The sequence below is a fragment of the Centropristis striata genome, chromosome 13 (genome assembly GCF_030273125.1).
Source record: "Centropristis striata isolate RG_2023a ecotype Rhode Island chromosome 13, C.striata_1.0, whole genome shotgun sequence".
NCBI classification, from domain to species: domain Eukaryota; kingdom Metazoa; phylum Chordata; class Actinopteri; order Perciformes; family Serranidae; genus Centropristis; species Centropristis striata.
Genome location: NC_081529.1, coordinates 1408440 through 1479478, shown reverse-complemented (window position 1 = coordinate 1479478; position 71039 = coordinate 1408440). Strand labels below are relative to the sequence as shown.

Below are 71039 nucleotides of genomic sequence, written 5' to 3'. Positions count from 1 at the left end.
TTTGAAGGTGTCTACATAAGAGTGACACAAGCCTGTCAGAAACATGACATGACAAGTATCATGAGCATTAATGTTACTTCAAAGTGTCATTAATGTTCATGACACATCCCATGTCATGTTTATGACACACTCATGTAACTCCTATGTAGACACCTTCAAAATAAAGTGTTACTATGTCTTGCTTAAGTCACAAAGGCATGTTCAAAAATTGCATTTGTTTCTCTTAAGTTACATAATGTACACACAGTGTTATTACTATGCCAATAACCATCCTTTGTTACATCCTTTTTGAGTGAAATGATCAATAAATGAAGTTTTTTGTGTTTCCTGCAAAACTTGAAAAAAATGAGTTAGGCGATTATTTTAACAGGGTGACGATAACCAAAATCATTATCAAGAAAACCATGGAAAATGGCTAGATATTAGCTCTTAAATTAAACTCTTATGAGCTTTTTTAGTTGTTATCATTATATGTGTCCAAACAATGTAAAACTCCACATGAGAATACATTAATGCAGTAGTTCTCAACCGACCCCCAATTTAACATGCATGTTGTCCGCGACCCCCGCTCACTGAACACAATCTCACACGCACAGTTCAGATCACCCAAAAAAGAAACAAAATGACCAAAAAAGACACAAAATGACCAAAAAAAGACACAAAATGACCAAAATAAGACACAAAATGACCATAAAAGACACAAAATGACCAAAAAAAACACAAAATGACCAAAAAAAGACACAAAATGACCATAAAAAAACACAAAATGACCCAAAAAAGAAACAAAATGACCCAAAAAAGAAACAAAATGACCAAAAAAGACACAAAATGACCAAAAAAAGACACAAAATGACCAAAAAAAGACACAAAATGACCAAAAAAAACCACAAAATGACCAAAAAGACACAAAATAACCAAAAAAAGACACAAAATAACCAAAAAAAGACACAAAATAACAAAAAAACACACAAAATAACCAAAAAAAGACACAAAATAACAAAAAAAGACACAAAATAACCAAAAAAAGACACAAAATGACAAAAAAAAAGAAACAAAATGACAAAAAAAGACACAAAATAACCAAAAAAAGACACAAAATGACCAAAAAAAGAAACAAAATTACCAAAAAAACACAAAATAATCAAAAAAAGACAGAAAATGACACAAAAAAAAAAACAAGGGTGGTCTAATGTTTTTTATCCATGAGGGTATATATATTTATATTTTAAATCAACAACACATTCAAGCTCCCTACTAAAATGATTTAAAAATTATATTCACACAGTCACAAAAAGCAGACCTAAACACAGACACCAGATAAAGTAACATTAGTTGTTACAGTGTAACAACTGCCGGCTAGCTAGCTAGCATCGATGCTAACCCTAGTTACCGCTAGCTAACGTCTTGTTGCTAAGCTAACGTACCTTGTTTCAACACTCGGACCGGAGGAAAGTGGAGGAGAATGATGTTCCCTGGGTATCTATGGATACAGTCACTACTCCGGACACAGCATGATAAAACACCAGGCTGTTCCCGACTCTGAAGGCCGTGTCATTACTGTGCCAACGCTACACAGGCTGCTAAGCTAAGCTAGCCACAGCTCTCCCTGCTTAGGTAACAGCTGGATGTTTACTTCCTGTTTGTATCGGCTACGCGAATGACGTCACTCTAAAGCGTTTCCTTCCTTCCCCGAGCTGGTTTGTAAACATCTTTCCCTCAACAATAAGATCAAAGAAATTTCTTTTAAAATAATTCACAGAATCTACCCCACTAAAATTTTTCTTCAACGTTTTAAAAAAGATTTAGATTTGAATTGTTTTTTTTTTGTGAAGGGCACCCTGAAAGTATTTTTCATTTATTTTGGTTTTGCCCTTTTTCGTCTAAGTTCTGGAAAGATATTTGTAACTTCCTTTTTTTTTTTTTTCAATTGAACCTAATTTGTCCCTTTGTTTTGAAAATTCACTGTTTGGTTTCACTGACTTCCCATACACAAAAAAAAAAAATCAATATTACATTATAAATCTAATTATACTATTGGCAAAATATCACATACATAAATCTCGATACACAAAAAAAAATCCCCTCTTTTCTATATTTATAAGTGAAACCAAGCAGTATATTAATTCTATTAAAGACTCTACTAATTTGAAAGCTGCTAAAACTCTGAATATTTGTAATTTTTATAATATTTTTGTATGACAACCTCTTTATGATTTATTGAAACCCCCTGGCGACGTTCTGATGTATTTTTTTGTATTACACCCCACCCAACTGCCTTAATAAAGTTTATTTAAAAAAAAAAAAAAAAAAAATCTTTCCCAATTTTATTTTATAAAAACACTGATACAAATCATCAGTCACTAAGTACATTAACCCTCTGAAATCTTGGGCTATTATGTACTTTTAAAAAAATTTTTAAAAATCTTTACAATGCCATGTTAGTATCAGTTTTTTTCAGCGTTACCTCACCTATATGTCCTGATAATTAATTTTTAAACTTTGAATTACTTGATAAAAATGTAAAACCCAAAAGAAACAAAGGAAAATATAAAATCTGATCTTGAAAATTATACTTCAATACACAGAATTTTAAATGTTGCAAATATGAATACAGGTTGCAAATATTACATATAACAGGTAAAGTGAGGTAGATAATCTAATCTAATCTACTTTGATCCTCATAATGGATATTTAATTTTTTACTGTTACATTTTTGAAACTGGTTTGTATAAAACTCTCAATTTTTTATGTTAAATTGATGTTCTCCAAACAAAATCATATGAGAGGAAGTTAGAGGAATAACCAAACATCTTTATCAAGAAAACCATGGAAAATGTCTAGATATCAGCTCTTAAATTAAAGTCTTATGAGCTATTTTTGTTGCTATCGTTATATTTGTCCAAACAAATGTACCTTTAGTTGTAACAGGCATTAAAATGAACAAGACATTTCAGAAAATAAAAATATTTTCTTCCATGACTGTACATGTGAAATACTTGTGAATATGTTGCTATTTTTTCTGATTTCAGTTAGCAATCTAGTTTTTTTAACTATGTTTCTGAAACTGCAGCCTATATTCAGTTTTGTTAAACTCTTCTGTTTGGAAGGGAAGGATATTAAAATAAAATAAAATACCAGGAGATGGCAGTAGTGCACCTTGAGCCTACATGGCTACCTCCCTAATGTGGGGATATTTTTCCTACTTTTATATCTTTTTGGAGTTTGTGTCTGTGTCCACTTGACTTACTGAGATGATAGTTTTGTTGTTTATTTAACTCTTTGTCTTGCAGAATTTTGTTTTTGTTTTTGTTCTTTGTATTTTTTGGGGGAATGCATAGTGGAGATTCTTGATTGAACTTGTAATTATAGTATTGTGCAATAAAGTTTGAAAAAAAAGGTATTATTATATTATTAGGTATCTTTTTCCTCAGCATAGACTTGCAGGCAATTAAGCAATTTTGGGTTTCTCGCTTCTGATAAAGTTCATCCATCAAATATCTGACATTACAGATATAAATGTTTGCTGTAACAATCATGACATGGTTCAGAGGTCACTGTGTTTAAATCCTGGAGAATGAGACATAAGAATAAAGTGATATATAAGAAATATCACTATGTTAAGCTTTGATTTGGTTACATTTCTTGACAAGCATTCAACACTCATGTTTTGTTTAAGAACCATGGGATTTAAAAATCAAGTGATAACTTCTGTTTTTACAGTTTCTCTATGATGGATGGTGTAAGAATATTACTTCCAGTGAGTTTGTCCAAATATTCTGTATTAGTAACAATTATGATCAAAGTTATTATTTTTTCTATTCTTCTTGTTCCTAATCTCATTGTAGAACAAATTTAACCCCTTGTTTTCTTCAGCAGATGTCTTTGTTACCTTTATTTATTAGCAATGTCAATAAACATACCTCAGATCTGAACTTTCCAGCATCGTCCTGTAAAATCTTTCTCCTGCAGCTGTTAACCCTTATCCTGCTGAACAAAATGTGTCAGCATCAGAAACATGTATTAGCCACAGAGTTTATTTTCTCCCATGATCCAAAATCCAATGCAAAAATCCCATAGACAAATTCTCAATAGACCACTTGATAATTGTGCCAGAGTGTGATTTTGAAAGACAGAGACGCAAAGAAACGTAAAAAAAAAGAAAAGAAAAAGGGGATGAAGAGAGTTTTGTCAGTCGTGCTCTAATTCTCATAATTGAAATACTTTTTCATTGTTTGTTTATTTGAAATGACAAAAAAGTTGCGACCCCCAATTTAACATGCATGTTGTCCACGACCCCCGCTCACTGAACACAATCTCACACACACAGTTCAGATCACCCAAAAAAGAAACTAAATGACCACAAAAAGACACAAAATTACTAAAAAGACACAAAATGACCAAAAAAAGGACACAAAATGACCAAAAAAATACACAAAATGACCAAAAAAGACACAAAATGACCAAAAAAAGACACAAAATGACCAAAAAAGACACAAGATGACCAAAAAAAGACATGAAATGACCAAAAAAGACACAAAATGCCAAAAAAAGACACAAAATGACCAAAAAAAGACACAAAATGACAACAAAAAAGACACAAAATGACCAAAAAGACTAAAACACATTAACACATGAACACTTTAACACAGTGGAGACAGAGCTGACTTCCAGAATGATTTGGAGACCCCCAGAAATCATCTTGCGACCCCAATTGGGGTCCCGACCCCAAGGTTGAGAATAGCTGCATTAATAAACAATTAATTTCACTAGCAGCAAACATGTTTTACTTGTTATGGTAATATTTAGGGAGCTGAGCTTCTCCTTCAGAAAAACACGTGAATGTCCTAAGATGACACATATTTTATCATCAGGCTTTAGCAAATGTTGATTCCCCCTCAAAGATATCATATTTTGGCATGAAAACAACATAAACGTGGCTTAATACAGCAGATCTTTTCCATCACACGTTACCTTAAATCAACTCTGTTTATCACGTATTCTCACCATCTGTTGCTTTCTCACTGCTGCTGCAGGTAAAAAAAGCCTCTTTAGATCATCCGCACACTTTAGTTGAAGAGATAAGTTTGTTGTGTCCAGCTGAAATAACAATACACTGACAATAAAAAACAACATTTTAAAATACAACTTATATATTTCATCTATCATTAATATTTTGATTGTCATTTAAATATGTATTTCTACATGTAAACATGAAAAATGCCTTTTTACACAATGTAGAATTTTAAGCTCACCGCATGAAAGTAAATTTTGATTATACATTTTTTTTAACTCCAGTGTCTTAAAACCTTATTTTTTCATGCATTACACATTTATTTAAAGCAGTATATCTCATGCAAATACAAAAAAAACATTTTTATTGCATTTCAAAATGTAATTAGTCAAGTCTAGTCAAGTCAAAGTTTATTTATAGACATTTAAAAACAACCTCAGTTGACCAAAGTGCTGTACAGTTATTAAAATAGAATAAATCATACACAACTGGGTATAAATAAAAAGAATGAAAAGAATAAAATACTAAAAACAGTAAAACAATAAAATAAAATAGAATAAAATAGTAATAACATTTTTTTTTTGGAAGTAGGCAATCAAAGATGAGGAAATTAAGTTTCTGGATCTATAGTCTAGAGTCAGAGCAAGGATATAGTGGAGGCTCAGTGCCTTTATATATATATATATATATATATATCAACTTTTAAGGTGAAATTAAGCATTATTTGTGTCATTTTTTAAGGCCGACATAAATATTCAATCAATATCACTTTTAAATGTTCCAGTTGGTATTTTGCATATATATATATATATATATATATATGTATATATATATATATATATATATGTATATATATATATATATATATATATATATATATATTTTATATATATATATATATATATATATATATATATAAAGACACTGAGCCTCCACTATATCCTTGCTCTGACTCTAGACTATAGATCCAGAAACTTAATTTCCTCATCTTTGATTGCCTACTTACAAAAAAACTAAGGGGAAATGGTCCAATGACTGAGCAAGATGGGCAATTTGGTGGCTATTTGATACAAATTAGAAGGTCAAAAACTAAAAATTTTGCTTGGGAACCATTTTTTTTGGACTCAGCACCCTTGAGATCTGTAAGGTAGGCCGGTTCCTGACTTGTACCCATAAATGCTCCTCACTTCTTATAGAAGGCCTTTTTTCTGAAACTATCACCTGTTTCTAAAACACAGTTCCCTCCTCCAGAACACACCTCCCTCTCTGACCCAGTCACATGCACTTGCAGGCAAATAAAAACCTCACCAGAGAAACTATCAGCGGTTCTGCTCAGAAGTTGTTGCCTCCCGGGATTCACACAAGCAAACCTCTGTTCTCTACAGGCTCCTCCTTCACCTGCACACTCACTGAAGCAGGTAGATATACAGATCTGACTCTTTAACGCAGAAACACAACATGCAAGCTGAGCAGCAATAAGCTGGTTGGTATACATCTGGTTATAGTAATATAAGTAATAACAACTGTTTGTTGTTGTTGTTGTTGTTGAGATTTATATACGTTGTTTTGTAGTATTTGTATAAGCTCTCAAATACTTTTTGAATTTCATTTCTATCTGCTACAGAGGCTGAAAAATCTATTATTTAGTAGAAGAGTTGACACTTCTGTTTTAGATTAGATTAGATTTTTATTTGTCATTGCACAGAAATACAACAAAATTCAATGCACTCAGGTACCGGACTCATATTTTTTTTTAAAAGCATAATAAATAGTACATAGAAAAGATACATTCTCATTCTCTCAGCTCTTAGTATATTCATGTCATTCATTCACTGTACCATCAATTTAGTGCCATTGTATGCATTAAAACAATACTGTACTTATATAAATATATAAAGTGCAGAGCATTGTGTTAGGTGTGGATGTCCTTGATTAGTGCTGTCGGACCAGTGAGTTGAGATGAATGTTGAATTTCCAGAAAAACTTCAGGTTTTAGGGGCTTATTTTAAAATCGCCCCCAGAGGTTTTACAGCCGTTTTAAACACAGTGTCTGTAATTCAGCGTGACTGGGTCTGCTTTATTTTTTAACAAAAACGTGACACACTCTCTGCTTTCAGTGTCTGTAATCTGCAACCTTTGCCCAATAATCACTGAGTTTAACCAGGGTAATAGCACTACATATCTACTACTGGAGTAATATTTGACTCAGGATCATGCCTCTGCAAAAAGCAACACATAAAACGTTAAATATGTTGCAGACTCACAGTCAGATAAAGAGCCAGGAGCAGGGCGGGGCTTGTGTCCAGGGTCGCAGGTGTTACGGGAGCTCCCACTCCCACAGCAAGAAGAGCCGCTCAGGCTCCTGTGACATACAGATAATATACAGGTGCTGGTCATATAATTAGAATATCATGAAAAAGATGATTTATTTCAGTAATTCCATTCAAAAAGTGAAACTTGTATACTGTATACATTCATTCCATTGAGTGCTGTACATGCTCATACTTTTCATGTTCATACTTTTCAGTTGGCCAACATTTCTAAAAATCCTTTTTTTGTATTGGTCTTAAGTACTATTCTAATTTTCTGAGATTCTGAATTTGGGATTTTCATTAGTTGCCAGTTATAATAATCAAAATTAAAAGAAATAAACACTTGAAATGTATCAGTCTGTGTGGAATGAATGTATACAGTATACAAGTTTCAACTTTTTCATGATATTCTAATTATATGACCAGCACCTGTATAGGCAAGGCAAGTTTATTTGTATAGCACAATTCAACACAAGGTAATTCAAAGTGCTTTACATACACATTAAAAACAGCAAGACACAATTGAAAACAGTAAAAACAGTCAATTAAAACAGGGAAATAGAAATAAAAATATAAAAAGGATAAAATAAGATACAGCAGGATAAAAAAAAGAGATAAAATAATAAAAAGCACAAGTCAAACATTGTGTAGTTAAAAAGTAGAGCAGATAAGTGTTAAAGTTAAGATACGCTGCAGTAAACAATAGTTTTTAGTTTTTAGTCCTGATTCAAAGGAGCTGACCTCACATCTACATCTAAAAAATAATCTGTTTAATTTACGGTAAAATACCAGCAGCTGTGGTTGCCAGAACTTCACCGTAAAAATTACAGTGAGTGGGTTTTCTACTGTAAATTAAAATGTAAATATCAACAAAAACGGTAATTTAGACTGAATATTCCTGTTATTTTTAGGGTAACTGCGTCATTCATTCACACATCATGGTATTTCTCCATTAATTTCACATGAAAATGTTATATTTTTACAGCAAAACTGTGTGTTTCCTACAGTTAATGACAATAAAAGTTATATTGCTATGTGCTATTCTTTGATTTTGGGTAATCAAAAGTGTCTACTACGGTGATATACAATTTTAAATTTTACGCCCTATTTCTGATCTAATTTGACAGTGTTTTACAGTAATTTCTACAAACACTTTTTACAGTGTAGTTTGTTCCACAGGTGAGGAGCAGAATAACTGAAAGCTGCCTCACCCCGTTTAGTTCTTGTTCTTGGGACACGCAACAAGCCAGTTCCAGATGACCTATATGTATTAAATATGTGGTCCCTCTGGTGCAGGATGCGTCTGCTGGGGGCTCTGGGGGTCCTGGTGGCTCTGCTGCATGTGTCCTCCTCTCTGCTGCTGGGAGCCTTCAACATCAAGTCGTTTGGGGACAAGAAATCCTCCAACACCACTCTGATGAACATCATCAGCACGGTCTGAAACTACAATATTCCTTTGACTTTCTCTGAGATAAAGCAGTTTATGTTCTATGTTTGACCTCCCTGCCTGTATAATGAGTTTGTAACACATAGAAAAATTGGCATGCCTTGAGATTTAGTTGTAATAGTGTATTGGTTAGAGGATTTTAGAGCAAAAAAGGGCATCTAAGCTTTTTAATTTATTTTTTTACAAACAATAAGTTGGGGGACTGACAAGGTGTAGAAAAAAGCAATTAAATTAATGATCCTTTGTTGTGCTAACTTACATTATTGCCCTAAATGTCAATAATTTATATTTCCAAGTTTTACCAACTTAAATCACTGTTTTAGGCCAAAAATACAAGTTGGCTTTTTTGCAGTGTAGATATGTTTTTTTTGTGTGTGTTCTCAGATTGTCCAACGCTATGACATCATTCTGATCCAGGAGGTCAGAGACAGCGACCTGTCAGCAACCAAGAGACTCATGGAACACGTCAACAAGTGAGACTCTCCACATACCTGATACAGAGCTCACACAGTATTACTACACACTGATCTATATTTGTGTGTGTGTGTGTGTGTGTGTGTGTGTGTGTGTGTGTGTGTGTGTGTGTTCCCAGAGGTTCTCCCATGTTCAGGTACAGCCACATCGTCAGTGAGCCTCTGGGTCGCAGCTCCTACAAAGAGAGATACCTCTTCCTGTACAGGTGAGCAGAAAGAGGCAGAAACGAAGGCGTTATATCAGTTACACTATCCTGTAGAGCAGCTGTTCTCAACCTTGGGGTCGGGACCCCAATTGGGGTCGCGAGATGATTTCTGGGGGTCGCCAAATCATTTTGGAAGTCAGCTCTGTCTCCACTGTGTTAAAGTGTTCATGTGTTAATGTGTTTTAGTCTTTTTGGTCATTTAATGTCTTTTTTTTTTGTCATTTTGTGTCTTTTTTGGTCATTTTGTTTTGTTTTTTTATTATTTTGTGGTCACTTAATGTCTTTTTTGGTCATGGTGTGTCTTTTTTTTGTAATTTTGTTTCTTTTTTTAGTCATTTTGTGTCTTTTTGGTCTTTTTTGTGTCTTTTTTTGGTCATTTTGTGTCTTTTTTTGGTCATTTTGTGTCTTTTTTGGTCATTTTGTGTCTTTTTTTGGTCATTTTGTGTCTTTTTTGGTCATTTTGTGTCTTTTTTTGGTCATTTTGTGTCTTTTTTGGTCACTTTGTATCTTTTTTTGGTCATTTTGTGACTTTTTTGGTCATTTAGTCATTTTGTGTCTTTTTTTAGTCATTTTGTGTCTTTTTTTGGTCATTTTGTGTCTTTTTCATTTTGTGGTCTTTTGTTTTGAGATGATAACATGTGCTTGTATGGGTTTTTGTTTGTTTTTTGTCTTGTTTGTTTTTGTTGTTTTATGTGTTTTGTTATAATCAAAGTTTTGTTGGTGTAGGCTACTGAAAATCCATTGTATGTGATGTCAGACCATCTTTTTTTATTTTTATTGTTCAAGTAGGGGGCAGACAAACATAAGAAATGTTTTCTTCTTGCTGCTCCTTTCTAATCATGAAGGTGTAGAGAGTGTCTCTGTACACATTTTGTTACCACTTTCATGAAAGGAACAAAATAAATAAATAAATAAAATGCTCCAGTACTGCTGTGAATAGCTGACTATGAGAAAGAGTTGTTGAACTTCTTCACAAGTAAAGTTTTTCAGGAAATTACATATGTGGTTAACTCTCATCTTTCCTCTCCAGGGAGCAGACTGTGTCTGTGGTTAAAAACTACACCTACGATGACGGCTGTGAGTCCTGTGGAACCGACATCTTCAACAGAGAACCCTTCGTCGTCATGTTCTCCTCCAAACAGACTGGTAGGCTCAGAAACAGACAGTCATACTGCTTTACACTGTGAGACGTAGAGAGAACTCAGCACCAGACTTGGAGGTTAAAATTCCCAGGTGATGAGGTCTGTTGGACACTAATGCCCCTTTAACCCAGTAGTTCTCAACCTTTTTGAGTCGCGACCCCCAATTTAACATGCATGTTGTCCGCGACCCCCACTCACTGAACACAATCTCACACGCACAGTTCAGATCACCCAAAAAAAGAAACAAAATGACCAAAAAAAGGAAACAAAATGACCAACAAAGACACAAAGTGACCAGAAAAGACAGAAAATGACCAAAAAGACACAAAATGACTAAAAAAAGACAGAAAATGACTAAAAAAAGACACAAAATGACCAAAAAAGACACAAAGTGACCAGAAAAGACACAAAGTGACCAGAAAAGACAGAAAATGACCAAAAAAGACAGAAAATTACCAAAAAAAGACACAAAATGACCAACAAAGACACAAAATGACCAAAAAAAAAGGAAACAAAATGACCAAAAAAAGACACAAATTGACTAAAAAAAGACACAAAATGATCAAAATAAGACACAAAATGACCAAAAAGACTAAAACACATTAACACATGAACACATGTGGAGACAGAGCTGACTTCCAAAATGATTTGGCGACCCCCAGAAATCATCTCGCGACCCCAATTGGGGTCCCGACCCCAAGGTTGAGAATAGCTGCTTTAAAACTCTTTAACTTGCTCCAGTTTCTAATGAGTACCAGTCAGGATTTATATCAGCCCCAAAGGATTGACAGGGGAGTAAGTATATGATTTATTATCTCTTCTCCTTCAAGCATTCCTCTCTTCCTTCACTCTTCCCTTCCTCCTGTTTTGCAGCTGTGAAGAACTTTGTTCTGATCCCTCAGCACACCTCTCCAGACTCCGCTGTGAAGGAAGTCAACGCTCTCTATGACGTGGTGACTGATGTCCGCTCCCGCTGGAACACCAACGTGAATATTCTGATTAGCTCCACAATCACATCATTGATTTGATAAAGCAGCTATTCTCAACCTTGGGGTCGGGACCCCAATTGGGGTCGCGAGATGATTTCTGGGGGTCGCCAAATCATTTTGGAAGTCAGCTCTGTCTCCACTGTGTTAAAGTGTTCATGTGTTAATGTGTTTTAGTCTTTTTGGTCACGTAACCCATTGAAGCCTGGAAAGCGTTTACGTCGTTTTGTAGTATTTGTATAAGCTCTCAAATACCTTTTTGAATTTCATTTCTATCTGCTACAGAGGCTGAAAAATTTATTATTTAGTAGAAGAGTTGACACATTTTTTCCAGAATTTTTCCAGAATTTCCAGAAAATTAGAGGCTTATTTTAAAATCGCCCAGCGATTTTTCAGGCCTCAATGGGTTAATGTCTTTTTTTGGTCATTTTGTGTCTTTTTTGGACCATTTTGTGTCTTTTTTTAGTCATTTTGTGTCTTTTTTTTGATCATTTTGTGGTCAATTTGTGTCTTTTTTTGGTCATTTTATGTCTTTTTTTAGTCATTTCGTGTCTTTTTTTTGTCATTTTGTGTCTTTTTTGGTCATTCTGTGTCTTTTCTGGTCACTTTGTATCTTTTTTGGTCATTTTGTCTTTTTTGATCATTCTGTGGTCAATTTGTGTCTTTTTTTGGTCATTTTGTGTCTTTTTTTAGTCATTTTGTGTCTTTTTTTGGTCATTTTGTGTCTTTTTTGGTCATTTTGTGTCTTTTCTGGTCACTTTGTTGGTCATTTTGTTTCCTTCTTTTGGTCATTTTGTTTCTTTTTTGGGTGATCTGAACTGTGCGTGTGAGATTGTGTTCAGTGAGTGGGGGCCGTGGACAACATGCATGTTAAATTGGGGGTCACGACTCAATAAGGTTGAGAACTACTGATAAAGTACTAGTTGGGGATGAGAGTGGCTGAAGCATTAGACTCTCCCTGCAGGACATTATGCTGCTCGGCGACTTCAACACAGGCTGTAGCTACGTGTCGGGCTCCGACTGGCAGCAGATCCGCCTCTTCACGGACAAAAGTTTCCACTGGTTGATCACCGATGAGGCCGACACCACAGTGTCACACACTAACTGTCCTTATGACAGGTAAACACACACACACACACTGAAAAAAAAAAGCCAACTTGTATTTTTTGGCCTAAAACAGTGATTTAAGTTGGTAAAACTTGGAAATATAAATTATTGACATTTAGGGCAATAATGTAAGTTAGCACAACAAAGGAAGCCAGTTGTCTGCTCAAAAACAAGTTGGTGAGTTGTTGTTACTTATATCTTTAAGTTGGGGTTCACAACAAGGGACAATAGTTCTGATAACTCTTATTTCTTTGTTGGGAAATGCGGGAAAGCGGTGAAATTCGGTCATTAGCGAAAGCTAGCGGCTAACTGATGCTAGCGGCTAATTGACGCCAACGGCTAACTGACGCTAGCGACTAACTGGCGCTAGCGGCTAACTGGCGCTAGCGGCGCTGCTTGTTACAGTTACAAGAGTAGCCATTAGCGTATCAATGCTAACTCAAAATTGTGGTCGCAACATTAGCTGACATTTCATAGCGGCGTTACAATCGTGCCAATTCAGCACATTGCAGAAGTTAGCAGAAGTAAGGATTAAAAGTTATTACAATGTAAAATGATATGTTCAAAAATCTGAATTCAGAGTTGAGCAAACTCAAAAACAAAACTTAAAATATTTAGTTTAATTATCCAACTTAAAATTTTATCGACGTTTGTTGCCTTGAAATTTTGAGTTCACCCAACTTTTCTTTTTTTTGCAGTGTACAGATTCCTAATTCCAGCCCTCTTACTGTATTTGCAGGATTGTGGTGACCTCTGACATGAAGAAGGGCGTGGCGCCTGAAAGTGCTCAGGTCTACAACTACATGGTGGACTTGCACCTCAGTCACAGTCTGGTAAACATTTCCAAACAGAGTTTTTTTTTTTTTAATCTTTAATGCAATTTACTTCACTAGTAGTAAATATTTTCACCTTGCAGTGGTATAAAAATGACAATTGCTGTTCATCTGAGAGTTAAAGGACTCTTTAAAGGAATAGGTCAGACTTATTAGATTTTTTGAGAGTTGGATGAGAAGACTGATACCACTCTGTTACAGCCAATATTAAGTAACCACAAGCAACCTGCTAGCTTAGCATCGACACTGGAAACAGGACTGTATAAAAGAATACTCAATAAATTGATTGGTCCCAGCTAAGAAATACCTTGATAAACCCCAGAAAAAGGATGAATTGTAATTTATGTTAGTGTTTGTTATATTTTCTGACTACTTTTAAAAGCATACTTGAGCAAGGAGGAACTTTTTTTGTGTATAACTAAATACACTTACTCCAGCTTCTGTAAACCAAGCTGTACTATTGTGCCATTGGGAAACCTTCTACAATGTTTTCTCTGTTTCTTCCAGGCGTTGGCTGTCAGTGACCATTTCCCTGTGGAGGTGAAGCTGCTTGGCTAACAACCGCTCCACAGGCCTCCAGACTGAATCTGAATTGTAATTACTCAATGCATCAGTGCAGCATAAAATTTTCAAAATAAACACATCTGGCAAATTAGTAAAGTCTCTAATTCAAGTGCATAAAAAGTAACGTCTATGTAAGTAAAAAAGGAAGTAGGTATTTCTTGCAGTATTTCTCTACAGTAACTGGGACAATGATTCTTAAAAGACATTTTTTCAATGTTTGAGGCAACACAAACAAAAGTATATTAACCTTTCTTGTATATTGTATTGTCATCTGACTGCACAATTTTCGGTGGCAGGTTTTTAAAAAGTTTGCACATAAAACTGAAGCTATTTGCGTAAATGATGACACCAACAGGAATGACAGTTGGTCTGTCTAAAACCAAAAGCAGATTTTATTTTTTTATGTGTTCGGTTCGGAAAACTTCTGGCCTGATTTTCATGAATTTTGGTGGAAGCCGTATGGGCCAAAGAAGAACCATAGACTGCATAAAATATGGACATACATGTAGTCTCTGTGACACCGCCCATGCATAAATGTAAACCATGGTATAATTTGAAAGGTTAAGTTCTATAAAAAATGTATCGAGTTGTCATGAAGGGGTAAAATAGCTATATATATGTGACCTCTGCGTTGTGTCTTGTGTTGAATGAAAACTCTTTACGCCGCTCAGCTCTTAGTAACAGCAGGATTTATTATCATCTGCATTTATGACAAAAGGAGACACCATAGGTAACGTCATCTGCCGTGGACAACTGGCACATTATTTTCCAGTTTTGGTTAAGCTTACCTTTTTTTATTTACCTCTGGCAGTTCACCACTTACCTTTGGACCCTTTCAAGCTGTTCATTTGACTTGAACTGCTTGAATTTCAATAAAAAACTGGAAAAATTGGGGTGTTCTAAAACTTTTGACCGGTAGCGTACATATATATAATATACTTTCTATAACACAGGGCATGGCTTTACGGAGGTCTGTGCTCTGTAAGTTTCCTTCTAGTTTCTCAATGTGATCACGAAGATAAAGTAAAAAAAAAATTCAAGTGACAATGTTTTTTTAAACGTCAGTTCATCCTTTAATCACACCAATAAGTTCATCACCACATAAATACAAATCTGTAAAAATCACAAAGGCTTCACCAGCTGTGTGTGGCTTCAACAAACCGAAGGCTACTTTCATTAGTTGTTATGGTTCCAGAGGTTACAGTAAGGCTAGGCACTTAGAGGAAACTGTTTGCTAAACCGCTCCGCTAACAGTAATACTACAATCATAGCTTAACAACCCTAAATACGCAGAAAGGTCTACTTACTTTTCTTTACATTTAGTCATTTAGCAGACGCTTTTATCCAATGTGACTTGCAGAAAAAGGGAAATAACCTTCATTAAATAATAAAATATAGTGCGATAAGGGGCGTATGTGCTGCAATAAGTGCTCTGAAGGTCGTCTCTGAAGAGCTGGGTCTTTAAGAGTTTTTATAGGTAGAGAGGGTTTATAGGTAGTGCTTTCCACCAACGGGGAACATCAAATGCAAAGAGTTTGGATTGCCTTGAACAAACGGGTGGCAGAGCCAGGCGTCGTTATAAAACACATGTTTTATATTTTAGATTCTTCACAGTATCCACCTTTGGCTTTTGACAGCTTTGCACACTTCTGTTATTCTCTTATACCGGGACTCCACTGGATGCTAACGGCTGCAGATCTGTCAATCCGTTAGCCTGTTAGCACATACACACTGTACGGCTACAGAGGTAACTGTTAGCCTGTTAGCACATACAGACTGTACTGCTACAGAGCTAACTGTTAGCCTGTTAGCACATACAGACTGTACTGCTACAGAGCTAACTGTTAGCCTGTTAGCACATACACACTGTACTGCTACAGAGCTAACTGTTAGCCTGTTAGCACATACACACTGTACTGCTACAGAGCTAAATGTTAGCCTGTTAGCACATACACACTGTACTGCTACAGAGCTAACTGTTAGCACATACACACTGTACTGCTACAGAGCTAACTGTAGCTAACTGCCGCTAACGATCGTTCCATCAAAGCAAAAGTTGGCTACTCTTAAGAATCTAAAATATAAAACATGTTCTGGTTTGTTTAACAGTTTTTTATGTGTTCCACCATAGTTCAGATTTTTTAAATTGAATTTTGAATAAGAAGTTGTGTCCAAACTTTGGACTGGTTGTGTATATTCATTAAATATAAAGATTTTCTCAATGTACTTGTACTTCTTTGCACTAAAACAAAGGGTAAAATGTATTATTTATAGGTAATTATGCTATGATTTTACTGGTCCAGTCTAATTAGGCTGTATGTGGCCCCTGAACTAAATTTAGTTTGACGTGGTAATGTGTGCATACAGCTTGGGTGCCACTGCGTCTTTTAGCCTCTTCTCTTTTTTAGCATCTCCATATACATGCCAAGAGACTTCTGAATGGAGTCTTTGGTGATGAAGCTGACAAAGTTCTGGATGTCCGCCTCTCTTTTGGACACCAGTTTGTCGATGAACGTCTTCCTCATCATGGACTTGGTGATCTGTCTGGCGTGGTCTGTAAAGTGAACGCATGAACAGTTAGCTCATTGATTTCAAAAGGGCGGTGAGGTTTTGTTTGTTTCTCTGCCACTACTCTCTATTGGAACCGATAATTTCATTAGTAGCATCAGTAGTCTGACAGGTGACTTTAAGACTGAAGGTACCACAGGTGGAAGAGATGTAACAGAAACCCGTTATTAATCAGGCACCGGGGCTAAATTATTGAAGCCTGGAGTATTATAAAGGAGGTTAGCTCTGAAGTTAGCATAAGCTTTAGCTAAAGCTTATTTATCCTATTCTGAATTTATTCGTTTTCAAAACGGTATCTTTTTTAAAAAGCATTTATTAAAGAAAAAGAACCAATAAGGGCGCTTTCACAACTCATTTTGTTTGCAGATTGTGTGTCTGTCGCAGACAATCCGCTGCATTCTGATTAACTTCTGTAATTAGCTTGTATTACGTTCACAGTGCAATCGAGAAGTGTTCTTGGTCTGTTTCCAAAACAGGACATCTGCTAAAGTCTGGGCCGAAAAGCACATCCAGGAGGTGCTAAATAAAGGCCACAAAACGATGACGTTTATAAAATCATTTGAGATCAATCAGTTGGGTCGTGAGAGCGCTCTAAGAGTGTTGCTAAAATACCAAACCAGGTTACGATAGGAGTAACACTATGGATACAACTCCATCAATACCCATCCCTGGTCATATAACATTTTACAGTTATTAATCTTATAAAGACACTAAGAAATATATGACCTCATCACTTTGCACCCTGCAAACAGATGTTTTTAAAAACAAAAATAGTATAAGAAGTAGTAGTAAGAGGAGACGGTACATTAAAAACAAAATGAAAGTTCTTTGCAGTGGCTTTAAGGATGACCTGGGCATTAGGCGGCCTAAATCAATACAACCGCAGTGCTTTTATTTTGAAGGTGCACATAAAAAACACTTACCTTGTTACCTTGCCAAAAACACCTTTTTGCGTAAACTTAATAAATTGCTGGTTTGCTGCGTAACATCCACTCTATATTGTTTTTGTGGTTTCAATGTATGTTGTGTTTAAAATAAATGAAAAAGTGAGATAATGATCGTAGGTTTTACTATTTTTTTCAGCTATATATGACTTACTCCAAATTAACATATTTATTATAACATGTATTATTACCAGTAGCAGCTCAAAACCAGATAATTTACTGCATTATATAAAGCGATTAAATTCATTTTGAGCAGAATAAAGTTCACGGTATGGGTCCGGCCCTCCGCAACCTTCATAGTACCTCTTGTGGCCCCTTGGGAACATCTATTGCCCAGCCCTGCTTTAAGGTGCCAATATACCTGGAATAGCCAACCACTTGGTCATGGTCTGAGTGGCTGTGGTGAGGACCTGGTCTTCAGGTACCAGCTGGTCCACCAGTCCTTTCTGCAGGGCCTCTGCTGGGTTGTAGAGCAGCCCCAGAGCCAGAGCTTCCTCTGTTGTTCGGTGGCCAACAGTGTTTGACATGGTGTCCTTAAACCTACAGACAGCAGACAGACAGACATACATTTGTTTGTTCATTTCAGTCAGGTAAAAGAGTGCAGATCAGGTGTTTGATTTACTGTACACCAGGGGTGTCAAACTCTGGCCCACGGGCCAAATTTGGCCCGTAGTGTAATTTTATTTGGCCCGCGAGGCAATACCAAATTATTATCTTATTATTGTACTATAAAAGCTGACCCGCCGGTATTATACGGTGCATTTACAGCTAATACTACAAATCCCACAATGCCCTGCTGTTGTTTTGGCGCGTCCATCAGGACAGGACCCAGAAACGCTCCTCTGTGACAGTCGTCATAGCAACCTCAAGCTAGAGCTGTCTCCCAGCTACCCCTTCCCAAAAATGGAGAAAAGAAAGGCAGAATTTATTAACCTGTTGAAAAAGTTTATTTTGATATTTAAATCAGAAGGATGCAAATAGAAAACAGGCATACGATTTTTATTTAATTTTTATTTAATAAATTAATGACATTGATGTGTTTTTTATTTGAAATTTGATTTTGCATGTCTGCACTATTTAGTTATATATTGTATGTTTATAAGCGTTGCTGGTTCCATATTTAATGTTAAAGCAAAACATGTTTGGTATATATTAAAAGGTTTATTTGTTCAATGTTGGCCCGCGATTTTATTCAAGTTTTAAATTTTGGCCCATTGTGTATTTGAGTTTGACACCCCTGCTGTACACCACCATCAACATCAACATGAGCTAATAATCTGTTACCAAAATGGTGCTACGATGCCCAGCTTGGTCTCATTAAGGCCGATGCTGTAACGAGGGTTGTCGGCCATTATCCTGTAGTCACATGTCAAGGCCATGAGACAGCCGCCTGCAGGACTGGAGCCCTGAGGAAGGAAGGACGAGGCAGGATGAATACAGGACGACCTGCTAGACGTTTGATGTTGTTGTACAACCACAGTCATACACAGTCTTACATTACAAGTAAGTAAGTAATTAAGTCAGTAGGTAAGTAAGTCAGTAAGTAAGTAAGTAAGTAAGTACGTAAGTAAGTAAGTACGTAAGTAGGTAAGTAAGTAAGTACGTAAGTAAGTAAGAAAGTAAGTCAGTAGGTAAGTAAGTAAGTCAGTAATTAAGTCAGTAGGTAAGTAAGTCAGTCAGTAAGTAAGTAAGTCAGTAAGTAAGTAAGTCAGTAAGTAAGTAAGTCAGTAAGTAAGTAAGTAAGTCAGTAAGTAAGTAAGTAAGTAAGTAAGTAAGTAAGTCAGTAGGTAAGTAAGTAAGTAAGTAAGTATGTAAGTAAGTAAGTAAGTAATTAAGTCAGTCGATAAGTAAGTAAGTCAGTAAGTAAGTAAGTAAGTAAGTACGTAAGTAATTAAGTAATTTAGTCAGTAGGTAAGTCAGTAAGTAAGTAAGTACGTAAGTAAGTAAGTAATTAAGTCAGTAGGTAAGTAAGTAAGTAAGTAAGTAATTAAGTCAGTAGGTAAGTAAGTCAGTCAGTAAGTAAGTAATTAAGTAAATAAGTCAGTAGGTAAGTAAGTAAGTACGTAAGTAATTAAGTAATTAAGTCAGTAGGTAAGTCAGTAAGTAAGTACGTAATTAAGTCAGTAGGTAAGTAAGTCAGTCAGTAAGTAAGTATGTAAGTAAGTAAGTAAGTAAGTAATTAAGTCAGTAGGTAAGTAAGTAAGTAATTAAGTCAGTAGGTAAGTAAGTCAGTAAGTAAGTCAGTAGGTAAGTAAGTCAGTCAGTAAGGAAGTAAGTAAGTAAGTAAGTAAGTAAGCAAGTACGTAAGTAAGTAAGTAAGTAAGTAAGTAAGTAAGTAAGTCAGTCAGTAGGTAAGTGAGTAAGTAAGTAAGTAAGTACGTAAGTAAGTCAGTAATTAAGTCAGTAGGTAAGTAAGTAAGTAATTAAGTAAGTAAGTAAGTAAGTACGTAAGTAATTAAGTCAGTAGGTAAGTAAGTCAGTAAGTCAGTAAGTAAGTAAGTAAGTCAGTCAGTAAGTAAGTAATTAGGTAAGTAAGTAAGTAAGTAAGACAGTGACATCACTGACTGGAGGCTCATACGTACATTGATTGCAGCGATCGTCACCATGTTGGAGCTGTAGAGTTTCAGCCACATCTCCTGAACGGCTCTCCAGAACTCTCCACAGCGCTCCGGACTCTTCCCGTACATCTCCATGATGTCCAGTCCGGCTGAAAACACTTTGGGCAGGCTCTGGATTGAAACAAAAACACTGACGATTTGTACTGAAAAGAGTATTTCCTATGATGTAATTACTAGTGATGGGACGTTCTGTGCCGAGGCTTCAGAGCATGTGTCGAGAAATCCAGGAATCGCATATCGAGGCTTGTTTCTTTAAGGGCGAGTGACGATATTGATGACGTTTGAAGCCTCGCTGGTTCATGTTGGCGTTGTATGAGCCATATTCATTTTGTATTTCATGTAATTTTGCTCCATGCCACTAGGGGGAGCTGTGATTGCTGTGTGGCTCAGCTGACCTCCGGGTCAGCTGGGTTGGGCCATTTAACCTGGGAAACCCAGACACTGGTGTTGCTGATTTGGGAAGCAAACAGTTTTCGACTGTGCCCAGTTTGTGCCTAGTTTGTGCCCAGTTTGTGCCTAGTTTGTGCCCAGTTTGTGCCTAGTTTGTGCCTAGTTTGTGCCCAGTTTGTGCCCAATTTGTGCCCAGTTTGTGCCCAGTTTGTGCCTAGTTTGTGCCCAGTTTGTGCCCAGTTTGTGCCCAGTTTGTGCCCAGTTTATGCCCAGTTTATGCCCAGTTTATACCCAGTTTGTGCCAAATTTGTGCCAAGTTTGTGCCAAGTTTGTGCCAAGTTTGTGCCCAGCTTATGCCAAGTTTGTGCCCATCTTATGCCCAGTTTATGCCCAGTTTGTGCCCAGTTTGTGCCCAGTTTGTGCCCAGTTTGTGCCCAGTGTGTGCCCAGTTTGTGCCCAGTTTATGCCCAGTTTGTGCCCAGTTTGTGCCCAGTTTATGCCCAGTTTATGCCCAGTTTGTGCCCAGTTTATGCCCAGTTTGTGCCTAGTTTATGCCCAGTTTATGCCCAGTTTGTGCCCAGTTTGTGCCCAGTTTGTGCCCAGTTTGTGCCCAGTTTGTGCCCAGTTTGTGCCTAGTTTATGCCCAGTTTGTGCCCAGTTTGTGCCCAGTTTGTGCCCAGTTTGTGCCTAGTACGTGCTTAGTATTTTGGTTTTTGATATAAGGAACAATTCGGTTTGTTGTTTTCGTTACATGTATATATTATGAGTTAAAGTCATTGCTGCTGTATGATGGGAAAATAAATCAGCGAGATATTTTGTAAACATTATTGCACTTTCCGTTTTTATATGTTGGGCGCACGTCTAAACTAAATCATCTGTATTAGCAACCAGTACTAGACTTCTTTTAGTACAGGCGTGATTTCTCTTTTGGGGACTTAATGTAAACATTAAATGAGTCTTCCTTGGCTGAGTTGTAACGTGAGCTAGCAGGGTTAAAATCTTATATTTTCCAAATGTATTTTTGATGCTTTGAGCACCAAAGTGCAATCTATTACTATTCAGGAGAATTTAGACATCTCTCTTTAAATCTCCTGCACAAAGACCGTTTCCTCACAGGATGTGGATATACTGTACCGAGGTGATGATGAGGCCTCGGCAGCTCTTATCCATCTCCAGCTTCTCCACGCTGATGCAGAACTCTGTGAGGAAATCTAAACTGAGGCTGTTGACCGGCGGACTCTGCATGCGCAGCACCGCCACACCTACAGAGAGACAGAGACGTGTTACAGACAAAGGCTGCACCATTATAGGCAAAATTACATTCACAGTTACTTTTATTAATACTGATATTACTAATACTAGTTTTGTTTGCTTGTTGTTGAGCTCAATCTTGTGTGGGACCGGCTAATGAATGACTGGCTAATGTGACCGGCTAATGAATGACTGGCTAATTTGACCGGCTAATGAATGACTGGCTAATGTGACCGGTTAATGTGCGAGTGGCTAATGTGTGACCGGGTTTTTTGGATGTTTTTGTTCTGTTCTTTGTTCTTGTCATACATGCCGGCGAAAATCCTATTCCAATCGCATTATCTGGGTGTCCTAATTGGAGTTGTACAACTCCGACATCAGTCAGACTAACACGTTTACATGCACTTCAGTTGTCCAGTTATAGTCAGCCTAAGGCAATAATTTGTTTTTTTCATGTAAACGTACTGATAGTCTCACTCAAAGTCTGTCTTGTGTCATTTCAACACGTACAGACAGCGTTCTGATCTGTTGGCACTAAGTTTACCTGTGCTTTGGTCAAAATCCACTTTGACCTTCGGCAAGGAGGTGGAACTGTTCCTCCGCTGATCGACGAGGACAGGAGACACACACACTCTGCCATGACTCCTGCAGGAGGCGCGCTGGGAGAGAAGACCTGCACACACATCAGCAGTGTTAGTGGCTGTTACAGGAAGTACAGATCTACTTGGTACAGATCTAGAATTAGTGACAAAGTAAGAGACAACACACAGCTGTTGATAGATAGATAGATAGATAGATAGATAGACAGACAGACAGACAGACAGACAGACAGACAGACAGATACAGTAGATAGATAGATAGATAGATAAATAGATAGATAGATAGATAGATAGATAGATAGATACAGTAGATAGATAGATAGATAGATAGATAGATACAGTAGACAGATAGATAGACAAATAGATAGATAGATAGATAGATAGATAACGTTATTTATCCCAAGCTGGGAAATTACAGTGTAACAGCAGCATTAATGAACATTAATGCTCATGATACTTGTCATGTCATGTTTCTGACAGGCTTGTGTCACTCTTATGTAGACACCTTCAAAATAAAGTGTTACCATATCTTGCTTAAGTCACAAAGGCATGTTCAAAACATTGCCTAAGTCATTTATTTCTCTTAAGTTACATAATTTGCACACAGTGTTATTTACTATGCCAATAGCCATCCTTTGTTACATCCTTTTTGAGTGAAATGATCAATAAATGTCATATGTTACACTTTTGGTGAAGTTTTTGTGTTTCCTGCAAAACTTGAAAAAATGACTTAGGCGATTATTTTAATTATTATTTTGCTGTTTGTATGTAGCTAACATGTAGTTACATGACCACATTGTGAAAACAATTAAATAAGCCATAACCTGAAATGCTGTAATAATAAAAGGTAACGTATGGATGCACAAGGTGGTACATATTTAGATTATGTTTATATTATATTATACCTTTATACCGGGTTTATTTATATCTATTTGGGGTTTTAAGAGCCCTGCGACCTTTGCTCCAGTTCCTCTAGCAGACAGCTAACAGCTAACAAAGCTAACAAAGCTAACAAAACAATCACAGCTATCTCAACAATCTGCGCTAACAGTCGGAAGTCAGAATAACTGTGCAAACACCTGCGGACATACCTAACAAGCCCCACTTGCTCTTCAAAGAGGTCCTCAATGCCATTTTGTCCGGAGGGCTTTCTCTCTGCTCTTATTTGCATACTCGTTTCCGTCACTGACGTCACTTCCTTGCGTCTTAGTTCCACTTCCGCCAAACAAATATGAATTTATTATCTGTGTGTGCATGGAGAGATGCGAGGAAACCAGGCGAGGAGAGAGGAAAACTATATAAATAAACTTGCCTTGCCTTGACATGCACTAATAAAAATAACAATAATATTTTTTAATAAATTATTTTTAAAAAATCAATATTTAATAAATATAATATTTAAATATCTAATAAATATAATAAATATAATATAATATAAAATATAATATTTTATAATATTTAATAAATATTTAATAAATATTTAATAAATTCTTTAAAAAATATTAAATTTTAATATTTAATTAATAATAAATAATATATAATAAAAGTAGTAATAATAGTAATAATAGTAGCAGTAATAATAATTATAATAATAGTAATAACAATAATAATAGTAGTAGTAATAATAATAATAATAATAACAATAAAATAATAATAATGATAATAACAACAATAATAATAATAAGTGTTTTCTCTCTTAACCTGGTTAACAAACACCTTCAGATGAATAACAACCTTAGTGTATTTATACTGTGAACTGTGTCCTGCTCAGGGGCACGAGAATGTGTTTATATTATATTATATAATATTATTATGTTATGTATTTATTATTTATTATTATTTGCGTCTGTATCTATGACTATCTTGTCCATGAATGCATTATTTAATTTATACAGTGGTGTAGTGGTTAGCACTCACAGCAAGAGGGTCGCGCATTCAACTCCGTTGAATATACATACATACATACATACATATATGTATATATCAATATCATACATATATATGATATTGATATATAATTTCAAAGTGTGGTATTAGTACTTTTACTTAAGTAAGGGATCTGAATACTTCTTCCACCACTGCAAATAAGCCTGCTGATCAACATTTATTTCTATAAAGCGGCATAATATAATGTCAAGAGGTTTTCTGTACAGGATAGCTCATCGGAAAGATGAGAGAGAGAGAGAGAGAGAGTGTGTGTGTGTGTGTGTGTGTGTGTGTGTGAGAGAGAGAGAGAGAGAGAGAGAGGGAGTGTGTGTGTGTGTGTGTGTGTGTGTGTGTGAGAGAGAGAGAGAGAGAGAGAGAGGGAGTGTGTGTGTGTGTGTGTGTGTGTGTGCGTGTGTGTGTGTGTGTGTGTGTGAGTAAGTCACAGCTAAAGCACAATTGTGTGAGCGCAGCAGAGAGAGACACCAGGCACCGGAGCTCCTCTCCATCAGTGAGTAAAATGTTTTACCTTTTATTTAAAGTTCACCTTTTGCATGTGTGTGTGCAACTTTACGTTCAGGTTGTTTTATGGGTGGATGTTAAAACGACAAACTGACATTTTAATTGGTTCATTCTCATTAATATTAATCATTCTATTAGTAAAAAAAAAAAAAAAACAGCAGCACTAGTTAGGAATTATATGGCAGATAAATATTTGATAAATGGACCTCTATGTCAATGATATACAATATGTGTACAGCAGTTTTGTCAGTGTTAATAGTGTTAATGATAAAATGATTATTTTTTAAGGATCTAATAAGTAACATAAACATAAATAACAAGCATGTAGTGCTTATTTAACTTTCTCAAAGTGCACATCCTCTGTGTATGTGTTTGTTCAGATAAGTAGAGTGTACAGTATTTTGTGCATCTATATGATTTGATTTGATTTGATTGAGAATTTAAATTTGATTTGATGAACATTTAAAAACAAACGAACAACAATAAATACAAGACAACAACACAAAATGAAACAACAACAAGACTCAACACTTATGTGTTTATAAGTTAATAACAAGTTATGTGTGTTAATAATGGTAATAATGAGTTTATAAACTACATTACTATGTGTTATACATACATATATATAAATATTATTGTTATATAACTGAATATAGTAAATTAAGATAGGGAGAAGGGATTTAATAAGCTTTGGCTTCTTCCCACTCCTTTTGAACATAAATAAGTACACATACACCCATGTAGTCACAATGAGACAACAATGAACAAACAAACAACAACAACACACAAAAAAGAAAAAATAGTAACACATTTAAAAAATAAAACGTCAACAATAACCACCTACTGTCATTTTACACACCCTATATCGTGTGAAGACATGCTTTTTATATTTGATTTTGAAGTGTTTCATGTTTGAAGATTGTTTTACTTCTTCACACATCCCATTCCATATTTTTACTCCGCTGAATGAAATGCAAAACCTTTTCCTATTTGTATGTATTTTGATGACTTTAAAGTTATTTGACCCCCTCAATTGATATCCCCCGTCTCCACCCTTAAAGAAGTTTTGTATATTAATTGGAAGTAAGTTATTAGCTGCTTTGTACATTATTTGTGCTGTTTGATGTGTGATTTCCTGCCTTCTTTGATGTTTTTCTGACTAGATAGTACTTTCCCGACCTGACCATCTCCTTCTTTGTCAGCTCCGATTGAGCGCCATAGGAAATCCATGTCTATGCGTCACCTCTGCGCCCTGTAACCTGGACACACACACCTCTCCCCCGCTGCTTTCTCCACTTCCACTTCTTCTATCCACCCCACCCTGAGTCATCATGGATCTGATGGAGCTGGGAGACTTCGGCAGTGGCTGTGAAGATGAAACCTGTGGCCTCGCTCCGGGCTTCCAGGAGGACTGCTCCAACCAGGAGTGCTACTGGGAGGAACCAGTGTTTGGATTGATTGAGTTAGGTGGGTAAAAAAAAGAACTATTATTATAATGTAATGTTTAATGTAAGTTCCACCAGACAAGAGTTCAGGTTGGGAGAGAAAAAGAACCTATCACAAAGTGGGGCAGCAACAGATACAGTCATGGAAAAAGTTATTACATCACCCTTGTTTACTTCAATTTCTTGTTCATTTTAATGACTGTAACAACTAAAGGTACATTTGTTTGGATAATTTTAATGATAATAACAAAAATAGCTCATAAGAGTTTAATTTAAGAGCTGATATCTAGACTGTAAAACCCAATGTTGCTTGTTTTTTCTTGATAATAATTTTGGTTATTACAGATGGAGACATCAGCAGTTACAATGAGGAAAACTGTTTGACTTTGAAACTCAGTATATTTAATGTAAACTTACATGCAGTTAATTTGTCACTAAGTCATATCCATAGCAGTTTTAGGCTATTTCCTTAAGTTAAACAGAAGCATTTGACACTATGTAACTCATGTTGTGGTAGAATGAGGATAGTTTAAAAAAAACCTCTGCAGTATTAAGTGCCTTAGCTTAGTTTTAGCTAGAAACAGCGTGAGAGTGTTTTAGCCCATGACTGTGTATTTTGGTTACTTCTTCACATTTCCACAGGCTAGCTGTTATAGTAATGCTACATGCTCACATGCTCATAAAACATATCAATATTTCATATTCTAGTGTGTGTGACTGTCATTTACATTCCGCTGATGCTCTTCGGCCTTCTGGGAAATATTCTGACAATTCTGGTGGTTTGGCTCCGACCTCACATGAGAAGCTCTACCTACCTCTACCTGAGCAGCATGGCCGTCAGTGATCTGCTGATCCTTCTACTGCTGCCTCTGGATCTCTATAAGGTACACACACACACACACACACACACACACACACACACACACACACACACTATGTACCTTTTAGGTTCAAGACAAGATGCAGTAAAGAGCATGATGAATCTGCTTCCTTTTTAGAATTGTTTTCCAACGATTAAAAGAAGCCTTCATTGCCTTGTTATTGTGCGCTAGCCTGCTAACACCAGACTAATCACAAATGAGGTCTAGTCTGGCAACCAGCCGTTCATTTCTCCGTAGAGGAGGCGTGGTTTACGATCCTCCAGAGCCGTTTATTGGGCGATTAGAATGACGTATGTAGAGCGACAGAAATGGATGTTTACATAGCCAGACTAGCCCTCTAGCATCTCTACTTTGAGACTAAAATGCTCAGTTGTGCTTCTGCAACGTTTTTCTGCAGCATGTTCTGACTCTGGCTGCTAACAGTCTACCGGCAGTGTTGATGTGTGTCTGTGTGAGAGTGTTGCTTGCTTTGCTTCTCCAGTTCTCGCTTTCTGCATAATTATTTATTTTCAACCTTATTTCCCCCCCATGTCATTCAGCCACACACATCCACCGATTTTATGGTCAATAGACGAGCTGCTGGGGGTCTCTGGGCTACAGATCACCGGCGTTACAGCAGCGAGCGGTATCGGGGCTAGTAGCGGGGCTAGTTAGCCCCGTCAGCTAAATCGAAAGAGAGTTTCGCGTCTGCTGCAGCCATGTTGGATCCGTAAGAAAACTACAAAACTACAAGCTTCCATCTGTCGAGTAGTGCGCGTCACCGTCTTGCCGTCCCTCCCCATTCTGTGATTGGATCCCTAAAACAGGGCTAAGAAACCTCCCTGGTTTCCAGACTGTGTGGAGGTTCGAAATGAAATTCGAGCGCGCAAGTCAGTCTGGGTATACCCAGGCTAATTGTGCGCTGCAATAAAGGCGTGTCTAAAAACAAGATAAAAACACTAAATCTGAGGGAAATTTTCTTGCTGCATGGACAGATAATTTAATTTGACAAGATTTCTTAAAATAAGATGATTAAATCTAGAAATAAGCATGTTTTACGTATCCAGAGTCAGTAGACGGGTCTGAATAGTTGCTAAATATAGCGATAAAGTCGATAAGTTGGCAACACTGCCTGCTGCGTCGGTCTGTTACAACTACAAAAGTACCTGTATGAGAACAGAAGCCGAGGGGAACTAACTAGTGGAAACACGCCTTATGTCTACATTGCACATTGTGAGATAATTGTTGTGTCTCTTCCAGCTCTGGAGGCCCAGACCTTGGCCCCTAGGAGACCTTGCCTGTAAGCTGACCATGTTCCTCTCTGAGTGCTGCACCTTCTGCACCATCCTCCACATCACCTTCCTCTCCCTGGAGAGGTACCTGGCGGTCTGCTGGCCAATCACAGCCAAGACCCTGGTGACACGGAGCAGAACAAGGGCTCTGATTGGCTGCCTCTGGTTGAGTGCAGTCATCAGTGCAGCACCAGTGCTGGTCATGGTCGGGGTGGAGGATGTTGGGGGAGGGGAGCAAGGGCTGGGAGGAGTGATGGAGGATGGAGGGTGGATGGGCAGGGAAGGAGAACAGGGAGGGTTTATGATGGACAGAAAGGAAAGAGGTAGTGGGCACATGGTGTCAGTGGATGGAGTATCTGAGGGGATAAAGTGGGAAGAAAAAGGGCAAAAAGAGGCAAAGGGTTGGGGTGAAAGAGTCGGGGAGTTCAAATGGCTTGGGGAAAAAGCCGAAATAGAGGTAGGAATACAAGAAAAAGATAAGAGGAAACAAGGAGAAGAAGGAAAAAATAAACTTGAAAAACAAGCAGATGAAGGAGGAGGTGAAGGAAAGATGGACATTGAGGGAGAGCAGCAAAATAAAATGAGAGAAGATGAGGGAGGAGGAGGAGGAGAAGGAGGCGTTGATGGAGGAGAGATCGACATGAGCGAGTGTCGCTGCACGCACTATGCTGCCTCCTCGGGCCTGCTGTCGGCCATGATGATTCTCTCCAACTTGTACTTCCTGGTACCTGTCTGCATCCTGGGACTGGTCTACAGCCTGATTGGACGGACGCTATGGCTCCGCCCACAAAGCAGCCGGAGAGACCAGAGTCACCGGCACACTGTCAAAATGTTGGGTAAGAGACACGACCACCAACATATAAACATGCTCTGTTTATACCACGGACACACAAGGACTAGTTCTTACATACATATACACTACCGGTCAAAAGTTTTAGAACACACCAACTTTTCCAGTTTTTTATTGAAATTCAAGCAGTTCAAGTCAAATGAACAGCTTGAAAGGGTCCAAAGGTAAGTGGTGAACTGCCAGAGGTAAATAAAAAAAGGTAAGCTTAACCAAAACTGAAAAATAATGTACATTTCAGAATTATACAAGTAGGCCTTTTTCAGGGAACAAGAAATGGGTTAACAACTTAACTCTATGGAGTCTTGGGCTATTTTTTCCTTTTTTGAATTCTTTTCATGTCTTTGTAAGTCATTTTGTGTCTTTTTTTGGTCATTTTGTGTCTTTTTTTTGTCATTTTGTGTCTTTTTTTGGTCATTTTGTGTCTTTTTCTAGTCCTTTGGTCCAACCTAAAATGTGATTTTGAATCTTTCTTTTACTTTCAAAACACTATCATGCTCAATAAAGAATTTTAAATGTTGCAAATGTGCATTAATTTCAGAGTACACTGAGACATTAAACTGCATCATTTTCAATTAAATTCTGGAAAAGTTGGTGTGTTCTAAAACTTTTGACCAGTAGTGTATAAACATGCTCTGTTTATACCACCAACACACAAGGACTAGTTCTTACATACATATATGAAGACTCATTTTTAAATGATGGGCTAAATGATCGACCCCCTTAACCCTTAATAGGGCACTCATTGAAATACTTGCAAATTCCAAATTTCAACCCTAGAGAATATGGATAATACATACAGTCAGAATGTGTTAAAAAAAAACATAAGAAAATAATATTTTGAGAAAAAAGTTTACGAGAAAAAAATGCACAGATTTATAAGATTTAAAGTGGCGAATCTGTGAGAAAAAAGTAGCTTTATACCCACTTTTTTCTTGTAAATCTGCAACTTTTTTCACGCAGATTTGCCACTTTAATCTAGTAAATTTGCAACTTTTTTCTCAAAATACATACACAACATAACAGCGCCATTTTTAAAAGACTGACGTCACGGTCAAAATTGTCTGAATAATCACGTAAGTGTCACAGAACTATTTACATCACATTCAAACTCCGTTGGTACAAAAGTACCTGTATGGGAACAGAGGCCGAGGGGGACTAACTAGTGGGCGTAGCCAAAAAAGAAGTTTTCCAAAAACTACTCAAAAAGTATGCACAAAAAATACCACAAAAAATAGACTTGATGTGTAAGAATGCAGGGGGTCTTATTTAGTAAATCACTAGTTTGAAACATGCTAGTTATTATAACTTAGGACTTAATTAATGCATTTAAGAATAGCTGGTTAAGCCCAATTCAGCACAGTACTTTGAGACTTCTTTCACCTCCCTCAGGTAATAATGACTCTTATGTCCTGATGTTTTTTCTCCCCTCCTCTGTCTTCACCTCCTCCAGGAGTGATTGTCTTGGCGTTCGTCCTGTGCTGGCTGCCCTTCCATGTGGGTCGGACCATATTCTTTTTTTCTTTTGACAGACAGGAAGCATACACGGACATAAACTCAAACTTAGAAACTCTCTCTGATAACAGAAATAACAGCACACACACTGTCACTGAAGCCCAAAATACACAAACACTCAATAACATGCAGGACAACCGCCTTTACATTGATAACACACACAATGACACACACTTCAACAACACATACACACACCCTGACACACACTTGTATTTTTTATACTACCTGTCTCAGTATTTCAACCTGGTTTCCTCTGTCCTCTTCTACCTTAGTGCTGCTGTTAATCCTTTACTGTACAACCTGATGTCTGCCAGGTATAGACACGCTGTACACAGCCTCACACACACACACTCACACACACAGTCTCACCGTCTGCGCACAATCACAACGCGGCACTCCACCACAACTTTGTAAGAGCAAACACTGTATTTACACACCGCCTGTATGTACATAGAAGCACACACTGCATGCAAAAAAGAGCAAAAGCAAACACATTGTGATCTCTTTGTGAACTTAAATCTAAACCTCTTGTTATAGTCTAGACGGATTTCAGAATAAAGGCCTTCTATAAGAAGTGAGGAGCATTTATGGGTACAAGTCAGGAACCGGCCTACCTTACAGATCTCAAGGGTGCTGAGTCCAAAAAAAATGGTTCCCAAAGCGAAATTTTGAGTTTTTGACCTTCTAATTTGTATCAAATGGCCACCAAATTGCCCATCTTGCTCAGTCGTTGGACCATTTCCCCTTAGTTTTTTTGTAAGTAGGCAATCAAAGATGAGGAAATTAAGTTTCTGGATCTATAGTCTAGAGTCAGAGCAAGGATATAGTGGAGGCTCAGTGTCTTTTTTATGTATATATATATATATATATATATATATATATATATATGCAAAATACCAACTGGAACATTTAAAAGTAATATTGATGACACAAATAATGCTTAATTTCACCTTAAAAGTTGATATTTTGCATATATATATATATATATATATATATATATATATATATATATATATATATGCAAAAGACACTGAGCCTCCACTATATCCTTGCTCTGACTCTAGACTATAGATCCAGAAACTTAATTTCCTCATCTTTGATTGCCTACTTACAAAAAAACTAAGGGGAAATGGTCCAATGACTGAGCAAGATGGGCAATTTGGCCGCCATTTTGATATGCAAATGAGAAGGTCAAAAACTCAAAATTTCGCTTGGGAACCATTTTTTTTTGGATTCAGCACCCTTGAAATAAGTAAAGTAGGCCGGTTCCTGACTTGTACCCATAAATGCTCCTCACTTTCACTTTTTGGACAATTCTGTCTAGACTATTACTGCAAATGTTTGATGTATAGATGAAAAGGGCATTTTTGTGTTTTTTCAATTAATTACTGCTTTATTGCCATGTTTTACCAATGTACTTTCTCTAAACAGCATCAGAAAATATGGATAAATCGTTGATTTTTAAATACTGTTACTTATTACATTACAAGACCTGTGAATTAACTTGAACTAACAGCAGTTTCCAATTTTACATTTTGATAGTAGAGCTACCCTGTTATTAATATTTGGCAATAGATTGAGCCCTTAATGCACAGCAGCCATTTTGACTTTTCATTTATAATAATGGTAGGATTTAATAGAGGGTTTCCATGACGCGTCATCAGACTGGCAGTTGCCATATTGGAGGTACTCAGCACAGGCACTGACGAAAATCCTGAACTTCTTCAAGAAAAATGGACCCAAAAATCGATGTTTACCAAGTGGGGATACAGCTTTTATCCCCTATAACAGCTATTCTCAACCTTGGGGTCGGGACCCCAATTGGGGTCGCGAGATGATTTCTGGGGGTCACCAAATCATTTTGTTAGTCAGCTCTGTCTCCACTGCGTTAAAATGTTCATGTGTTAATGTGTTTTAGTCTTTTTGGTCATTTCATGTGTTTTTTTGTCATTTTGTGTCTTTTTTTGATCATTTTGTGGTCAATTTGTGTCTTTTTTGGTCATTTTGTTTCCTTGTTTTGGTCATTCTGTGTCTTTTTTTGTCATTTTGTGTCTTTTTTTAGTCATTTTGTCTTTTTTTGGTCATTTTGTTTCTTTTCTGCGTCATTTTGTGTTTTTTCTTGGTCATCTTGTGTCTTTTTTGGTCATTTTGTGTCTTTTTTTGGTCATTTTGTGTCTTTTTTGGTCATTTTGTTTCCTTTTTTTGGTCATTTTGTGTCTTTTTTAGTCATTTTGTGTCATTTTATGGTCAATTTGTGTCTTTTTTGGTCATTTTGTTTCTTTTCTGCATCATTTTGTGTATTTTTTTGGTCATTTTGTGTATTTTTTGGTCATTTTGTGTATTTTTTTGGTCATTTTGGGTCTTTTTTTGTCATTTTGTTTCCTTGTTTTGGTCATTCTGTGTCTTTTTTTTTGTCATTTTGTGTCTTTTTTTAGTCATTTTGTCTTTTTTTGGTCATTTTGTTTCTTTTCTGCGTCATTTTGTCTTTTTTCTTGGTCATCTTGTGTCTTTTTTGGTCATTTTGTGTCTTTTTTGGTCATTTTGTTTCCTTTTTTTGGTCATTTTGTTTCCTTTTTTTGGTCATTTTGTGTCTTTTTTAGTCATTTTGTGTCTTTTTGTGGTCATTTTGTTTCTTTTTTGGGTGATCTGAACTGTGTGTGTGAGATTGTGTTCAGTGAGCGGGGGTCGCGGACAACATGCATGTTAAATTGGGGGTCGCGACTCAAAAAGGTTGAGAACTACTGCCCTATAAGACAAGCCGTCCCCAATCAGCTGGTCTTTAGCCTGAAATGTGTCCCCAAAGGTAGCCTAAGTTAGGATCTCACACACACACACACACACACACACACACACACACACACACACACACACACACAGAATAGGGCTATCATTTTGAATCATGTAGTTTCATATGGGCTGATGTGTTTTGCTGTTATATATATTACATTATGTAATGTGTCAGATGGGACATAAATGCCTTTTATTTCATTCACACTGGAGGTTTTATCACCGTTATGTTTTCAGCCATGTTAGTCCCTCTGTCCGTCAGCCGGATTTCCTAAAGTTTGGTGGACAGATTGGCCTCAGGCTAAGGGACAACTGATTCGATTGTGTGTGTAGCCAAGGCCATTTCTGCTCGAGATCAGGTCTTGTTTTAGAATTTATGTATGTATGTACACTAGGGCTCAAAAGTTAAGGTTCCCCCGGACCTTGAATATGGGTAATTGTTCAGTGTTTTGTATTTGTCTTTTGTTTTACTTTCCTGTACGGAAAAATGAAAACGATCTATCAATAAAGAGTTTAAAAAAATAAATTAAAAAAAAATTAAGGTTCACCCAGAAACTGTCTGTTGTTTTCCATTAAAACTGTTGCATGAAATGAGTTACAAAATGAATGGAAAATACAGTAAAGACATTGAAAATTGCAGAAAAAATAATTTTAACATGTATAAATCTCCAACTTTACCTCTAGAGACTCAGCTAGCCTGAGGAAGGATCAATTTATTGCTTCTCAAATCAGCACAAAACAGTTTTCAGCTGTGCTCACATAATGCTCAGGTGTTTTCATGATCATTAACACAATGTGACACTGATATTCAATATTTTGCCTCAAAATGTAGTGAAGTAGAAATATTAAGTTACATAAAATGGAAATACTCAAGTAAAGTACAAAATTGTACTTAAGTACAGTACTTGAGTAAATGTACTTAGTTACATTCCACAACTGTGTATAGGACTGTGTATATATATATATATATATATATATATATATATATATATATAGATTGATCATTCTGACTGTACTGCACTTTTCAAATAAAAAAAGTGATTGTGCACAAAAATAAGAAATGTCATTGTCGTACAAAAATAATTGTCATTGTTGGTGAGTCTCATAATTTAAATCAATGTATTTGTATCTTCCACATATACTTACATGATATGTTTAAAGAAGCTAAAATAAAGATTTTGAATCCTTAAATATCATCTTTGCCATTTTTGAATGTGCTAATATGCCCCTCTGATTAAACACTGGCCCCTCCTTGGCCCCCACAGTAAAATTGGTCTAGAACCGCCACTGGTGACTTTTTAGAGTGTCTTTTAGTCCAACTGGAGCCTCAACATTTTACATTTTAAGCAACCAAAATATTACAATGAGTCTTGTCCTAAAGAACAACCTGCTTTGTCATTTATTTTACTCTCAATTGAAACCTAATTTGCACCATGAACATCATGCTGTGTTGAACAAGACTTGGAACTAGTGACTGAGACCATAAAGTTATTAGGAAAACATTTACTGAGGTAATAAATCAAGTCAGAAACAGGACCATTCTCATATTCACTGCTTTCCCCTTTCAAATTGGCTTTACTCATAAAGCCTGGAGGTTGCACACACCACTAAGAGTCTTGGTAACACTTTACAATAACCAACTAAATAATGTTTACAGATGGTTTATAAACCAATTATTAACAATTTACAAAGTGCGATACATATTTAATCTTTAAATGTTTTCAACCAATTTCTTAAAGGTATATGAATCATTTCAAAATCCTTAACATACTTAATATGGTGTTAAAAATGTAATAATGAGTGCAAGTAAAACTATTAATTAACTATTAATTATAATTTGATTGTTTGTCAATGGTAAATTAACTATAAACTTACATTAATATACCATCTATTTGTCATTTATAAATGATTTAGTTTGTTAAACAGTAATAAATTATCTATTTACCACTCTAAATGGCTTATAAACAGTTTATAAATGATGATTAAACATTAATAAAACATTAATAAAATCTGTTTACCGTTAATAAATGATGGTTATTGTAAAGTGTTACCAGAGTCTTTAGTGAGTCACAGTGGATATGAATACGAATACGAAAACTTTATTATCCACTGAGTGGAAATTCCTCTTTGGTTTCACCATAGACATGTCTCAAAACAAACAGAATAAAATAAATAGTAAAACAATAAAGAAAAACATTTCAAGGATAGATAAAAAATCTGGGATCTGGGTTCAAATCTGGCTTGAAGTCCCTTTGCTGCATGTCTCCCCCACCCACTCTCTCTCTGTCACAATCAATAAAACATGAAAAATGCCAGAAAAAAAAGAATTAATCAATTAATAACCTATATTTTGATCTTAAGTAAAAGTACTAAAAGTAGCACACTGTGAAATTACTCCACTACAAGTAAAAGTCCTGCATTCAAAACTCACTGCAGTAAAAGTGCAAAAGTATCAGCATCAAAATGTACTAAAAGTATCAAAAGTAAAAGTACTCGTTATGCAGAATGAACCCACTCAGATTTAAAAATATTATATTATTATTATTATTATTGATGCATTTATGTAATTTAATTTGATAAAGTTAGAGCTCATTTAACTACTCAATATACTGTTATGAGGTTTCATTTAAAAAAAATGTTGAATAACTTTAAACTGATCATGTTTTTATGTTAAATCTCGACATGAAAAGAAACTAAAGCTGTCAGCTGAATGTAGTGGAGTAAAAAGTACAATATTTGCCTCAAAATGTAGTACAGTAGAAGAATAAAGTTACATAAAATGGAAATACTCAAATTAAGTACAAGTACCTTCAAATTGTTCTTAAGTACAGTACTTGAATAATTTGACTTAGCTACTTTCCACCAATGCTAATAAAAAGATGCAAGTGAGGGAAATGGGATGTAATAAAGATAACTGGGACACACCCAGTGTGTGTCAGCAGGGTGATTCTGAGATGTCAGCTTCCAACAGTGTGTGCATGCTGCCCCCTACTGTACTAGAGTGTGTAACTTAATAACTATAATCAAAATAACTGGATATTTAAATTGTTTTGATATAGACATTTAAACCCAAAACAGACAAGTTTGCAAATTCTGAAGTAAGAGAGCTAAAAAGGACTTTGGTGGTAGTATTATTGGGCCTCATTCACCAATATCTTCTTAAGAATCTTCTTAGTCTAATGCAACTGTTCTCAACCTTGGGGTCGGGACCCCAATTGGGGTCGCGAGATGATTTCTGGGGGTCGCCAAATCATTAAAACCGTAAATCTGTTGGAGCAGGTAAAAAGAAAAAAAACTTCAGCAGTTCAGAACTAGAAGTTCTGCTGCAGGAGGAAGAAGAAAATTAAATTTAGCAGCCTTAGTGCAGGTTGCAACAACACAAACAATTTATTTTCTGGAATAATACACACACACACATATATATATATATATATTACGGGCAGCAGTAATATATCTGCCATTGTTTTGTAGCCGTGGATGGAGAAATGCCACCTATAAATAGGGTGGTATCACTAATGGACGGCATGATTTCCAATTTACTTGATTCATGTTAAAGCGTTGGCGCATTTAATTTGATTAAAATTTTTTTTTTAAATGTTTAAAAAAAATTAATAAATAAATACATAAATATGACGGAAATGTCACTGTAATGTATTTTATTGAACTTAACAAAAGAAGACAACATGTCAGCACTGAAATGTGCTTAAGAGTTCTCCTGAGTGTTCCTAGGATTTGTTCTGACCTAAGAAAAATCCTGGATAAGAACAAAATTCATGTATGCCACAATAAAATCTTCGTAAGTAGGACTTAAGAACAGATTTGTTCTTAAGAACGGTTCGTGAATGAGGCCCATTGTCTTTATAATTGTTATTAGGGGTGCGTGAGTTAATGACATTAGTTACATGGCTATCTCTTTACATTTCACTGACATAAATTAACTCAGGCACATGTGCATGGATCTTGGATCAACTTTATTAATGGACACTACTTCAATGTTCAGCAAGAGAAAAGAAAGCTAGACAGGTGTACCAACAGTGACTGCAGGGGGCGTGGTGTAGTGCAGCTTGTGTTGGGCGTTTAACCTTTGTACCTTTTCTTTATCCTCTTTATCTGTGAGGGAAGTATAACTGGTTCCACCATACACTATCATCAACATAGCTCTGTTGTAAAGAGGGTTTCATGTTTGGCCCGTGTTTTTTTGTTTGCTTTTTAACTTATTGATGTTTTAGGAATGTGACACCAGCCTTAAAGTTCGACTCTACCTTGATATGGCTTCACCAGGTAAGCCTTCTATCTAAAGCCCCTGTTTTTTCTTCATGCATAGAAGGAGAGAACAGGTTGTTCTGTCAGTGGCGGACACATGCATGTATTCCTATTGTACTGTCCAGCACATTATTTAAAAATGCTTAAAATTCATAAACTGTAGTTAATCAGATGGGCTGGGAAGTGTCTCAATAAATGAATACCTTTTAAATACCCTTAAGCCAACAGAAATTGGCAGAGGATACCACTAGCACCAGTTGCTTTGTTACATGTTTAAGTATGGGCTGCCATATAGCTTATGTTATAAATTTGCAATGAAAACATTCTAAAAATATTTTTAATTTTAGTAAATGTACAGCAACCCGGACATTTGCAATTTAACGGCCATTCTATTGAGGAAGTTTTTGTCAGTATGAAGTTCTTCTTTTTAGGTGACATAAAGGTTGACAAAGATTTTTTTGGTTGCAACACTGAGCTTTGTTCCTTTTTTCCCCATGTTGTGAGAACAGTCTTTTGTACACATCATCTTCAAGAGGGTATGTGTTGTTGTTTTTTCCTTTTTTACCTGAAAAATATTGTAATTAGGGCCTCGGGGCAATCGCACCGAGCACTGGTCCCATACAGCAATAGCTGTAGGGACTTTGCCCAGAGCACTACTGTTATACTGTGGATTTCTTCTTCTTCCTCTTCCGGACGCAATTTCGTCCCGCTACTAGTCCTACAACTTGAAGAGTTGCAGGACAAATTATATATCAAAACGTGCGGTTTGATCGGGATCGGTGTGCTATTACTTTTCTCTACAACTAAAACTGCCCAAAATTTTGCATTGAAATGAATGGGATGGCTGACAAAAAATGAGCAAAAAAGAACAATAATTGGACATTTTTAAACGTCTACTTCTCCGGCATAATTTCACCTAGAGACTCCATTTAAACTTTAAACAGTAGACACAAGTCTTGTGTATCGGTGTATTAATCCACGTTTCGATAGGTCATATAGTTTTTTATCAATCCCTGTTCAATGACCATGATCATTTTTGGAGAAATTCTGAGATTATAATGGGTGTGTATTGCACGGAATGTTCGTGTCACAGTGTGTGACATCATCGCCAGAGTGTAGAGGGAGAGAAAAAACCGTCAAAAAATAAATTTGAAAGCTGCACTCCAGGCCGCAAATTCCACTCTACAGAAATAATTTATACATAGAAACGTAGGAAAATTAGTCTTCTCACTCACAATCCTCTGGTAAAGCTGTCAGAGTTATAGTTTGGGCGTAGGACGCACAAATGATCCACCAACACCACCAACAGCCTCATTGGCTCCCATATTAAAAACGCAGGAAGATTTTGGAAAAAAGGAAGATGGAACAGTTTTTTTAGATCGCTCTAACAAAGCTATTTTTTCATTTTTCTTAAGAAAAAACATATGTAGACGTTCAGGAAGAACTCAGGACGCTCAAAGTGAAGTCGGATCAATGATAGGTATTATGGTTTTGCCAAAAATGCTTTCTGATCGAGGCCAGAAATTCCAGTCCACCTCTGGCTGCTGTCACTCTTTCATTAACAGCTGCAGTTAATTCTGTTGATTGCTTTGATCTGATTGCCTTTGATCTTTGATGTGATTACAGTTACAGATACACACACACACATGTGCGTAAGCACGCACACACACACACACACATGCATACACATGCTTCAAACACACGCACGCACGCACGCGCACACACACACACACACACACACACACACACACACATTGAGGTTAAAGAGCATAGTTTGAAATCTCTGAAGAATCTCATCATAGTGTACACACACCGGCAGTAGCCCCCATGGCCCTTTCAGAATTTCCCCAGAGGAAATTTTCTAGTTCATACATGCTATATTTTGTCTGGGAAATGTTGATGCATTCACTTATAGGAAAGGAGCTATTACAGGACTTTCTTCTGTTCACTTTGTGATTGCTCTTGCTGTGTTGCTCGTTTATGAGAGACTATGATTGTTAAGATAAGATAAAACTGTTATGTTGCTAATCGCAGGTAGCAGCGGGACACTGACTGCTGCTAGTTACTACTAAGTGAAAAAAAAATGTCCTCATTGATTTTTCCTGTTCTCTATCTTACGCTTTGTACAGAACAAATGTCGGGAAATAACTAAGTACTTTTATCCAAGAACTGTGCTTATGTACAAATTTGACAAACTTGTACTTGACCTGTTTTCTTTTATTTTCAATTCTACTCTGACACTTTGAGATAGAAATATTGCACTTTTATACTACATTTATCTGACAGCTTTAGTTACAAGTTGTCTTCTGAACAATCAGTACTTCTTTTAATACTTTTAGTAGTAACAGGACTTTTAATTGTAGTGGAGTATTTTTAGTTATAGTACTTTTATTTAATTAAGTGATCTGAATATTTTCTCCACAATCAGCACTGGTAAGGTCAAGTACCCTTTTTTGATCCCTCAAACTATTAAGTGGTCAGATATCATTTGATGCTCATTTCGTCTTAGAACTTTGACTTTTTTCCAGCTGTTTCCACTTCACGTCCACGTCAACTAGAATGACGTGTTCACTACTAAAAGAAACTTGCTCCTTGCTAGGTAAGCTAGCTATCTAGCGCTAACATTAGCTGATAACTTGGCATCCTCCTCTCCAGCTTCACCCTCTCATTCAAATATGGTTATTTCTGGTTCCAAAAAAGCAAGATGGGGACGGCTAAAATACCAAATTTGAGGCTTCAAAATGTTCAGGACCGACTAACTTCTTGAGATTTCATCTTTTTTGACACGCTAGTAGAAACACGCTTCAGTATAACGCAATCTAATACAACAGCATCACATATAACCATTTATTGGACAGTCATGACAAAAACTGAACAGTGTAGCCTACATAATTACATTTGACTGTAGGTGTCCCCTTTTTTCAGAAAACAAATGACAATGTGCAAATCAGTAACTCATTGTAGTCCTGACACAATATATTGTGGTTAATATCAGGCATTGCACAGTGCAGCAAAAAAGAAATAACAGGAACCAGCCTTGTGCTCTAATGTCAGAGAAGATTTGGAAATCAGGAAGTTTATACTGTGTTTTGAGGTTGATAGCAGAGCAACCAAGCATAACACAGAGCAACCTTGTACAATGTCTGTAACAAACACATTTTTCTCCACACACTGCAAGAAAGTCAACTTGTATTTTTTGGCCTAAAACAGTGATTTAAGTTGGTAAAACTTGGAAATATAAATTATTGACATTTAGGGCAATAATGTAAGTTAGCACAACAAAGGAAGCCAGTTGTCTGCTCAAAAACAAGTTGGTGAGTTGTTGTTACTTATATCTTTAAGTTGGGGTTCACAACAAGGGACAATAGTTCTGATAACTCTTATTTCATTGTTGTGAAATGCAGGAAAGCGGTGAAATTCGGTCATTAGCGAAACCTAGCGGCTAACTGATGCTAGCGGCTAACTGATGCTAGCAGCTAACTGATGCTAGCGGCGCTGCTTGTTACAGCTACAAGAGTAGCCATTAGCATATCAATGCTAACTCAAAATTGTGGTCGCAATATTAGCTGACAAGTTATTACAATGTAAATTATAAGTTAGTGCAACTTACAGTTGAGTTGACAAAAAAAATCTGAATTCAGAGTTGAGCAAACTCAAAAACAAAACTTAAAATATTTAGTTTAATTGTCCTACTTAAAATTTTATCGAAGTTTGTTGCCTTGAAATTTTGAGTTCACCCAACTTTTCTTTTTTTGCAGTGCAGAAATATCTCTTATATTTATGAGATAGGATGAGATCCATCATTTACGATGGCCTCACTGAAGGAGAAGCTCTGGATAACCCTGGAGGATTTGAGGGAGGAGGAATTCAAGAAGATGAAATGGCTCCTCCAGCAGGCAGACATCATGCACACAGTTGTCCCACATCTTCAGGTCTACCCAGCTATCCCTGTGAGCCGTCTGGAGAGGGCAGACAGGCAGGACACAGTTGTTCAGATGGTTCAGATCTATGGCCCTCATGGAGCCTTGGAGGTGACCCGGAAGGTTTTAACGAAGATCAACAGAAATGATCTAGTGCAACTATTACCAAACATCCCCTCACAAAATGGTATGTTGTTGGAAGCTAAAATTATGAAATATGTAATAGCTGTTGATTTGTATTGAAGTCCATGTAACACTACTATCTCTTTCTCTCTCTCTATTGAAGTAGATGTATGTGATGCTGCGACTTCAGAAAAAAGAGAGGAGTCCTCGATTTATATGCCTCCTCAAGTTGTCACTGCAGACAGTCAGACTGAAGGTAAAGCTTTCGTTAAATAAACTTGTTGTTTTGTTGTTACTTTACGTTTTGTACATCTATTAAAATGATAATTTGAATTTGAAAAATTGGAGTAAATATTGCACATCTATAAAGCACATGGAGTAAATAAAGCACATCTAAAGGCTATATATATATATATATATATATATATATATATATATATATGTATATAGATAGATAGATAGATAGATAGATAGATAGATAGATATATAGCCTTTAGATGTGCTTTTGCAACACATTGAACAACAGAGTGTAGCATCTCAACCAGCCAAGATTATTTGGTTTCATTTGCAAGAAAGACAAGTTACATTTTACATAAAGAAAGTGAAATTGTCCCCATCTTATTAAGATTATCTCTGTCTTGTGTTATTTTGTTCTATACAGATTTGATGGTGCCAGTACCAAAGCCCCCACAGCCAATCACATCATACCAAAAAATGCTCCAATCTAATCTACAGAACCGGTTTATATGTGTACAAGAAGGACAGTCATATATGGAAGATAAAAATCTTCTGGATGACATCTATACAGAGCTCTACATTACAGACGGAGGTGACATGCAACTAAACAGACAACATGAGGTCATGCAGATTGAGAAGGCATCAAGAAAACTAGCAAGAACAGAGGTATCAATCAAACACAGCGACATATTCAAACACCCCTCTGGAAAATACAGACCCATAAGGACCGTGTTGACCAATGGGATTGCAGGAATTGGGAAAACATTTCTTGTGCAGAAGTTCATCCTCGACTGGGCTGAAGGAAAAGCCAATCAAGATGTGCATCTGATATTCCCCTTTACCTTCCGCCAGTTAAATTTACTGAAGGGAAAAAGGTTTCATCTTGCCAGACTAATTCGCAAATGTATCAATGAAACCAAAGACATCAGAGAAGAGGCTTTTAATTACATTTTCACAGCACTACAGATGTCAGGAAACACCAACTATGACAAGAGTAAATTCAAACTTCTGTTTGTGTTGGATGGACTTGATGAGAACCGTCTTCACCTGGACTTCAGTGCCAAAGAAAAAAACACTATTGATGTGACAAAGTCAACTTCAGTCGAAGGACTCTTGATGAACCTAATTAAAGGGACTCTGCTTCCCTCTGCTCGCCTCTGGATAACTACACGACCTGCAGCAGCCAATCAGATCTCTCCTGAGTTTGTTGACATGATATCAGAGGTGAGAGGGTTCACTGACCCACAGAAGGAGGAGTACTTCAGGAGAAGATTCAAAGAGGAGGAGAAGGCCAGCAGGATCATCTCCCACATCAAGGCATCACAAAGCGTCCACATCATGTGCCACATCCCAGTCTTCTGCTGGATCACTGCGACAGTTCTGGAGGATGTGTTGAAAACCAGTGAGAGGGGAGAGCTGCCCACGACTCTGACTGAGATGTACACAGAATTCCTGATGTTTCAGATCACACAGACCAAAGAGAAGTACGGCACAAAAAAGAGCATTCAGTATGTTCTGTCGCTTGCACAACTGGCTTTTTACCAGCTGGAGAAAGGAAACCTGATCTTCTATGAGCAAGACCTAAAAGAGAGTGGAATTCATCTCAATGAAGCATCTGTGTACTCTGGGGTGTTTACACAGATCTTTAAAAAGGAGCGCTGTAGGAAGAAGGACAAGGCAAAGGGCAAAATGTTTAGTTTTATCCATCTGAGCATTCAAGAGTTTCTGGCTGCTTTTTTTGTGGAGCTGTCGCGAATTCATAGCAACAAGAATGTGATGGCCCAACCAACTTCCAAAAGTCTCAGGATGCCCTCCAGCAAAACATCTGCAGCAGAGGTCCACAGGATTGCTATTGACAAGGCCTTAGAGAGTCCAGATGGACACCTCGACCTGTTTCTCCGTTTCCTGTTGGGACTTTCACTGCAGGCCAATCAAGATCTGCTTGCAGACCTACTCAAACAGAAAAGAATAAGCTCAAACAGCAATCAGGAAACTATCGATTACATTAAGGAGAAGATCAGGACGAATCACACTGAAGAGAGAAACATCAACCTGTTTCACTGTCTAAATGAGCTGAATGATCATTCTCTAGTGGAGGAGATCCAAACGTACCTGAATTTGGGAAGTATTGCCAAAATATATCTCTCTCCTGCTCACTGGTCAGCTTTGGTGTTCATCTTGCAGTCTTCTGGAAAACATTATGACGTGTTCGACTTAAACAAATACGGCGGCTCGGACGAGGGCCTTCTCCGACTACTGCCAGTGTTTCAAGACTCCAGTTCATACCTGTAAGTGGATGTATTGAAATAATAATGTAAAATCTTCTATTTTAAGAACTTTTTTTATTTAAAAGAAATGTTGCCCTCCTCTATTAATCTTCATCAGGTTGAGTGGCTGCAGTCTCCATGAGGGAGTCGGTGGTGTTCTGGCCCGAGTTCTTTCTTCCCAACCATCTCATCTGAGAGAGCTGGACGTGAGCAGCAACTACCCTGGAGATGAAGGAGTAACACAGCTCTCTACTGGACTCCAGAGTCCCAATTGTAGACTGGAATTGCTCAGGTCAGCTAATTTTATTTAAAGCGACATTGTGTTGAAATGGTATTTTTTGTGATTTAGCGAACTTACAGTTGTAGAGTGCTATTCACGTATACACAGCTATTGTAAATATGAAAGCATTTGTTATGCTTGCATTACTTATTATCTAAAACTAGCCAGGTGACAACTTTGCTAATACAGCCAAACAAAAAACATGTGCAGCAGGTACACAATACATAGCAAGCCAGCTAATATGACTTACTTGTCCAACAGCAAGAAGACCAGTTGGTGTCTTGCAAAGCCCTTGCCATAGATAGTCCAGAATTACTCTTGTCAGACGGCCTCTTGCTCGGTCAATTGCTCCTTTTCACTTCGTAGCTTTCTTTATCAACATCCTCCACAGTCTCTTTGCCTCTGCCATAAAAAAGTTTCATGATGTTGCTTTAATTGTGGTTTTAAAACATTTCGATCACTGAGTAGTTATCATGTCTGTTTACTGCCTTTTCAATGTTGTGGCAATATATATTCCAGTTTTAAATAAAGCTGCAAATATCAACATTCTGGGTAGAGGTAAAATTGGCATTGTTAACTAGTACTCATTAATATCAACACCAACATAGATAAAAAAAAAAAACCTTTTTGACTTCCAAAATTGAATTAGCTACAGCAACACTTAGAAAAGTTGATTTTTCCATGATATCCATCTTTAGGTTGAGCGACTGTAACCTCTCAGAAGCAAACTGTGAAGCTCTGGCCTCAGCTCTCAGCTCAGAGACCACTCATCTGCGAGAGCTGGACCTGAGTAACAACCATCTGCAGGACACAGGGGTGACGCTGCTCAGCACTGGACTTGCGAGCCCACACTGTACACTGGAATCTCTAAGGTCAGAATTCAGTGCACACAAACACAAAGGCTGTCACTGTAAAAATCAATTCAAACTAATATTTATAATCCATAATTCATTTAACTATTTAGGCTACAACATAAAACACAATAAATAAATATAAGTGTAGATATTAAAGGAAACATTTTCCTGTTTTCATATTCTTTCAGGCTGAATTTGTGCAGTCTATCATGGATAAGTTGTGAAGCACTGGCCTCAGTTCTCAGCTCCCAGTCATCTCGTCTGAAAAAGCTAGACCTGAGTAACAACGACCTGCAGGATTCAGGAGTGAACGTGCTCTCTGGGGGACTAGCAAGTCCACAATGTCAACTGGAAACCCTCAGGTCAGAATTCCTTACTTTGCTCAAATGGTAAAGATTAGATTCAGAAAATTCTTATGTAAAGAGTTTTAAATCTGGAACCAAGCCATCCAGCTACTGACCAATGAATCATTGTCATAAAACATTTGTTATATGTTGAGCAAAAAAAACAACAAGCAACTTCCAAGCTAACAAAAGTTTCGTGCACTTCTTGCTGAATTTAACCTTGAACTTCTTGTCACTATCTTTAAAAAATGTCAGAAAGAAATCATGGTAGCTCTGTGATAAAAGTCCCGTAAAACAACCGTAGAGTTCAGTGGTAGCAGTAAAGCGAACTATCTCCCAAGCCACTCTTGGGTTTGCAGGTGCTGTAAACATTTCCATGGTAACAGCTAGCTCCATCAATCAGATATGTTGCAGTTGCACTTGAGGATTTTGGGCACTGTTGTACTTCTCCATGACATTAGTTTTTCTAAAAACAAGGTTAATTTCATGCATAATTTGCCTCTACAGGAGCATATATTATTGTCTACCTTGGATGGTTCTACGAATGGGATATTCACTTTTGGAAACTCAGCTCTATTGTGGTAAAATCAGCAAACGTTACTTCACAACCACGTATGTTTGTAGGTTGTCAGGTTGTCTGGTCACAGAAGAGGGCAGTGCTTCTCTTGCCTCAGCTCTGAGCTCCAACCCCAGCCATCTGAGAGAGCTGGACTTGCGCTACAACAATCCAGGTGACTCCGGAGTGAAGGTACTTTCTGCTGGACTGGAGGATCTAAACTGGAGACTGGACACTCTCAGGTATGGAGAGCCAACAGCTGATAGATGGCTAAAAGATCATAAACACTGTCCTTCTAACTGTGCTGGGTTTGGGAGTATTGTTCAAAAAAAATAATACTAATAATAAAGTTATTTTCCAGGCTGTACCCTTGTGGAGCGCACTGGTTGAAATCTGGTCTGAAGAAGTGTAAGTTGAATTTGTTAAATTTCTATTTAAACTTAAAGTAAAATATGTTATATGTTATAATGTATCATATGAATTGAACTGATTCTGTTGCTTGTATTGTGGCTTATTATTTCCATCAGATGCCTGTGAACTCACACATGACCCAAACACAGCACACAGAGACCTCATTCTGTCTGATGAAAACACAAAAGTGACACGGGGCAGAGAAAAGGAGCCAGATTCATATCACCCTGAGAAATTTGATGCCTGTTTTCAGCTACTGTGTACAGAGGGTCTGACTGATCGGTGTTACTGGGAAGTAGAGTGGGATAGATGGTGTGATGTTGCAGTGACTTACAGAGGAATCAGCAGGAGAGGGGAAGGTGATGACAGCCACCTTGGATGGAATGAAAAGTCCTGGAATTTACATTGCACTGATGATGGGTACGATATTTACCACAATAAAAATGGAATGGAGATATATCTACACCCTCTTGATAGTACCAGAGTGGCAGTGTATCTGGACTGGCCTGCTGGCACTCTGTCCTTCTACAGAGTCTCCGATGGCCCACTGGATCACCTCCACACCTACTACTGCAGATTCACTGAACCCCTCTATCCTGCGTTTGGGTTGTGTTTGCCTAATGCCTCAGTCAGTGTGATTACAGGCATTTAAGTAACCTGGTAATGCTGAAAAACAAAAACTTTGTCAGATAAAGAGCTGTCATCTTTTTGAAGGAACACTGGAACAAACACTTCTGAATAAAGGTACTGCAGCTGCTTGAAGGGACAGTTGAGCATTTTGAAAAAAAAGCCTTTTCACAGAAAGTTAAATGACAAGATTGATAACTGTCTCCAAGCCTGTACAGAATAAACAACCCTGATTTCCAAAAAAGGTGGGAAGTTCTGAATTTGATGCCTGCAACATGCACCAAACAAATTGTGAGTGGGTCATGTTTACTATTTTGTAACATCACTTTTTCTTTTAACAAAACAACTTCAGAATGTGGAGAATGAGGCTTGGCATTGTCCTGCTGAAATAAGCAGCGTCTGGATGGCAGCAAATGTTGCTCAAAAACCTTTCAGCATTCATGGTGTCTTCACAGATGTGCAAGTTACCAATGATGTCATGGGCACCCATACCAACACAGATGTTGGCTTTTTAACTTTGTGGTGATAACAATTGTTAGAAATACTCTGTTATTCTGTCTCTGTTTTCTGTCTCTGTGCATAGGGATCACTATCTGATTGACTAGGTCACTATCTATGCATGCAAGTCACTAACTGTGTTAATCATGTTAGATGCTTTTGATACAATGACCATGTGCTAATATTGGTTTAAAACTATGATTACTCTAGATACATCAAAACTAAATACATTTATTCCAACTGCTTGATCTTAGTAAGATTCTATCATCACAAGAAGATATATTATATATGGACATTGCAAAATCTGTGTCTCCACTAATATCTCTGCAAGTCATAACAAGGCAGGAGGTTGTGTTGAATGTTTTGGGAACAGGTCAGGTCACGGACATGATATGCTGAGAAGGGGAGATACCTGTCTTCTCTGCTTGGTGACACGTCGTGTCCTCAATATTGATTAAAACTGACAAATCAACGGTTTGAGAGGGACGCATCTTCTGGAGAGTTCTACCCACATGATTAGTAAAACATTGTTAGGCTATAAAAAAGGGTTCCAGGGACAGAAGGGGGCTTCAACCTCCATGAACTGACCAGCCTAATGTCATGTCAGGGACGTGTAGATTGAACCCAGAGCCTCTGTAACTGCACATTTTTGATATATTGTAATAAAATTTAAAAACTAAGAACTTGGACGTCTCCTGCTCATCATTCCCCATCAAACGATCTGCACAGAGAATTGGTAAGTGGACTGTTGGAGTCAGATAATTTAATTTTAAAGGTTTCCTCAATGCATTTCTCAAAACAATCTGGATGGTCCTGTTAGAGTTCGTTTTTGTATTTTTTTGCAGAACAGATGAGAGGAGAGTAAAATCCTTTTCACTATTTATTTAAAACAATATTGACAGAGTGAGCATGTACATGGACCTTCTCTGTTCAGGAATCACAGGCTGCTAAGCAGTTAGCTGTAACCACCTCCCAGAAAAGGATGCCTATTCTTTCTTTAACACAGAGTTTTATAATGTGAATGTGCGACTATCTCATAGGTCAAAACTGTTGGGGCAGCACCATGGTTTTTCAAAACAGTCCTTTTCCTTTTTAGGAAATGTCTATGTAGATTTGTCAGTCCATCTCAGTTGAGCTCGGGACCAGAGAAGTTGGCGGCCTTTTTTTTTTATGTTGTTGGTATCTGGCTTTCACTGTCAGAGGCTTTTGTAGATGCAGATCTAACGTTTTCTTTAGCTTTTTTATACTAGCAAGTAGTAGCAGCACTGCTTGTGAACCAAAACATTCACACTAGAATTTTATATCAGCGGTCTTGTAACACCCTTATTGTTTCATGACAAATATTTAATTTTAATGTTTTTCTATCGATTATTCAGCCTCTGCATTGACTTTTAATACATTTTTTAACAGTCCATCATGAGTCTTACCATGTTAACAATGTTCAATCAGAAGAGTACTGTTTTAACTTTTCCACCAGGAAATAAAGTTAGTTTAAACACTGCTTGACTACTATGTGTTTGAGACAATTTCAAATTCTTCATCTTGAAGAGTTTTAGAGCAACAAGACAGAGAGGCCAGTCACATATTACAAGTCAGTGTAGCATCAAAATGATTTTGAAGCTGCAAAAAGTGAAATAGATTTCTTCATTTATTTATTTAAATGTATCATTATATTATTATATATTATATTATATTATTATTTTCTATATTTTTACTTTTCTTTTACTTTTTTGTCAGATAAATCCAACAAAACACTGTAGCTTGTGAGCAAACATCATGTGTGTCATTATCTGAGTTTTATGATTGGTGTTGTTATTTGTGTGCACCTTATTATTATTATTATTACTATGCCATTTAGGAAGACATAAAACGTTCCCCTTGGAGTGAATTAGAAAAATTGCAACTTCAATTACAACCAGTGTCACATGATTTTGCATAATAGAAACGTGTCATAGCCCTCTGATTTACTGCTTAGGAATTCTTTAATACTTATTTCTTTCAGAGAAAAAAAAAAGATATGCATGTATTTTGGAATTACTCTGAAATTCACCCTGAATCTCAGTGCAGTGTGGATTTTGTTTCAGCCACACCTAACATGAGGACATTGCAAGCTGTAGTCACAACCGACAAAAGATTTGGATCCTGTTTTACAGGTTAGACTTGTTTAATGCCAGCACAGTTCAAATTATGCTGCAGTCTGCTGAGGAGGCAGTGACAGCAGTGAGGACTACAGTCACGTCTACAACACGACATGCTGCTTAAGTATTTCTTCCACATAATGGAAAGATTTTGAGGTATGTAAAGGTTTAGATGAAGGCATAGTATAGCATTGTACTGTGTGGTTTTAGAGTTGACTGCAAAGGTAAAACCATATTTAATTGACCTATGTTGACTGCTCTAAATAAAGATTTCAGTGACAATTTTTCAAATTGTAATTTTGTGCAGCCAGTTTAAAATAACACCAAGCTGCTGAGTGTACCAGTTACACCTTGACTTACTATTTTATTACCCAGTTGAATGTTAAATCCCATTCTTTATACTTGCTATGTGACTGAACAGCTTTGGGTGACAGACAGCATGTTAATATCTTGTTTAAAGGTGTGCTATGAGTTGGTCGAGGGAGGAGAGAGAGGGGGGAATCCCTCCCTCCAGATGCACTTCGTCTGGGAAATATGACAGTCTGATCCAAGCTAAGAGGTGAGTTGAAGACTCCTGTGTGGAGCCTGGTCTCACAGGAATCCGTGAAATAGCCACGGATTCGCTTAACTCACAATCCGTGGAATAGCCACACTGTAAAAAAAAATCTTTTTACTACTAAATCCGTCAATTTACGGTGAAGCTGGGGTTGCCAGAACTTCACCATAAAAAATACAGTGAGAGGGTTTTCTACTGTAAATTTAAATGTAAATATCAGCAAAAAAAAAATCGTATTTAGACTGAGTTTTAAGGTAATTGTGTCCTTGGGACGTTATGGTATTTCTGAAAACATGAAAAAAACAGTTTTCTACAGTTTAGAAATTTGTTCTATTCCTTGATTTACGGTCATTAAAAGCGTCTACTACGGTGATATTCAATTTTTAATTTTACGCCCTTTTTTTGACACAATTTGGCAGCGATTTACTGTAATTTCTACAAACATTTTTTACAGTGCACGGAATCACTGAAATTTCCGTGAAACTGACACGGATTTCGCTACAATGCAAGTTAATGACAGTCATATCCCGTGGCTATTCCCTGGATATTTTTTCCTATTGGTTTGTTCCAAGTCACGTGACTTTCAAGGTCCCGGCGGTCAGAACAAAAAACATGGCGGACAGTTCTCTCATTTTAAGTGAAAAAAATCAATATTTTGATTTAGTTTCTGCATAAAAATGGATTTTGATCACATTTCTAGCGAGAAATATATGTTTTATTTTCTAAATATTCACTCAGTGAATGTACATAATCACTTTCTATGTTGGAATAGCCACGGGATATGACTGTCATTAACTTGCATTGTAGCGAAATCCGTGTCAGTTTCACGGAAATTTGAGTGATTCCGTGGCTATTCCATGGATTTTGAGTTAAGCAAATCCGTGGCTATTTCACGGATTCCTGTGAGACCATGTTGCCCGTGTGTCTGTCCTGTCAGAGTTCAGCCCTGAAAATAAAACATTGTCATTCTGCAACGAGAACGTTTCTTCTATGTTGTGCCAAAGTCCAGTGCAGCAAGAGGGAGCTGAATCCTCCACACCCAGCTGTGTCTCCATGAAGAGTGACTCATCCATGGAACCACCATTTACTTTTACAATGCATTCTCCTGAAGCAAAGTAAGTCAATAAAAAAGTTGTATTAACATTAAAGAAGACATTTACATGACATGGGAATAATGATTCTCAGGTTAATGATGATAATATAGCAAGTCAAGTCAAGTCAAAGTTTATTTACACTGTAAAAAATGTCTGTAGATTTTACGGTGAAAAACTGCTAAACCATGACAGCAAAGGACCGTAAAATGATAAATGGGTTAATTCAGTTTCAGTAACAATGAAACACTGTAAATGTATATATCAGCCAAAACAGTATTTTTAAAATTTTTTAAATACCCCACTGTAAAATACACTGGCACCGTGTTTGTAGCAAAAATATACTGTAATATATATACAAGCCATCATTTTTGCATTTATATTTTAAAATACTTTTTCTCTCTTTTTTGTTAAATGTACTAAACACCATATCTCTAACAGAAATATAATTAAATATTTAATGGTAAAATCCTTAATTCATGCATCATTTATAAAATATTTTCTTATCAATTATATGGCAGAACAGCGTTTCTTTTGGTTTCTTTTGATGGAAAAACGTTTTATTTTTTACGGTAGAATATGGAATAAAATGGCCATCTTAAATGGGAAATCAACAGTGCCAATATCATTTTACCGCAATATTACAAAAAGTTGCACCGTATTTATTACGGTAAAGTTCTGGCAACCACAGCTGCCAGTTTTTTACCATAAAAATAATTTTTTTTTACAGTGTATAGAGCACATTTAAAAACAACATCAGTTGACCAAAGTGCTGTACAGTTATTAAAATAGAATAAATCATACACAACTGGCTATAAATAAAACCAATAAAAAGAATAAAATACTAAAAACAGTAAAACAATAAAATAAAATAGAATAAAATAAAATAGTAATAAAAACTCAATCCAAAACAGAGTTAGAGATAAAAAAAATAAAAAAAAGACAAATAAAAGGGTAAAAAAGTAAAAAGAAAGCCAAGGATTCTTGCCTAGCTGGGACTGAACGCCAAGGAGAATAAAGAGATTCCTCAATGAAGATTTTGTCTAAATTTGCTCAAAGAGGTCTCAGGCTTTGCCGAGCATGTCAAAGTTGTTATCCTCACATAATTAGCACATACTGTCTGTAAAGTAGCATATACCATGGTGTTGATCTGTATCTTGTTACCCATATTATGTTGCAGTGAAGAGGTTCTGCAAGAGAGGGAAGAGTCGCCCACACCCAGCTGTGTGTCCATGAAGAGTGACGAGTCTATGAAATCACCTCTTGCTTTCCAAAAGCATTTTCCTGAGATAAAGTAAGTCAACATAAAGTCTTTGTTATTGATTGATGCTGCGTCTTCGCTGGTCAAAATTAACCATTTTCCGATCTGTTATTTCCGGCATTAAATTCTATTGTGAACACAGTTAAAGTCAGAAACAGTTGCTGTCTGTCAGCAAGAAACACATAATCATTTTAATAATAAATAACATTTATTGTAATTTCCCTGAAACATTAAACCCATTAGATAATTTCAGTGTTCAAAAGACACCAAAATCATATTCTGGTTCATTAAATAATGAATTTACGATCATAATACAGACAAAATAAATTATTGATGTGTTCTGCCAGTAGAAAGCACAGTAGGTCCCTGTGCCTATAAGCAGGACAATTCACACAGTATCAATATATATATATATATATATATATATACACTGTAAAAAATATTTGTAGAAATTACAGTAAAACACCTCTCAAATTGCATGAGAAATAGGGCTTAAAATAAAAAAATTGCACATCACCGTAACAGACACTTTAAATTACCGTAAATCAAGGAATAGTACAAAGGACACAATTACCCTAAAAACAACATGGATATTCAGTCTAAATTACAGTTTTTGATCGTATTTACATTTAAATTTACAGTAGAAAACACACTCACATTTTTTTACAGTGTATATATATATATATATATATATATATATATATATATATTAGCAAACTCAATGTGCAAACTGTCCTGAGTTATATTTTTTAATAAATTATGGGACTATTAATAGACATGTTTTGATCTCTACATATAAGCAACATTTTTAAAGCTCAACATGAAACAAATCTTAACAATTTAGCTTTACTTTTGAGTAGTCTAATCTATTACAATGCTATTTCTTAATTATTATATAAAAATGATCACACGTTTAAAACATACAAAAATGATTTGAAAAGTAGCTAGTAATTATAGCTGTGAAATAAATGTAGTGGAGTAAATAGTAAAAGATTTCTCTCTAATTGTAGTGAAGGATACGTAAGAAGTGGCATAAAATTCTATTCTATACTATCTCAAAGTTGTACACTGTTAAAAATCTTTGTAGAAATAACAGTAAAACACTGTCAAATACATCAGAAATAGGGCGTAAAATAAAAAACTGTATATCACCATATTAGACACTTTTAATTAATCAAAATCAAATCAAAGAATAGCACAAAACTTTTACTTTTTTCTGCCATAAAGTGGAAGAAACACACAGTTTTGCTGTAAAAATATAACATTTTCATGCAAAATTTATGGAGAAATACCATGAGGTGTGAATGAATGACACAATTACCCTAAAAATAACAGGAATACTCAGTCTAAATTACAGTTTTTAAATTTAGAATAGAAAATCCACTCACTGTAATTTTTACGGTGAAGTTCTGGCAACCACAGCTGCCGGTATTTTACCGTAAATTAAACAGATTTTTTTTACAGTGTACTTAAGTACAGTACTTGAATAAATTGACTTAACTACTTTCCACCACTGCTAATAAAAAGATGCAAGTGAGGGAAATGTGATGTAATAAAGAGACCTGGGACGCACCCACAGTGTGTGTCAGCAGGGTGATTCTGAGATGTGAGCTTCCAACAGTGTGTGCATGCTGCCACCTACTGTACAAAGTGTGCAACCTAATAAAAACAACTGGATATTTAAATTGTTTGGATATAGACGTTCAAACCTGTAATTTTTCGAACTGACAAGTTTGCAAATTCTGATGTAAGAGAACTAAAAAAGGATTTTAGTATTATCAATGTTTTTATAAAGGTTATTAGGTTATTAGGGGTACTGAGATGAAATTTAGGTGTGCTTGAGTCCCACTGAAGAGAGTCTTTAAGCTCCAATATGCAGTGGTGGTTCTAGACCAGTTTTACTGTGGGGGCCAAGGAGGGGCCAGTGTTTAATCAGAGGGGCATATTAGCACATTAAAAATGGCAAAGATGATATTCAAGCATTCAAGATCTTTATTTTAGCTTATTTAAACATCTCATTTAAGTATATTTGGAAGATACAAATACATTGATTTAAATAATGAGACTCACCAACAATAACAGTTTTTTTTTTGTATGACAATGACATTTCTCATTTTTGTGCACAATCACTTTTTTATTTTGAAAGTGCAGTAAAAACAAAGCAGACCAAAAAAAGACACAGAATGACCAAAAAAAGACACAAAATAACCGAAAACGACACAACAAAAGACACCAATGACAAAAAAGACACAAAATGACAAAAAAAAGATACAAAATAACCAAAAGACACACAAAAAAACACAAATGACTAAAAAGACACAAAATGACAAAAAAAAGATACAAAATAACCAAAAAAGACACAACAACAGACACAAAATGACAAAAAAGACACAAAATGACAAAAAAAAAGATACAAAATAACCAAAAAAGACACAACAGACACAAAATGACCAAAAAAGACACAAAAAAAACACAAATGACCAAAAAAGACACAAAATGACTTACAAAGACACGTAAAGACATGAAAAGGATTCAAAAATGGACAAAATAGCCCAATAAGACTCCAGAGAGTTAAACTATTATACAATGTACACATTCTGGGTTCCTTTTGTGTACAATGAGATATTTTTTGAACAAAAAAAAGGTTAGAATTGTTCCATTGTTGATCGTTATAAATTGACCATTTTATTATTAATTTGACACAGGGGCCACAGCAGGGGCCAAAGGCTTCTTCACAGGGACAGTGGCCCCTGGAGGCCCCTGTGTAGAACCGCCACTGCCAATATGTGTGATTTTGTTTGTCTTATTCTGACATCAGACCTAATGTTCTCTTGACAGAGTTCACCAGGAGACGTTACAGGTTCCCTGTGATCAACCTGCCCTGACACATCAAGTGGAATTGAACTCCATATTTATGGTGTGTAAATGCACAACACCTATACTTTAAATATGAATCAAATGCCCTCTTTAGAACAGGCACTTGTAATCTATGGCAGATTACATGACTCTGTATTATCTAACATCTTATACAAATTGTGCAGAGACTATATTTTTCTTTAATTACAGCGAAGCAAATGAGAGTACTTATCAAGCTTCCTAATACAGACAGAATTGAGTCCTGTGCTTGAAAGCATAACAACATGTAAAGCAGGCTCTGATGTTGTGTACTAACAGTCTGATCTGGATTTTTTTTATTTATTTATATGTCATTCTGCTGAAGCTGCTTGAGGAGAACATGGTCTCCTTTGTGAAGAGTGAGCTGCAGAAGTTCCAGAAGTTCCTGAGAGCAGATAACGCTGAATGCTTAGAGTGGCAGTGCAAAGATGAGGGGGCAGTGAACAGTGAAGAGGAAAAACGGGAAAAAAGCAGCCAAGAAGCATTTTTGAAGATCACAATTAACTTCCTAAGGAGTATGCAGCAAGAGGAGCTGGCTGATACGCTGCACAACAGTAAGAGACTTAACAGGTTTCACATATTGTAATACATGTGGATATTATTTAGGTTTCTTTGTGTGTTCGTTGCAGTTTAATTATTGGACCTAGGTTTGTTTTATATGCATTTGCCCAAATTTCAACACACTATGTCATATAAGGCAACATTAACATGAGGTAAATAAAAAGAGTAGTACAATATTTTGGGAAATAAAATGTTTTGCATTCATACTGAGTTAGATGAGAACATTGATACCACACAGCTGGTTAGCTTAGCTTAGCATAGAGTATGAAAACAGGGACAGCACAGCTAACCTGGCTCTGTCTAAAGTAGTTATCAGATTTCCACTTCACAATTATCCTTGCCAAAAAAATCACAATAATTATTATCATGATATCTACAGAAAATAATAAAAATATATATATATATTCTTCGGCAAATGAATAACACTCAAAATCCAGGTGTATGGTGGTGGAGAGAGTAACCAAAAACTCAAACAAACAGCTCAGTCAGGAGTTCATGTGCATATTTCCTAAAATGTGGAACTATTCCTTTAAATGAGGGTAAATACAGAGTGGAGCTGATTTCTTTTTCTTGGGCTATAATGAGTAAAGGTTGAGACTGTCAATCAACCATGTCTGTCCACACCCTCAGCATCAGAGAGAGAGAGAGAGAGAGAGAGAGAGATCAAAAGCTCCTTTTCATCTGTATTCACTACAGTAATGCCAACTACAGCTTATTCACAACTATAGTAATGTGTAGTACCAAGACTGATCTTCCCCATAACGGCTCCTTATAATGACCCATATTTACCATCATTGTTAGGGTCAATTCTAGTGGCTGTATTAATTATGCAGGACTTAGTATAAAGAGCGACAAAGTAGTAGGAGTAGGTTGGGGCAGATGTCCAGGTCAAACAAATGAGGGACTTTGCCTCATGAGACTGCTGATTGTCTCCTGTATGAAACCAAAAGTCAGTGTTGTTTCTTCCATTAATCGATTTATTTTTGCATTTGTTCATGTAGAAAGTCTTGCCACACTTTGCCAGCGCAACCTCAAATCTCATCTGAAGGACAAGTTTCAGTATTTGTTTGAGGGGATTCCTAAAGAAGGAAACCCTACACTTCTGAAAGAAATCTACACAGAACTCTACATCACAGAAGGACGCAGTGTGGAGCTCAATGATGAACATGAGATTAGACAGATTGAAGCAGCATCCAGGAAATCATCAGTGCTGGAAACAGCTATCAGATGCGAAGACATCTTTCAACCATTGCTCAGAAAAGATAAACCAAGCAGAACAGTGATGACAAAAGGAGTGGCTGGCATTGGGAAAACTGTCCTAACCCATAAATTCACTCTGGACTGGGCTGAAGACAAAGCCAACAAAGACATACAGTTCACATTTCCATTTACATTCAGAGAGCTGAATCTGCTGAGTGGAAAAAACTACAGCTTAGTGGAACTTCTTCATCTCTTCTTTAAAGAAACCAAAGAAGCAGAAATACACACCATTGACAAGTTCAAGGTCGCGTTCATCTTTGATGGTCTGGATGAGTGTCGACTTCCTCTGGACTTCCAGAGTAACATGATCCTGACTGATGTTACAGAGTCAACCACAGTGGACGTGCTGCTGACAAACCTCATCAGGGGGAAACTGCTTCCCTCTGCCCGCCTCTGGATTACCACACGGCCCGCTGCAGCCAATCAGATCCCTGCTGACTGTGTTGACATGGTGACAGAGGTGAGAGGGTTCACTGAACCACAGAAGGAGGAGTACTTCAGGAGAAGATTCAAAGAGGAGGAGCAGGCCAGCAGGATCATCTCCCACATCAAGGCATCACGAAGCCTCCACATCATGTGCCACATCCCGGTCTTCTGCTGGATCATTGCGACAGTTCTGGAGGATGTGTTGAAAACCAGTGAGAGAAGAGAGCTGCCCACGACTCTGACTGAGATGTACACACACTTTCTGGTGGTTCAGTCCAAACTGGCAAATGTCAAGTATCATGAAGCAGCTGAGACAGATCCACTGTGGAACACAAAGACCAGCAAGATGATTGTTTGTCTGGGAAAACTGGCTTTTGAGCAGCTGCAGAAAGGCAACCTCATCTTTTATGAAGCAGATCTCAGAGAGTGTGGCATTGATATCAGAGCTGCCTCTGTGTACTCAGGCGTGTTCACGCAGATCTTTAAAGAGGAGCAAGGGCTGTACAAAGAGAAGGTTTTCTGTTTTGTTCATCTGAGCGTTCAGGAGTTTCTGGCTGCCTTTTACGTCTTCCTGACTTTCATCAACACTGGTGTTAATATACTGACAGAAACACAATCCGTATCCACATGGTCAACACTGCTAAAAAGAAAATCCAGACTAACACGTCTCTACGAAAGTGCAGTCGATGAGGCTTTACAGAGCCCGAACGGACACCTGGACTTGTTCCTCCGCTTCCTCCTGGGCCTTTTACTGGAGCAAAATCAGAGTGCCTTTGAAGGCCTGCTTAAAAACAAAGGATGTAGCACAGAGACCAGTCAGGAGACAGTCCAGTACATCAAGAAGAAGATCAGGAAGAACCCCTCTCCAGAGCGATGCATCAACCTGTTCCACTGTCTGAATGAGCTGAATGATCATTCTCTAGTGGAGGAGATCCAACAGTACCTGCTTTCAGGAAGTTTGTCCACTAACAATCTGTCTCCTGCTCAGTGGTCAGCTCTGGTCTTCATATTATTGTCATCACAGAAAGAATTGGACGTATTTGACTTAAAGAAATACTCTGCTTCAGAGGAAGGTCTTTTCAGGCTGATGCCAGTGGTCAAAGCTTCTAATACATCTTTGTAAGTATAGGTAGCTGCAAAAATAAATGTTTTCTTGTGTCCAAGTGGGAGAAATAAATAACTTCAATTTAATTGCAATTCTTCATCAGGCTGAGTGGCTGCATGTTGTCATGGAGAAGCTGTGAACCTCTCGCCTCAGTTCTCAGTTCACAGTCCACTAATCTGAGAGTGCTCGACCTGAGTAACAATGAACTGCACGACGTAGGACTGAAGCTACTCTCTGCTGGACTGATGAGCCCAAACAGTAGACTGCAAACGCTCAGGTTAGATAATATCATGATGCTTTTCTATTATATTGTTGTAATTCAGTTCCATGTGTGACTAATCAATAATTTATTTACGCTGCAACTTGTAATTCCTGAAAACATGCTCCAAAAAAGGATTGCATGCCTGCATGATTTACTTGAAGTGATGCCAGTTTTTGTTATTGTGTAAAATTATAGTCAGGCACAAAATAAACCTTGCAATGTCATAAAAATGTATAGTGAACTTTCCAAAGTAACATTAAGAACAACAACTAAACTGATATTCTGTGTTCAAGAGACTGTTGCAATGGATGGGTCCCACGAGAGTTCAGCTCAGGATAAATCAAAGACAATCTCACAACATTATCACTTCCAGTGATGATGAAATAATTTTTAGCTGGTAGATTCCAAAGCTAAATATTCATCACAAATCAAAATGGCTATACTCAATGTTGCAATGTAATGTTCCTGCCAACATGGTGGTGTAAACAAAAGAAAATCAAGTCATTCCAAGAGCTCTATATCACCATATGACAGCTGTCTGTGTTGTGGTTGCTAATTAGCAGTCTCATGTTGTTCAGCTAGGTGATGAGAGAGCAAGAAACTGGGTAACAGCAGCTTAATGTGTGGCAGCTCTCAGCTTAACCTGGTTCCTGGCTTGCTTGTTTTAATTCTCCTTCCTTTCCCAATGCTGCCTGTGCATCCTTTCTGCCAGCTGTTGGTTTATGTGCACTCGCCTGAGTGGGTAATCTCCACTAGGATGGAACTAGCCTCTCAGGGACCTGTCCGTTAAACGCAGTATCACAGTTCGGGTGTAGGTCTTAATTTTAGTTTTAGGTGTAAAGATACTCACTGTTGTACTGCTAACAGTTCAGCTGTGTTTACTTCTTCATCCTCTTTGAGGGCAGACTGGATGCTACAGTGACTCACTACAGCCTCTCCAGACAATAGTGGTATTACAAGACAGGACCGACGGGGATAGCTGGTTAGCATGCTAATGTCAGTAGATATCTTTGCAGCACAATACATGGACATCGTTTTAGTTAATTTATTATTATTTTAGAGTACACATCTGGCAATATCTGACACAGTGAACCTTCAGCTTATGTATATATTCACACACTGACCTGTGGCAGGAAAACAAGGCCACACCCAATTAGACTGATTCAAGCTAATGTGGTCCAACTTGAAGACCCTGCTGTTTCTGGCAAAACCTTGCCTCCACCTTTGTAGTTCAGAGTCGTAATGGACTTAAAAGTTTAAATAATATTCATTGTCTTGTTTAACAACTACTGCCGTATTGAGGGTTTCTCAGGGAGCATCCTGTAATGGAAGCAGCTGCGCCAAGTTTAACTGTATCTCCAATTATTGCATAAATCTATGACCAGATTGTTCCTGACTGATTGGGGTAAAGCCAAAAGAACATTGTTAGAGGGTTAGTCTCATAAAACACTGCTGGCTCATTTGCTTCGCACTTGAAGTAAAACATAAAGTATTTCTATTTATTGCCAGGTTAACTCAAACCAGCTTCACAGAGGCCTGGTGTCAGGAACTCCCAACAGTTCTCAGATCCTCCAATTTGAAAGAGCTTGACCTCAGTAACAACAACCTGCAGGATTCAGGAGTGACACTGCTTTCTCCTGGACTGGAAAGTCCAGAGTGTACACTGACAACATTCAGGTCAGGATTTGTGATGTTGTGAATGCTACTCTGCAAGCTGCATTCAGTGTTCAAGACATTTTACAGTAGTTATGGTATAAAATGTGTTTATCCATAGAATACATTTAATCAAAATAATCATCCAGCTTTCTACAGTTAGCCAATGTTATTTTCATTAAAACTAAGAGTAATGATTTTGTGTCTGTTTGTCTATATGAAGGCTCAGTCATTGTAAGCTGTCAGAGAGAAGCTGTGAAGTTTTGGCCTTAGCTCTCAGCTCTGTGTCCTCCTGTCTGAAAGAACTGGACCTGAGTCACAACAATCTGCAGGATTCAGGAGTGAAGCTTCTATCCACTGGATTAGCGAGTCCACACTGTACACTGCAAACGCTCAGGTCAGGATCCCCCAAGAATTTAAACTTTTATCTCTGCTATGAGTGATTAGAAAACTATAGATGTTCTATATTGAAATATTTTTACTGTAATTCTTCATCAGACTCAGTGGCTGTGAGCTGACATGGAGAGGTTGTGAAGCTCTGCCCTCAGTTCTCAGCTCACAGTCCTCTAACCTGAAGGAGCTGGACCTGAGTAACAATAACTTGGAAGATGCAGTAGTGCAGTTGCTCTCCGTTGGACTAGAGCATCCACACTGCACACTGGAAACTCTCAGGTTAGATTAGATGTGATGGTTCTATGGAAGCCCTGAGAGGAAAGTGAGAAAAAGTCATCCCGGTGATTTAAATGGTTTTCTCTACTGTATATTATTATTATTATCTACTATATATAACTTAAAGGTGCAAAAGTGAGTATTTTACCAATGCATTGAAAAAAGTCTTGACAGGATAATTTTTCAAAGTTACTTTTTTCGTCTGTGACAACAATTGAAAAAAAAAGTTTTGTCAAGATCAGAAGGTTTAAACACAAGTTACCTGTAAAAACCCACTAATTCACACAGACAAAAATACACTTAGCCAATCAAGCTCATCTGCATCCCATCACATAGGCATAACGACAGACAGAGAGAGAAAAGAAACTACCCACAACACATGCACAAAGGATTTTAGAGCAGGTACACACAAGATTTTTTTTTTTATGCACTGTTATCTCGTGATAACAACTTATTATCTCGTTATCTCGATATAACAAAGATCGTTTTCTTGTGATAACGAATTAGATAAAATTAGGTTTTGGGGCTTTATTAGGCTGTTTTGAGAGAAGTGCCTGACAAAATGCAGCATAAACAACATGTTTTACCTTCTTAGTTAATTACAAATGTCATATAATAATATAAAATAAAACATAATGGGACTGTACATAGGTGCCGACTTGGGTTAAACAGTGTAGATATGAGATCTGATGGAATCATATTGTAAAAAGTGCCACGTGGTTACTTTATATTTGCTTCGATGGTTCCACATGGCTACTTAATATTCACTTGACCATGATCATGGTGTCTGCAGGCAGCGTAAACCTACTTAATGTGTATATGATGCACCTGGATGCAAGAATGAGATAAACACTGCCTACTGTATGTCCGTGTGCGTAAAATTACGCACAGCTGGAAACTGGCTGACAGCACAGTGTAGTTAAGTTTAATTGCACTTATAGGCTATATTGTAACGTTACTTGTCAAGTCAAATGTGTGTGTGTCTGTGTGTGTGGAGTGTGTAGAGTATACAGTTTTAGGGGTGAGGACGAGTCCTCTTCTTAATAGTACTTGAGTAAGACACTGATACCGTACTTCTGACTTATAATGAGCATTTCTTTTGTTTTTTTCCAGGTTGAATCAGACCAGCCTCACAGAGAGCTGCTGTAATGGATTTGCATCAGTTCTCAGCTCCCAGTTCTCCAGTCTGAGAGTGCTGGACCTGAGTAACAACGACTTACAGGATAAAGGAGTCAACCAGCTTTCTGCTGGACTGGAGAGTCCACACTGTACACTTGAAACTCTTAGGTAAGTTTAAAAAGCTTATTGAGGATAAGCATGGCCATATTACAAATGAGGTAAATGAAAATATGCTACAAAGACTTATCAAGAGCCCAATATGGTTCCAGCAAACAGTTCAGTCTAGTACCTACTCACCATGCTGGTGTAACACATGCAGAATGTGTTTTGGCATTGTCTTGCTGCCTATCCATGAAATGATTGTGACAGTGTGATTGATTCTTGAGTGTATATCTTCTCAAAACTTTATTAATCAATCTCTTCCAAACATGTCACAATGAAAATGAAACCACAATTAACTGAGGATTGTGTCTGAAAACAAAATAATTCCAACTTCATGAGCAACCATGTACATTTTTTTTTAATTCAGTGGAGACCAAGGTCAGCCTTGTCAAAAAGTTTTTAAAAAAGAAAGAAAAAAAGTACAACATCAGCTTTAAAATACCAAACATCAACATGTCTCTATCATTTTATACCTATCAAGGATGAGCATGTGCAAGCTGTCGTGGATGAGCTGTGAAGCTTTGTCCTCAGCTCTCAGCTCCCACTCCTCCAGTCTGAGAGAGCTGGACCTGAATAATAACCACCTGCAGGATTCAGGAGTCAAGCTGCTTTTTGCAGGACTGAAGAATTCACACTGTAGACTGAAATGTCTTCGGTAAGTTATGACATTATTGAATAATTATTTCTTCATTTGTTTCTGATATATTCTTGGTTTTAGACAAATATACAGCATTACTTTACATGAGATTGATATAGTGACAGGAAGACAACAATCTCACAAAAAACTGAGAGTTAACATACTGTTTTACATATATTTTTAATGTCCATTAAGGCTGAGTGGCTGTCAGCTGTCGTGGAGAAGCTGTGAAGCTCTGTCCTCAACACTCAGCTCCCAGTCATCCGATCTGAGGGAAGCAGATCTGAGTAAAAATGACCTGCAGGATTCGGGGGTAAAGCTACTCTCTGCTGGACTACGGAGTTCAAAATGCAACCTTGAAGTCCTCAGGTCAGAATTCTTAAGATTAACATTAAGTTTCTGCTTTACATGCTTTAAAAGATGCTGTTTTCCTTAAACATTTAAAAAGTGAGACTATTTTCCTTATCTATCATCTGCAAAATCAGGACTCATGATATCTTGAAGCAAACACAGATCATTTGAATTGGAGATAATAAAAACACAGCATCATGACACCAACACAGTATGTACAATGTACAGTGACAATGACAGTAAGCAGTAGTGTGCAAGAGGCATATGTTAAGTCATAAGCGGGACATCTGTTAGTGTGCATGTGTGTGTGGACAGAATTTATGGATATCCCTGATTTTGTTTTTATGCTTCTAGCCTATTTTTGTCGTGTTTAGCGAAGCAAAATCTACAAATTCAATGTTTGTGTTTCGAACTGAACTGTATAGTCACTGATTGATTTAAAAACTATTTTTTGGTAAATAACTCCTAGCCCATTAAGATTTGTTGCTATAAAAGTGATGCAGCAAACTTTTCTTTACATCAAGACCTTCTGTGATATGAAAAGGTGGTTGTGGTCATTACAAATAGAAGTAAAGGTGTATATTATATATACAGTGCTTAACAAATGTATTAGACCACCGGTTTATGCCACAGCTGTCCTGGATTAACAATATTAATAATTACCAAAATTATGTTTATGTTTCTGTTATGATAAATACAGCAGTATGCTGAAGCTCTTTAACCAAATGATATTTTTAATGCTAAAAAATAAATATTATTATCCATCAATTTTCAAATTTACTGCTTTACAAAAACAGTAGAGCACATTATTATTTCTGGATTAAGATGTCAAATTATAGTTATTTACTTGCATTCCTGAACAGAAACATTTGTTTTAGTGGTTGAATGATTTATTTTCTGACTTCTTAGAATAGCCCAGAGAGCCAGCTCAAATTTGGGTATAAAAGAGGTGAATTTAGTTTGTTATTTGCCAAATAAATAACAATATCATTTTTAGTTTTAAACAAGCTTTTGAAAGATTTCTAAAATATTTATGTTTTCTCAATTGAATGACAGTTGGTCTAATAAATTTGTTTTATATATTGTTTGTTTGTTTTATATATTTGTTTTATATATATATATATATATATATATATGCTCCAGCAATATCTGGTTGGGTAGACGTTTACAGAAGATGGATTAAGTGTGCATTAGAATTTGCTTCCAATGCGGTTTCCCAGTTAAGTTATCAAAGTGTGTGTTTGTGTGTGTGTGTGTGTGTGTGTGTGTGTGTGTGTGTGTGTAGCTTGTCAGGCTGTCAGGTCACAGAGAAAGGCTGTTCTTCTCTGGCCTCAGCTCTGAGCTCCAACCCCTCTCATCTGAGAGAGCTGGACCTGAGCTACAACCATCCAGGACACTCAGGGGTGAAGGTACTTTCTGCTGGACTGGAGGATCCACAGTGGAGACTGGACACTCTCAGGTATGGAAAGTGTTGAATAAAAAGGTACGAGGTAACAAGACAGTGGGGCTATCCAGTATCAAGCTGATGATATTTTTCAGATCAAAGAGGAATTTATTGAAGGCTCATGTGTCCATTATAGAAGAGAACGTAGCTGTTATGTTTTGTTTCTTTCTCCAGGATACACCATAGGGGAGAGCAGAGGTTGCAACCTGGTCTGTTAAAGTGTAAGTTCAGACAAACACTATCGAACACACTCAACTTTGAAAAAGCATGTTGTGTATGTTTCTTGTGTTAATTTGCATTCCACTGTAGAGAAACACATGGTTTGAGAATTACATTTTAGTCACTTTGTTGATATTATTAAATTATAATGAGGAGCGCAATAAGTCTGTTAAATCAAAAACTGCTGCTAAAATGCACCTTATTCTTTTGATCAGATGCCTGTGAACTCACACTGGACCCAGACACGGCACACAGAAAGCTTATACTGTCTGAGAACAAGAAAGAAGTTACGTTAGTGACAAAAAAGCAGCCACGTCCTTATCACCCAGAGAGATTCGACTACTGGAAACAGCTGCTGTGTACGGACGGTTTGACTGGCTGCTGTTACTGGGAGGTAGAAAGGGTAGGCGGGGTTTATATGGGGGTTACTTACCGAGGAATTGGAAGAAGTGGGAAGGGTGATGACTGCAGGCTTGGATGGAATGAAACGTCCTGGACTCTGTTCTGCTCTGACGAGGGTTACTCTGCATTTCACAATGACAGAGAAATAGATTGTGCTGCCCCCTCCCGTTCAAACAGAGTGGCAGTGTATCTTGACTGGCCTGCTGGCACTCTGTCCTTCTACAGAGTCTCTTATGGCACACTGGATCACCTCCACACCTACTACTGCAGATTCACCGAACCCCTCTATCCTGCGTTTAGGTTGGGGTGGTCTGGCTCCTCAGTCAGCGTGTTTACAGGCATTTAAGTAACCTGGTAATGCTTAAAAACAAAAAACCTGGTTTCCTTAATGAGTGAAATATATTCAAAGCTACCTGAGCCCCGTTTCCAGATGGAGCCATGCCATTGTTCCAACAACCCATTATTCCAACACCTCAATAGTCAAAAATCTATCCCACTGGACTGTAAACCCATTTGTCCGACACCCATTGCTCCAAAAGACCACACTGTAATCATCTAACTGTAGTCGGACTCGCCAGATGTAGACTATTGGGATTAGCCTGCCACTGGTCACCTATTCCAGACTCTGCTATTCATTTTGCATGGGCATTATTGCTGCATCATGGGCTTAGCACTGCCCAAGAGGATTGTGATCAGTTTAAACTATTGCAAATAATCCCTAATCCCAGGTGCAACCAGACCTTTTCTCCAGCACTGCGACAGCACTGTGGAGAAAGTTATGGCTATTCGATCCTACTCTGCCAAACAGAAGCACCTGTCTAATTGCCAAGAATGGCGTTTCCCCATCAATATGTGTGGCCCTTAACCACATCTAAACCATATCCCTATAATAATATGCTGTGTGTCATACAGTCAGAATGTGTGCTCCTCACACATGCACGTTTCATGAGTACACATGGATTTCTACGACAACCAAGGTATGATATGGTGAAGGGGGAACTGAGAAAGTAAGGTGAAAGATGTAGTCTAACATACACAGTCGCCCACAAAGTTGGAATAAAATATTTTTTTACCTCATTTCATGATTGTGACAATGTGATTTATTCTTGACAGATATAGTGTATATCTTCTCAAAACTTTATTAATCAAACTATTCCAAACATATCACAATGAAAATCAAACCATAATTAACAGAGGATTGTATCTGAAAACAACTTTATTCCATCTTCATGGGTGACTGTGTATTATAATTTTCTGGTTTCATTCCACTGTGAATGAAATAAAAAATATCCTTTTAAATTTCTTTTGGTGTTCAGCTCTGTTCTAATTCATTTATTTGTGTTTATGTCCTTCTGATATAACCTTTGGGATATTATGAAGTATTTTGTAACCTTTTGTTATTTTTGTCAGTTTGACGTACTACAAACATATTAAGCATTTGTGATTTTTTCCCCCTCTTTTATTTTGTCTGTGACATGGTTAAAACATATTTTCTACTACTCTGCTTTGAGTAAAATCATTTGAATTGTCTTGCCTATGTTTGTTGACGATAATAAAGATACTGAACAATCAAACTGGTTCTCTACTCCATGTGAGTGGTTCGAAGGCAATGTGAGGATGGTTGTTGGAACCTGCCATGTGAACATGTTTTGGGTCATCTCTCAACATCATTACACATTAGCAATTCACTTGTATGAGTCCTTTGTGCACAATGCAGTGTGGGAGATTGTGTGTATGTGTTCTGGTCTTTTCCAAGGTTAGATTCTTTAGTTTAACTGCTGCACAGTCACAGGATGTAGTGGTTTTCACCACCAGATGGTGCTGTAGTCCAAAGATCTGAAAAGTGCAGCTAAACATGTCAAACTTGTGATTTTTTATTTTTATTTCATGGACTGAGCCAACAATCACAGAGTATTTTAAAATACAAACTATTAAATATGAAACTATTACTTTCATATATATATACACTACTGGTCAAAAGTTTTAGAACACACCAACTTTTCCAGAATTTAATTGAAAATGATGCAGTTTAATGTCTCAGTGTACTCTGAAATGAATGCACATTTGCAACATTTAAAATTCTTTATTGAGCATGATAGTGTTTTGAAAGTAAAAAAAAGATTCAAAACCACATTTTATGTTGGACTAAAGGACTAAAAAACAAAACACAAAATGACCAAAAAAAGACACAGAATTACAAAAAAGACACCAAAAGACACAAAATGACTAAAATTTTACTTCAGTAAGTTTTGAATGCAGGACTTTTACTTGTTGTGGAGTAATTTCACAGTGTTGTATTAGTATTTTTACTTAAGTAAGGGATCTGAATACTTTTGCCACCTCTGGTGGTATCAGATTTCACAGAATATGCTCTTGTCCTGCACCTTCCACTGGTACATTCAAGCAATTTAAGAGCCACTTTATTTTGTTCCATTCACTGGTGAAAAGGCATAATTCACTCTGATGCTGCCTGTATTTGTATGTACAACACATGTTATCTGCAGAACATTTACATTTTCCTCATCACTCACTCACCACTCACATCTTTATTGTGGATACAGCTGTGTACATTTTAAATCTACCTGATAAATCCAGTTAATCCACTAAGCACACATCATATGATTCCCAAATAAAGAACATGTCCATCCTCCTCCAGAGGCTTTGTGGATATGGCCTGGTGGATGCCATCAATCAAATGACGCTGACCTGGACTTCTTTTAATCATTATTAATAATTGTAATGACAGTATGCAGAGCCAAACACCAAACAGTCTTTCACCAGACAGTCATCAGGCTAATAAAAAGGTTATCACTTAGCACGAGTGGAATGAGATACACTGCATGAACTCAAGGATCTTCCCTCTGCGTGTGTGTGTGTGTGCAACATGGTCTCACAGAAATCCGTGAAATAGCCACGGATTTCGCTTAACTCAAAATCCGTGGAATAGCCACGGAATCGCTCAAATTTCCGTGAAACTGACACGGATTTCGCTACAATGCAAGTTAATGACAGTCATATTTTTCTGGCGAGATCTTCACCACAAAGTGATTATGTACATTCATTGAGTGAATACTTAGAAAATAAAACATATATTTCTCGCTAGAAATGTGATCAAAATCCATTTTTTCAAAATATTGTTGGTTTTTTTCACTAAAAATGAGAGAACTGTCCGCCATGTTTTTTGTTCTGACCGCCGGGACCTTGAAAGTCACGTGACTTGGAACAAACCAAAAGGAACAAATATCCATGGAATAGCCACCGGATATGACTGTCATTAACTTGCATTGTAGCGAAATCCGTGTCAGTTTCACGGAAATTTGAGTGATTCCGTGGCTATTCCACGGATTTTGAGTTAAGCGAAATCCGTGGCTATTTCACGGATTTCTGTGAGACCAGGTTTGTGTGTGTGTGTGTGTGTGTGTGTGTGTGTGTGTGTGCTGAGGCCTTGATCAACCTCTCTCACAGACCTCATAATAAAGTGGAGGAAAAAAAATAGTTCAACATCTTTGTTCAATATGTTTGTTTGCTTTCTTGCAGAGACTTTGATGAGATAGTTAATTATACTCTCAAGTTGGTACGGAAATATGAGACCTTAGAGATTAAGACCTTCAAACCATACAACCACATAGGTTGCTTGTCACTAGAGTTAAGGTCAAAGACAAACTCGACCCCCTGCAGTTTGCATACAAACAACACATGGGAGTGAACAATGCTGTCCTCTACATGCTTCACCATGTCCTTAGTCTTCTGGAGGAAACTGGTGCTTATGTGAGAATCATGTTCTTTGATCTTCAAGAGCATTCAACACCATCCAACCCAACATACTCAAAAATAAGCTGACAGAGATGGAGTGGATCTTTCCTTCATCTCCTGGATCACAGATTACCTGACAGGAAGACCACAGTATGTCAGGTTGGGGAACTGTGTTTCTGGGACATTAATGAGCAGCACAGGGGCTCCACAAGGCACTGTTCTGGCTCCACTCCTGTTCACACTGTACACAGGGGCTCCACAGGGTACTGTTCTGGCTCCACTCCTGTTCACACTGTACACAGGGGCTCCACAGGGTACTGTTCTGGCTCCACTCCTGTTCACACTGTACACAGTGGACTTCAAATACAACTCTGAGTCCTGACACATCCAGAAGTACTCCGACGACACTGCTATTGTGGCGTGTATCAGGAAGGGACAGGAATCTGAATATAGGGATCTGATAAAAGCCTTCAGTGACTGGAGTCACTAGAACTATCTCCTACTGAACACCTCAAAGACTAAGGAAATGATCAGAGATTTCCGCAGGTTCAAGCCCCCCTTCAGCCAGTGAATACCTGTGGGGTGGACATGGAGGAGGTGCCAAGTTATAAGAATAGGTGTATACCTGGATAATAAGTTGGACTGGTCCCTAAACACAGACGCTCTCTTCAAAAAGGGGCGGAGCCGCCTCTTTTTCTTCTTGAAGCTCAGATCTCTGGACATGTGTAGTAAGATGCTGCAGATGTTGTTTTATGCTGCAGTCTGCTGGGGAGGCAGCATCACACACAGAGATGATCAGACTGGTCTAAAGCAGCTATTCTCAACCTTGGGGTCGGGACCCCAATTGGGGTCGCGAGATGATTTTTGGGGGTCGCCAAATCATTTTGGAAGTCAGCTCTGTCTCCACATGTGTTCATGTGTTAATGTGTTTTAGTCTTTTTGGTCACTTAATGTCTTTTTTTGGTCATTTTGTGTCTTTTTTTAGTCATTTTGTGTCTTTTTTGATAATTTTGTGGTCAATTTGTGTCTTTTTTTGGTCATTTTGTTTTATTT

The 71039-nt window shown here is 37.2% G+C and overlaps 6 protein-coding genes across 7 annotated transcripts in view; 4 read left to right on the top strand and 2 right to left on the bottom strand.

The window, feature by feature from the left end:
• The window catches only part of nat15 (N-acetyltransferase 15 (GCN5-related, putative)), a 13142-nt gene extending 11495 nt beyond the window's left edge, over positions 1–1647 (bottom strand). Inside the window, exon 1 of the mRNA XM_059348574.1 lies at positions 1425–1647. The gene's annotated coding sequence lies outside the window, so the exon portion shown is untranslated. The remainder of the gene's footprint in view (positions 1–1424) is intronic.
• Positions 1648–6359: 4712 nt separating this feature from the next.
• On the top strand, positions 6360–14150 carry dnase1 (deoxyribonuclease I). Of its 2 annotated transcripts, XM_059348571.1 has the most exons (9): positions 6360–6429; positions 8620–8758; positions 9155–9243; positions 9363–9449; positions 10480–10595; positions 11465–11577; positions 12542–12696; positions 13424–13517; positions 14025–14150. In XM_059348571.1, exons 2-9 carry the CDS (start codon positions 8621–8623, stop codon positions 14073–14075), a joined length of 843 nt encoding a protein of 280 aa, XP_059204554.1. In that variant the 5' UTR covers positions 6360–6429; position 8620; the 3' UTR covers positions 14076–14150. The 2 variants fall into 2 exon arrangements, with proteins under 2 accessions (XP_059204554.1, XP_059204555.1); XM_059348572.1 differs by lacking the exon at positions 6360–6429 and having other exon boundaries at positions 8617–8758.
• A 1123-nt stretch (positions 14151–15273) lies between these two features.
• eci1 (enoyl-CoA delta isomerase 1) lies at positions 15274–23643 on the bottom strand. The gene is made up of 8 exons (XM_059348568.1): positions 23543–23643; positions 22397–22525; positions 21736–21863; positions 20176–20322; positions 18878–18999; positions 17955–18133; positions 16468–16635; positions 15274–16402 (listed from the first exon to the last, which is right to left on the bottom strand). The coding sequence occupies exons 1-7, from the start codon at positions 23583–23585 to the stop codon at positions 16469–16471; spliced, it is 915 nt and encodes a 304-aa protein (XP_059204551.1). The 5' UTR covers positions 23586–23643; the 3' UTR covers positions 15274–16402; position 16468.
• A 2584-nt stretch (positions 23644–26227) lies between these two features.
• LOC131982787 (growth hormone secretagogue receptor type 1-like) lies at positions 26228–31269 on the top strand. The gene is made up of 4 exons (XM_059347387.1): positions 26228–26363; positions 27050–27225; positions 28462–29329; positions 30794–31269. Exons 1-4 carry the CDS (start codon positions 26228–26230, stop codon positions 31267–31269), a joined length of 1656 nt encoding a protein of 551 aa, XP_059203370.1.
• Positions 31270–41676: 10407 nt separating this feature from the next.
• Positions 41677–48323, top strand: LOC131983725 (NACHT, LRR and PYD domains-containing protein 12-like). Its single transcript, XM_059348506.1, has 9 exons — positions 41677–42012; positions 42112–42204; positions 42610–44473; positions 44571–44744; positions 45431–45604; positions 45775–45948; positions 46555–46728; positions 46848–46894; positions 47014–48323. The coding sequence occupies exons 1-9, from the start codon at positions 41715–41717 to the stop codon at positions 47547–47549; spliced, it is 3534 nt and encodes a 1177-aa protein (XP_059204489.1). The 5' UTR covers positions 41677–41714; the 3' UTR covers positions 47550–48323.
• Positions 48324–50627: 2304 nt separating this feature from the next.
• On the top strand, positions 50628–67059 carry LOC131982786 (NACHT, LRR and PYD domains-containing protein 12-like). The gene is made up of 16 exons (XM_059347385.1): positions 50628–50719; positions 51721–51831; positions 52988–53101; positions 55907–55985; positions 56289–56517; positions 57526–59329; positions 59419–59592; positions 61087–61254; positions 61454–61627; positions 61729–61902; positions 63013–63186; positions 63662–63835; positions 64013–64186; positions 65454–65627; positions 65787–65833; positions 66047–67059. The coding sequence occupies exons 1-16, from the start codon at positions 50628–50630 to the stop codon at positions 66577–66579; spliced, it is 4395 nt and encodes a 1464-aa protein (XP_059203368.1). The 3' UTR covers positions 66580–67059.
• The last annotated feature ends 3980 nt before the right edge of the window (positions 67060–71039 follow it).

Bases quoted from the DNA above. Each gene is read 5' to 3' on its own strand.
- LOC131983725 (XM_059348506.1), top strand. From the start codon at position 41,715: ATGGCCTCACTGAAGGAGAAGCTCTGGATAACCCTGGAGGATTTGAGG. The intron at 42,013-42,111 runs GTATGTTGTTGG...TCTCTATTGAAG, and splicing joins AAACATCCCCTCACAAAATG to TAGATGTATGTGATGCTGCG. The intron at 45,949-46,554 runs GTCAGAATTCCT...GTATGTTTGTAG, and splicing joins TGTCAACTGGAAACCCTCAG to GTTGTCAGGTTGTCTGGTCA.
- LOC131982786 (XM_059347385.1), top strand. From the start codon at position 50,628: ATGAGTTGGTCGAGGGAGGAGAGAGAGGGGGGAATCCCTCCCTCCAGA. The intron at 61,255-61,453 runs GTCAGGATTTGT...GTCTATATGAAG, and splicing joins TGTACACTGACAACATTCAG to GCTCAGTCATTGTAAGCTGT. The intron at 63,836-64,012 runs GTAAGTTATGAC...ATGTCCATTAAG, and splicing joins TGTAGACTGAAATGTCTTCG to GCTGAGTGGCTGTCAGCTGT.
- eci1 (XM_059348568.1), bottom strand. From the start codon at position 23,585: ATGGCATTGAGGACCTCTTTGAAGAGCAAGTGGGGCTTGTTAG. The intron at 21,864-22,396 runs GTAAACTTAGTG...GTCTCTCTGTAG, and splicing joins GGATTTTGACCAAAGCACAG to GTGTGGCGGTGCTGCGCATG. The intron at 19,000-20,175 runs GTACGTATGAGC...TTCCTTCCTCAG, and splicing joins TGACGATCGCTGCAATCAAT to GGCTCCAGTCCTGCAGGCGG.
- dnase1 (XM_059348571.1), top strand. From the start codon at position 8,621: ATGCGTCTGCTGGGGGCTCTGGGGGTCCTGGTGGCTCTGCTGCATGTG. The intron at 9,244-9,362 runs GTGAGACTCTCC...GTGTGTTCCCAG, and splicing joins CTCATGGAACACGTCAACAA to AGGTTCTCCCATGTTCAGGT. The intron at 11,578-12,541 runs GTGAATATTCTG...CTCTCCCTGCAG, and splicing joins GCTCCCGCTGGAACACCAAC to GACATTATGCTGCTCGGCGA.
- LOC131982787 (XM_059347387.1), top strand. From the start codon at position 26,228: ATGGATCTGATGGAGCTGGGAGACTTCGGCAGTGGCTGTGAAGATGAA. The intron at 27,226-28,461 runs GTACACACACAC...TGTCTCTTCCAG, and splicing joins TGCCTCTGGATCTCTATAAG to CTCTGGAGGCCCAGACCTTG. The intron at 29,330-30,793 runs GTAAGAGACACG...CACCTCCTCCAG, and splicing joins GCACACTGTCAAAATGTTGG to GAGTGATTGTCTTGGCGTTC.